This window comes from Equus asinus, chromosome 26 (assembly GCF_041296235.1).
Source record: "Equus asinus isolate D_3611 breed Donkey chromosome 26, EquAss-T2T_v2, whole genome shotgun sequence".
Lineage (NCBI taxonomy): Eukaryota > Metazoa > Chordata > Mammalia > Perissodactyla > Equidae > Equus > Equus asinus.
This window is the reverse complement of record NC_091815.1, coordinates 41,775,198-41,846,778: the sequence shown is the minus strand read 5'-3', so window position 1 is coordinate 41,846,778 and position 71,581 is coordinate 41,775,198. Positions and strand designations below refer to the sequence as shown.

Below are 71,581 nucleotides of genomic sequence, written 5' to 3'. Positions count from 1 at the left end.
CTCCTGTTTTTGATGATAGCCATCCTAAGGTATGAGGTGATATCTCGTTGTAGTTTGGATTTACATTTTCCTGATGAGTATTGAGGAAGAGCTATTTTTCATATTCCTGTTTGCCATTTGTATGTCAGCTCCTTTGCCCATATTTTAGTTTAGTTGTAGGTCCTTCTAGTTCTTTTATGTGGGATGCTGCCTCAGCATGTCCTGATGAGCACTGCTAGGTCTGTGCCCAGGGTCCAAACTGGCAAACCCTGGGCCGCTGGAAGCTGAGTGTGAGAACATAACCACTTGGTCATGGGGCCATCCCCATGGGCATTTTAACCATATTAATTCCTCCACTCCAAGACATGGGATATCTTTCTCTTTATTTGTGTCTTCTCTTTCTTTGATCAGTGTCTTATACTTTTCAGAGTCCAGATCTTTCATCTTCTAAGTTAAATTTATTTGTATATATTTAATTGTTTTTGATGATGATGTAAGTATATTGCTCTCTTTATTTCTTGTTCAGATATTTCACTGTGAGTGTTTAGAAACACAACTGATTTTTGTATGTTGCTTCTGTATCCTGCAACTTTCCTAAATTTGTTTTGTAGTTGTAAGAGTTTTTTGGTGGAGTTCAGGGTTTTCTATCTATATGATTATGTCTTGTGCAAACACAGAGTTTTACGTTCTCTTTTATGATTTTGAATCCTTTTGATCCTTTTTCTTGCCTAAGTGCTCTGGCTAGACTTTCCAGAACTCTGTTGAGTAGAAGTGAGGAGAGTGGGCATCTTGTCTTGTTCCTGCTTTTAGAGGAAAAGCTTTTAGGTTTTAACTGTTAAGTGTGATATTATTGTGAGTGTATTGTATATAGCCTTTATTATATTGAGGTACAGTCTTTCTATGTCTAATTTCTTTAGCGTTTTTAACATGAAAGTATGCTCAGTTTTATTAAGCACTTTTTCTGCATCTATTAAATGATCATATGATTTTTATCCTTTATTCTGTTAATACGGTGTATCCATTTATTGATTTACCTGTGGCGGGCCATCCTTGCATCCCAGGGATAAGTCCCACTTGATTATACTGTCAGATTCTTTGAATATGCTGAATTTGGTTTGCTAGTTATTTTGTTGTGGACTTTTTCCTTCTATGTTTCTCAATGATATTGACCTATAATTTAATTTTCTTGTAATTTCCTTATCTTGCTTTGGTATCAGGGTAATGCTGGCCTTGAAAATTGAGTTTGGACATTTTCCTTTCTCTTCAGTGTTTTGGAAGAGTTGAGGAAGGATTGATTTTAATTCTCCTTAAACTCTGGTAGAATTGACCAGCGAATCTATCTAGTCCTGGGCTTTTCTTTGTTGGGAGATTTTCAATGAATGACTCTATTTCCTTACTCATTATTGGTCTGTTCAGATTTTCTATTCTTTATGATTCAGTCTTGACAGGGTGTGTATTTATAGGAATTTATCCATTTCTTCTAGTTAGTCGAGTTCATAGTAGTCTCTTAAGATGTTTGTGTTTCTGCAGTCTTTTTTTTTTTTTTTTTTAAGATTGGCACCTGAGCTAACAGCAGTTGCCAGTCTTTTTTGGTTTTTTTTTTGCTTTTTCTCCTCAAATCCCCCCAGAACATAGTTGTATATTTTAGTTGTGGGTCCTTCTAGTTGTGGCATGTGGGATGCCACCTCAGCATGGCCTGATGAGTGGTGCCGTGTTTGTGCCCAGGATCTGAATCAGCGAAACCCTTGGCCACCACAGCGGAGTGCGCGAACTTAACCACTCGGCCACTGAAAACTTTGGAAAGTTTTCAGCCATTATTTCTTTAAATAGTGGGCCAGCCCCCTGCAGTATCAGTTTTAATGTCTCCTGTTTCAGTTCTGACTTGAATCTTCTCTCTTTTCTAAGTTAGTCTAGCTAAAGATTTGTTGACTTTGTTTCTTTTCAAAAACCAACTCTTAGCTTTATTGCTCTTTTCTATTGTTTATCTAGTCTATATTTCATTTATTTCTGCTCTGATCTGTTATTTTTCTTTGTTCCCCCAAATTTTGGCCTAGTTTGTTATTCTTTTCCTAGTTCCCTGTGGTATAAGGTTAGGTTGTTTATTTGAGATGTTTTTCCTTAATTTAGGCATTGATTGCTATGAACTTTACTCTTAGAACTTCTTTTGCTGCTTTTCATATGTTTTAGCCTGGTTTTTTTCCATTTTCATTTGTCTCAAGATTATTTTTCATTTTAATTTTTTTCTTTATCCCACTGATTGTTCAGGAGTGTTTTTCCCCCCTGCTTTTTTTCTCCCTGAATCCCTCCAGCATATAATTGTATATTTTAGTTGTGGGTCCTTCTAGCTGTGGCATGTGGGATGCCGCCTCAGCATAGCCTGACGAGCGGTGCCATGTCTGCGCCCAGGATCCGAACTGACAAAACCCTGGGCTGCAGAAGCAGAGCATGCAAACTTAACCACTCGGCCGTGGGGCCGGCCCCCAGGAGTGTTTTTTTTAATGTGCACACGTTGTAAACTTTCCTGCTTTCATCCTGTTACTGATTTCTAGTTTCACCTCTTTGTAGTCGGATAAGCTTCTTGATATTTCAGTCTTACTATATCTGTTTAGACTTGTTTTGCGACCTAAGATGTGCTCTGTCCTAGAGAATGTTCTGTGTCCACTTGAGAAGAATGTGTATTCTGCTGTAGTTGCATAGAATGTTCTGTATTTGTTAGATCCATTTGATCTGAAGTTGAGTTCAAGTCAAATATTTTCTGATTATTTATCTGGATGATTTACCCATTCTTGAAAGATGGATATTGAAGTCAACTATTAGTATTTTGTAGTTGTCTTTTCTACCTTCCAATGTGTTAATACTTGCTTAATATATTTAGCTGCTCTGATGTTGGGTGCATGTATGCTTATAATTGTTATATTTTCTAGATGAATCGACTCCTTTATCATTATATAATGACTTTTCTTTGTCTTCTGTGACAGGTTTTGAGTTAAAGTCCTGTAAGTTTAAGCTGCTCTTTTTTGATTTGCATTTGCATGGAAAAATTTTTTGGATTGCTTCACTTTCAGCTTGTGTCCTTGGAACTAACGTGTATCTCTGTAGGGAACATGTAATTGAGTCTTGTTTTGTTTATCCGTTCAGCGACTATGTGTCTTTTGATTGGAGAATTTTGTAAGGACTTGTCAGTTGCCATCTTGTTAATTGTTCTGGCTTTTTTGTAGTCCCTTTTTTCCTTTCCTCCTATCTTCCTTTGTGATTTGATGATTTTCCATAATTCTATGCTCTGATTCCTTTCTCTTTATCTGTTGTGGGTTTTTGCTTTATGGTTACCATGAGATTTACATGGAACATCTTACAACAGTCTGTTTTAAGCTGATTGTAACTTAATGTAAATCTCATAAAAATTACCCTTTTAGTAGCCCATCCTCCCTCCATTTTATGATGTCACAGTTTCTATCTTTTTATATTGTTTAATCATGAATTATTGTGACTATGGTTATTTTTAATGTTCTTTATACCAGAGGTAGGTGATTTACACACCACCATATTACAGTATTGGTGTGTTGTGAGTTTGAATAGATACTTGTCTTTACCACTGTGCTTTGAATTTTTGTATGTTTTCAGATTTCTAATTAGTGTCTTCATTTCAGCTTGAAGAACTGACTTTGGCCTTTCTGGTAAGGCAGGTTGAGTGGTGATAGACTCACTCAGCTTTTCTTTGTCTAGGAAAGACTTTATCTTTCCTTCATTTTTGAAGGACAGCTTTGGTGGATGAAGCATTCTTATTTGGCAGATTTTTTCTTTCAGCATTTTGAATTTGTTATTCCACTCTCTCCAGGTCAGCCCAATTTCTGCTGTTAAATCCATTTATGGCCTTATGGTGGTTCCCATGTATGCATTAAATTTCTTTTCTCTTCCTGCTTTCAAAATTCTCTTTGTCTTTTACTTTTGAAAGTTTTATTTTACTGTGTCTTGGTGAAGATCCCTTTGGATTGAATCTGTATAAGGACCTATGAGCATCATGTACCTGAATGTGCACATACATCCCTCTCCTGGTTTGGAAAGTTTTCAGCCATTATTTCTTTAAATAAGCTTTCTACCCCTTTGTCCCTCACTTGTCCTTGTGGCACTCCCATAATGCAAATTTTATTTCCCTTGGTGAAATCCCATAATTTACACAGTCTTTCTTCTGTCTTTTTTCTCCTCTTACTGGATGACTTGAAATGACCTGAATTGAGGTCACACATGTTTTGCCTGTTTGATCAAGCTTTCTGTTGATGCTCCCTATTTATTTTTCGTTTCATTCATTGTATTTATCTCCAGAATTTCTGTTTAAGTTCTTTTTACTTTCTCTCTCTCTGAACTCCTTGATTTTTTCATATATGCTTTCCTGATTTCACTGACATGTCTCTGTGTTTTCTTGGATCTGGCTGACTTTCCTTAAAACAATCATTTTGAATTCTTTGTCCAGCAGTTTGTAGATCTGCGTTTCTTTGGTGCCACTTGCTGGAAACCTATTGTGCTTCATTGGTGTTGTCATGTTTCCTTAATTTTTCATGTTCCTTACAGCCTTTTGATATCTTGACGTTTGATGGATCAGTTACCTCTTCTAAACGTGTGGGGCTGGTTTTGGTGGGGAAAGACCGTCACCTTGGGTTGGTTGTGAGGTTGCAGTTGTGTGGTATGTGGCAATTTTGGCTCTAGAGAGGGACCAGCCACGTAATCACTGTGCAGCTCCATCAGCTGAGGTCAGGGGTGACAAAGATTTTAGGGGTTCAAAATAGCCAAGGCTGCAAGGGGAACTCAAGGTACCTGGGCCTCGTGAGTCTGTGGAGGGTGTGACGTCAGAACTGTTTTCAGATTGTATCAGGAATGTTTTCCATTTAACCAGTGTTTTGTTGTCATTGCAGTGCCACACATCATTTCTACTTTTCCTTCCCCATGGTTGATATTTTGTCTTCTAATCAGTTCTACTACTTCTCTTTTCTACTCTGACTTTTAACCCAGGGAGACTCTTGACCTCTGCGTACTTCATATCTCACCCATTTCTCTCATAGCTCTTTCTCTGTTGCTCTGAAACATTGGTCCACATGTTCTGTGAGGTGTGTGCATATCTTACGTTGGCCTTGAAGAGCAGTTAGTCTGTTACAGTTGTGTTTTCCTAGATTTGGACACATGCTTTTACACAGCCTTGTGTCACCATCAAAAGGTCCTGCAGGAATCCTTTTGCAGAGGAAGAAGTTTTAGAATATGCCTCTCTTTTTTGTGTCACATCCTATCCTTGTGTTCAACCTTGGTGAGATCTCCACTATTATTTTGCCTTAGGGGCCCAGTAATGCCCAGTAGCCACTTCCCCAGCCAGATTTCAGCTCCCTTTCTGGAAAGGATTCCATATACGTCTTCCTGTATGTGACGGACACACATTTGTGATGGAGTTTCCCCTTCCCTTTAAAGTCAACATGTGCTTCACCGGGGTTTCTTTGTCTTCAGGTTGCTGGAGGGCAGCAGAGGATGCGGAGGCTCCCTTTGAACACTGTGTTTCTGTAGACGTGTCACAGGCCACGACTCCCAAGGCAGGTCTGAGAAAAAGTCATTACACCTGGGGAGAATACAAGAAAGCCTCCAGCCCAAAGCACACACTTGTTCAGTACCAGGGATTCCACGTTGGGAGACAGTGTTTTGTGTGCCATGAATGTGGGAAAGCATTCAGGTACAAATCCTCATTTATTGTTCACCAGAGAGTCCACACTGGAAGAAAGCTTCATGTGTGTGGAGAATGTGGCAAATCTTTTAGGAGAAGCTCAATGCTCAAGCAGCATCAAAGAATTCATTCTGGAGCAAGGCAGTGCAAGTGCAGCAAATGTGGACACTCCTTTCACCAAAAATCTGTCCTCATTTATCCTTGGAGAAGACACCCTGGGGAAAATTATTTGTGCAGTGAATGTGCACACTCTTATCACTGTAGATCTATCCTTATTCAGCAACGAACAGTTCACACTGGAGAAAGGCATTATGAGTGTACTCAGTGTGGAAAATCTTTTAGAAGAATATTTTACCTCATTGTACACTGGAGAGTTCACACTGGAGAAAGGCCTTATGAATGCCGTGATTGTGGGAAGTCTTTTACCAACAGATTGGTACTCTTTCTCCACCAGAGAATGCATACAAGAGAAAGGCCTTTTCAGTGCATTAAATGTGGGAAATCTTTTACCAACAGCTCAAGACTCATTCTACACCAGAGAGTTCACACAGGGAAAAGGCCTTATGAGTGCAGTGAATGTTGGAAATCTTTTAGCCATCCATCTTACCTCACTCAACACCAGAGTGTTCATAGTAAAAAAAAGTCTTATGAGTGTTGTGAATGTGGGAAATCTTTTATCTCTTGTCCCGGACTTCATTATCATCAGAGAGTTCACGCTGGAAAAAGGCCTTACAAGTGCAGTGAATGTGGTAAGTGTTTTACCTCTAGCTCCCAACTCCATTCTCATCAGAGAGTTCACACTGGAGAAAGGCTTCATCGCTGCAGTGAATGTGGAAAATCTTTTTCATCTGGTTCCAACCTCAGTAATCATCAAAGAGTGCACACAGGAGAACGGCCTTATGAGTGCAGTGAATGTAGGAAATCCTTTATCCGAAGATGTCACCTTGTTAGACACCAGCAAGTTCACACAGGAGAAAGGCCTTATGAGTGCAGTGAGTGTGGGAAATCCTTTATCCGACGATGCCACCTTGTTAGTCACCAGCGAATTCACACAGGAGAGAGGCCTTATGAGTGCCATGAATGTGGGAAATCCTTCACCCTTAGGAGCACCCTTTGTGATCATCAGAGAGTTCACAGTGGAGAAAGGCCTTATGAGTGCAGTGAATGTGGGAAATCCTTCATCATAAGATTCAATCTTCTTGTACACCAGAGAATTCACACGGGAGAGAGGCCATATGAATGCAATGAATGTGGGAAATCTTTTAGCATTAGGAGCACCCTTCGTGATCATCAGAGAGTTCACACTGGAGAAAGGCCTTATGAGTGCAGCAAATGTGGGAAATCATTTAGAGTAAATTCTCATCTCATTCAACACTGGAGATTTCACACTGGAGAAAAGCCTTATAGGTGTAATGAATGTGGGAAATCTTTCTCGTCTTCTTCAAGTCTTCGTTTTCATCAGAGTATTCACACTGGGTCAAGGCCTTATGGGTGTATCGACTGTGGGAAATCGTATGCCAATAGCTCAACGCTTGTCCGACACCGGACAATTCACACAGGAGAAAGGCCTTATAAGTGCAGTGAGTGTGGGAAATCTTTCAGGCGCAGTTCACATTTCAATGAACACCAGAGAGTTCACACTGGAGAAAGGGATTATGAGTGCACTGAATGTGGGAAATCTTTTAGGGATGTTTCCCAACTCAAAAAACACCAAAGAATTCACACTGGGGAAAGGCCTTTTGAGTGTAGTGAATGTGGGAAATCTTATACTAATAGCTCAACACTTACTCAACACCGGAGAATCCACACAGGAGAAAGGCCATATAAGTGCAGTGAATGTGGGAAATCCTTCATGAGTAGTTCACATTATAATCGACACCAGAGAATTCACACAGGAGAAAGGCCATATAAGTGCAGTGAATGTGGGAAATCCTTCATGAGTAGTTCACATTATAATCGACACCAGAGAGTTCACACGGGAGAAGGGCCTTTTGAGTGCAGTGAATGTGGGAAATCATTTAGGTATAGTTCCCAATTCAGTAAACACCAGAGAGCCCACACCGGGTAAAGGCCTTATGAGTGTAGTGAATGTGGGAAGTCTTTTACCCAACTCTCTTCTCTCTCACAACATGAGAGGCTGCACACTGGATCATGGCCTTATGAGTGAAGTAAATCTGGGAAATTCTTTAGCTGATGTACTCTGTACCTTCCACATCAATAGTTCACACTGCACTAAGTGCAGTGAACGTGGAAAATGCTTTCCAAAAATTCCAGTCTCATTAAACACAGAATTCACAATATACAAAGTCTTTATGCTGTACCAAATGTGGTAAGTCACTTTTAATTTAGCCCTTTTAACAACTTTGTCATGCTATTTCATTGTTGTTTTAGTTGCATTTCCCTAAGGATTACTGATGAGCAGCTTTTCAGATGTTTATTTGCTCTTTGTGTGTCTTTGGTAAAATGCTAATATGTTTTGCTTATTCTTTTGTGAACTTTGGTTATTTTCCCTTTCTTTAACAAGTGAGACACTGAAGCAACAACTATGTGTTGGAATTTCACTCATTCTCAAATACATGCATGACTTCTTTTTTTAATGTGATAATTGTTTTCAATAGTGGAAGAATATATTTTAACTCTTAAAAATATTTTTGTGCTATGAACAATGTAATGAACACATACATTGTATTCTTAACATTAATCTGCATTGTTACATATTATCCATCTGTTTCTCTTTTTTTTCTTGCTTTGAGGAAGATTAGCCTTGAGCTAACATGTGCTGCCACTCCTCCTCTTTTTTGCTGTGGAAGACTGGCCCTGAGCTAACATCTGTGCCCATCTTCCACTACTTTATAGGTGGCATGCCTGCTACAGCATGGCTTCACAAGCAGTGCGTAGGTCTGCCCGCCAGGTACGAACTGGTGAGCCCTGGTGGCTGAAGTGGAACGTGAAGATTTACCTACTATGCCACCAGGCCAGCGCCTTGATCTCTTTCTTAAATTCAGATTTCAATAATACTATAAAGTCTTGTTTTGTTGTGTTTGCTCATTTTCCTCATCATTGGTGGGTTGGAGCAGATGGGGGCCCAGATAGCATCAGGATAGATTGGGTGTTCAAAGCCCTGTGAGGAGGGAAAGGAGAGGGCAGTGATCAGACACCCCAAGGTGCCAGAGTTTGACTCTCAGATCCCCATTTATCACTGGAGCTTACAGTCAACCCTTTCTAAGCCTCAGTTTCCTCCTGTATAAAATGGAGAGTAGAGGTGACCCTGCCCCTGGGCTATCAGAAGAGGTGAAAGCCAAGGTGCCCATTCACTGCGCAGCAGCTGCACCTGTCTTCTCTACCTGTTTGCAGTTTACAGTCACGGGGCAAGGCACTCCTTTATCCCCTCAGGCAGGAGGGAGCTGTGGGGTACTGAGGTCTCAGTGTGGATTCCCCACCAGGGAATGTCTGAGTACCTTGCTGGAGCTCCTAGAGGCTCAGTTCAGTGACTGTGAGATGCAGGTGGTGACTGCATTGACCTTGGTCTCCCTGCGGATCAATAAAAGTAACAAACATGCTGAGTTCTTACATTTTGAGTATTTTATTTTTAATTCTCACAACAAAATGGGGAAGTGGGAAGTGTCATATTGCTGGGTAAATCTAGGGTCAGAAATGTGAAGTGGGTTCTCCAGGTTCACACATGGACAAGTGTCAGATTCAAAAGGCTGGATTTGTACCCCTGAGTCTTATCTCCAGAGCTGGGTGGTTTAATCTCTTTACCTCAGCATGTGATCTCCCAGCCCAGGGCAGACCCACAGTGAGGACGAGGGAGGTGCAGCAGCTGTTTTTGCTGTTTTTGTTGTTGGAATTGTTGTCATGATCATCTTCCCCTGTTCCTGTGATGTCCCAGAGCACTTACCTCCGCCCCCAGGTTCTCAAGGGAGCACCGTTGATTGTGTTTCTCCAGCCGCTTCACCCTTAGGAGGCTTTTCTCTCAGCCACAATTATGTTAAGTCCAGAGGCTACATCGTCCTCCCCTTTAAGCTGAGCACAGAGCTCAGGCATTCTGTATATGCAGGTGACGCTGTAGACCTGTGGGCTCCTGGTCTCACTGGGTAAGGGCTCCCCTCTCCATGCAGGGATCCACAGCATGGAGGAGCAGAGGCTTCATTGGGACCAGGCACGTGTGTGGCTCTTTCCAGCAATTGGTGCTGCCTCCTATGGGAAAAGCAGAGATAGAGTTGGAGGATGCATTAGGGAGACCCCAGGTCACTATGGCAGCAGGACAAAATCCAAGGGGTGATGTTGGAGATTATAGAATTGACAAATATTGGCTGTCAATCGCCATAGATAAGGTTTGGGAAATTGGAATACTCACATGGGAGACTGTAGGGGGTAATGGAACAAGGACAGAGTCAAGAGTCAGAAGACCCGGGCCCATTCCCTTTCTGCCTCTTGCTTGCTGTGTGACTGCGAGTGAGTTACTTAGCCTCTCTGAGCTTTGTTTCCTCATCTCCCTGGTGGAGATTATAACCTGTTCCCTGCTTACCTCACATGGGCATTATGAGAAAGGAAAGTTAATAGTTGCAAAAGTGTCAAACCAGTATTAGTTATCATTGTTGCTATAACTTTTGTTTTAAGACCTAGTGCCTGCCCTCAAGGAGTTCACAAGCTGTTTCTTGTAAGGACAAGGCATATGCAGCAATGAAAAAGACAGCCTAGACTCAGTGCCAGAGAAGTGGCATGGACAATACATGCTCCAGCAGTTGTGATCTGGGCCAGCTGGGTGAGCTTCCAGGACTAGCAGCTTGAACTGCATATTAAAGAATGAGTGGAGGGGCCAGCCCCGTGGCCGAGTGGTTAAGTTCTTGGGCTTCGCTTTGGTGGCTCAGGGTTTCGGCAGTTCAGATCCTGGGCACAGATCTAGCACTCCTCATCATGCCACGCTGAGGCAGCATCCCACATGCCACAACTAGAAGGACCCACAACTAAAATATACAACTATGTACTGGGGGTTTTGGGGAGAAGGAAAAATAAAATTTTGAAATAAAAAAAAAATGAGTGGAAACTGCTTGGGAGGCAGAGGAACAGTGAGGGGTAAGTTCAGAAAGATGGTTCAGGGCTAGTTTATGAAGGATCTTGGATGCCTGGCTAAAGAATTTGGACCAATTCGATAAGCACTACGGAGCCATTGAGTGTTTTTGAGGAATCTGAGACAAGATTGGTATTCTTAGAGATTTGACGTGAAGTATATCCACATGCTTCTGCTGCACATGGTTTCGAGGATGATCAATGTAAGGAGAGGCTGGAGCGCTGCATGGCAGTAAAGAGCTGAAGATGTGAACTAAGGTAGGGCACTGAGGATATGTGAGGAGGAGGCAGTGAGGCTGGTAGCTTCTACACACCCAGGAGAGATCTTCAGAGGCAGGAGCAATTCTCAGTTGCCCAGCAGGGGGTGTATGTGTAAGTGGGGTAGAATGAAGTAAACTTTGCAAAGTTATGTTCACTAAAGTACCTTCCAGGAGCTGTTCCGAGAGGTCGTGTTCCTCATGGTTGTGAAATAATGCTGCTTGGATGTAACAGTCGAGTAGCAAGAAAGTCACTGCTTTGCTTCAGTTCCCGAATCTTGTACCAGTTAAAACAAAATCAGAACATTCAGAATAAGAATTAAAATCAATGTATAAGAAAAAAAAAGAAACTGCCAATCTGTTTTCTGTGGTGGTTATCAGTTTCACCTTTCCGCCAGGAGTGTATGAGAATTTCCATTTCTTTAGATGCTCGCCAATACTTGGTGTCATCAATCTTTTTAATTTTAGCCATTTTAATATTTTGTTCCTTGCAAAAAGATGGAGCACAGTGTCTGGTGGTCTTGTCTTTAAGAAGCAACGTTTCCTCAACTAGGATCTTCCTTGTATACCAGAGGACATGGAGGTCATGGAGGGTGTCCTGCAGCAGGAAAAGGGCTCTGTAGCCAGTCTGGGCTGTGGTGCAGGCAGTCCTGCCACCAGGGCCTTATGATTCAGCAGGCCACCTGCTGGGAAATATGCAGTGTAGGGTGTTAGCAAGTCCCATCCAGGGAATCACAGTGCAGGCTGCTGAGGCTCTGGAGGAAGTCCGTGCCACTTGCAGTACAGATTTATAAATCACAGTGAAACTCGTGTTGTGTCATTGTGCCCACATAAGAACAGAAGACTGGAATATGGGGCATCAAGTCTCCATGCATCCAGAATGATCCACTGTGAGGAGAGTTCTCTTGGACCATCCAAGTCATAAGGTCAGACGGGCACTGCTGAGTTCCATTGTACGGGAGAGATGTACAGGCAGGATCGAGCCAGATCAACTCCAGAGAACACAAGCAGGCTGCATGAGCAGGTAGGGGAGACCCCAGCACGGTAGGAACAGCTCACTGCAGTGGGTGTCCTGAGTGATCTGCACAGCCAGCTAAGGGGAGGAGAAAGCCTGAGCTTGGGTTCTGCTTGGGTCACTTTGGTTTATGAGTGAAGGTGAAGTGAGTGTAGGCTGCGTCACAGTCACGTTCAGGGTATCCCTGAAAGATAATGGAGAAGCAACATTTTTCCAACGGGTTATGCTATATTGGGCCATCCATTTTGTGTGGGAAAATCATTATCCAAAGGTGACAATATACATGGATTCCAGGATAACAGCCTGGTGAGGAAGGAAAAGTCAAGAAGATGGTTGACAAGGAGGTCTGAAGTAAAGGCATGTGGATGTGGCAATGTGCACACAGTAGGAAGATTTCTGTCTGGCTTGTTGCAGTTTACTGTAATATATCACCAACCATGATGATGACATCCATGTCAAACAATGATGACATCAGTTTTCTGGCACTCCAGGCAAACTCCTGGTGCTGGGACGTTGTACTGGCTGTTTCTTCTCTTAGAGCATCTTTCCCTAGTATCCAGATCTCTCCTTGCTCTCCTTTAATTGTGCTCTGGTATCATCTCTCTACAAGAACCGTGACCCCTCTGTGTCCCAGTGAAATCCTCCTGACTCCACACGCCGCCGTGACTCAGAGCTGCTCTTCCTTTATGTCTCCACAGCACCTGTCACCTTCTAATTAACTATTACATAGAATACCTTTTATATTCCATATTATATTTTGTTACTTATTGGCTACTCCCCTCACTAAAGGCTGTGAACAAAGGCTACATGAGGACACATTTCTTTCTTCACTGATGTGTAACACATATCTAGATGAGCCTCTGAACCAGATGAGATGTTTAATGTTTTTGAAGCAATGAAACAGCACAAGGCTGTAGCTTCCTTCCACTCTTCCACCTCTTTCTACTCTCACTTGATTGTTTCTTTCTCTCTAAGTTTAATTTTCCTCAGCGTTCTCATGAGTGAAAAAAAATCTACACTTTGTAGAACCCAGAGTTTCTCATTAGCCAAGTTTCCAGCTTAGCTATGGGCTTAGCTTAACTCTTTTACATCTTAGAACACAATGTTCTCTGCTTACCTCCTAAAGGTACTGAACCGAGTTCCAATGTTGGGGTGGATTTTCCACACACCACCAAGCAATTCTCCAATGCCAGCTGTGTGTCCTACAATTTAATTCAATTCTGACACTGTCTACCTGAAGATAGCATCAGACCCCACAGGTTAAGGGCTCAGTCGTACAAGACTGCCTTCTCTCCACTTTAGACACGAGTTGCAAGTGCAGGTTGTCCCTTGTGCTTCTCACCAACCTGTGCTTCATCTCTTGCTCTGAGCCTCTTTCAAGGTGTTAATGAAATCTTGGACTTCCCTCATTATGTAGTTCATTTATTCATTTGTTTTAAAATCACACAGGTACAGAACTAGCAGGCTGTCTGTACCACCAGGCAATAGAGCTGCATTTACTGTTAGCCTCAATTTTGCCAGAGAAGTGAAGGCACATCCTGCCCCATCAGGCCCTTAGGAATTCTGAAATTAAGGTTAAAAGCACAATTAGTTTCTAGCTTAGGAATCATCTCTGTTTCCAGCCTTTAGAGTTGCATCCCTGGTCCTGTGACCACTGCATCAAGTCGGGGGGGGGGGGGGGCGGGGGTGGCGGGGGAAGTTAAGGTGATGTAGGAAAGAAAGAGAAAGAAAAGGAGCATAGCCATTTACACCAGTGTCCTTCCTTGGCCAGAATTGAAGAGTCATACCAGCACCTTCCCCACCCCTCTTCCCCAGATTCACCAGAAAAATAAATCTATCCCGTGGGGTGACACCTTTAGCCCCACTCTTGTTCATGGTGAGGTGAGCACACTCTCGTGAAGGCCTGTAAGCCAGCCGTTCATGCCTCTATTTCCCACATTTTAGACAACCAATATTGTAATTGCCACTTTCAATTCTCTATCCAACTAGTACTCTGAGGAGGATCTCTCTCTGCCCATTGTTGGACATTATGGGCTATTAAGTGTGTTCGTTTGAAGAGATGATGGTCAGCCATCTGTAATGGTGAAAAATTTTCTGTTCCAGTCCTTTTATTGCACTCTGAGCATTTGCATCTACCATGGGGTAAGCAAATCCCAGTCCAGAGTCAGTGTCCATTCCTGTCAAGACCCATTTGTAGCCACCCCACCCCAGGGCTGCTGGCATCAGTCTGACTTGGCAACTGTGATCAGGGCCTTCCCACCAGGGAATCTGCCACGTAGCCATCTGCAGGCTCTGTCTCTCTTGCTGTCAGACACAGCAGCTCTTATTGGCATTTTGTGCCTCGGAGTGTGCAAGAGGACTCTGTCTAGATTCAGCCCATCTCTGCATTGCTGCAGTGCCCCCATGTCCTCTCATGTCATGAACCCAGGTGGGCACCTCAAGGGGGCACACAGGGATATCTGCTTGTTGATTCCAATCATCTTCCAAACCCAGAAGGGAGTTCTCCTGATGGGCGTGGGTATGTCCTACTTTAATGCATCCTCAAATTCCCATAGTGATTTCCATAGGGCTGTGCCCCATATGGACTTTCCTTTAGTAGGCCAGGTCTCCATTTTCCTCTTGCCTGACTAAACGGCCAGGCCATTGGTCATCACCTATGAGTCAGTAGCAACTGAAAGGTAGGGACTTTTACCACTGTTCAATTCTTCCGTCACTACTGGGGAAAAAGTATGCATGTCAGCCCACCAAGCTGATTTGTTTTTACCTTCTTCAGTCACACTGGTGTCCTTCCAAATGGGATGTTGTCCACTCATCTTGGAACTGCCATCCACAAACCAAGCAGCTCTTTGTAGAGCACTGCCTAAGTGATAGTGAATCCAGTAGGTCCTCACACAGTTCCATCCTAGAGGAGACGAGGCTCCTTGCTCATATCTCCTCCTTGCATCTCCCAGGCAGCATGATCCTATATAAACCATTTCCATTTTATGACGAGACTCTACTGGGCACTGCCATCCTGATTAGAGTGTTTCAGTTCTCTAGTCCAAAGTCTCAGTAGACTTCACTGGGAGGCACTCACAGGCTTTTGCCATAAACCCCACTATATGCTCCACAGATCTATGTCACGGAGAATTTCTTTCTCCCAGCACTCCCGCTTCTATTCCACACTGTGTGGGCTCTGGCAATCTTACTGGATCCCATCTAGCATGTCTAATTAACATTCCTGAAGGGCTGATTTGCCTGCCTTCTGTTTACAATACTAGGAAGGGGATGCATCCCCCAGTCAGATACAATTTCCGTCCTCTTAATACAATAGCTAAAGCATCATGTAAATGTATAGCATCTAATAATTCCCAAACATAGGGGACATTTTTAATTTTATTTCTGCTGGAAGTAAGGAAGCTACATTGCTTCCACAACATTCCAAAATCATGAGCTACTCTGAAAGTATAAATATTGGCAGTTTTGCCCCTGGGTGAAATACAAGCCCATGTAAGAGCATGTAATTCAACCTGTTGGGCCAAAATAGTCATAGGTAAAGGTGCTGCCTCAACCATGTCAAAAGGAGTTGCAATAGCACGCCCAGCACAGTGTTTGCCGTTGTCACCTTTTGAATCAGAACCTTCAGGGAACCGTGAAAAGTCAGCATTACCCAAAGGAGTTTCTTGCTGGTCATCACAAGAAATCAAGAGGTGTTCTGTCAGCATTAAGCAGTTCAGAGTGACCTCGTTGGTAACAAAGGGGAGAAGAGTAGCAGGGTTAAAGTCATTACAACATAAAAGAGTTATGTGAGGAGCAGTTAATAAAAGGATTTTGTAGAAGGTCAGGTGTCTGACTGAAATAAGTTGAGTGTGGTGAAAATTCAGGAGGGCTTCTACTGCATGAGGAACAAAGATAGTTAAAGGGGATCTCATAATTTTCCCAGTGGCCTTAACCGAAAGGGAAGTGGTAGTTATGGCTCTAAGACAAGGGGGGGTTCTCCCTGTGCCACAGGGTCTAGTTGCTGGCAATAATACCCTATGGGCCGATGGTGGTTCCTGCGTTTTTTAATGAGTACCCCAAGGGTATTCCTTCCTTTTCAAATACAACAAAGAAGAAGAGAATCTGATAATTGGGATGTCCAAGGGCAGGCAGTTTCATCAAACTCTCCTTTAAGGCCTTAAATTCTGTGTCACCCGGTTCTTCCCATAAAATTGGGTCAGAGTTGTTGTTCTTTAGTAAAACATACAGAAGTTTGGCCATAAGAGGAATCCAGTTTTGTCAATAACCAACTAGCCTGAGAAAACCTCACAGCTGGCACTTCCTTTTGTGTTTTGGGAACAATAGGACACCATGCAGCCTATCTGGATCGAGGTATAGCCCTTGTTCTGATATCAGATACCCTAAATATTGAACCTGGGGTTGGGCAAACTGCAGTTTCTCCTTGGTGACCTTACATTCCTTTAAGGCTAAAAGCTCTAGCAAGTGAATGCTGTCTCCCTGTGAGGAGACTTGGGAGGGAGAGCAAAAAAGCAAATTGTCCACATTTTGCAACAAAGTAGAACCCCTAGGGAGCTTTATATCGTCCAGATCAGCCTTCAGGACTTGTGAGAAATAAGAACAACTCTTAGTAAAACCCAGAGGCATTACTGTCCAGGTGAATTGTTTTCCTTCCCAAATGAAGGCAAGAAGGCATTGGCTAGCTTTATCAACTGGAATACTAAAGAATGCACTGCATAAATCAATTCCAATGAAACAGTTTGATTCCAGAGGAACAGGACCAGTTCCAATGGAATGGCCTGCTTTGGAAGAGTCAGGCTGAAGAGCAGCCTGAGCACTCACAGATGAATCAAGGCCTTAACCAGGAAATGATGAAGCCTTAAAATAGAAGCCAAACAGAGACTGGAGAGCTTCAAAATGAAAAGAGAGTGGCAGCTCGGATCCAAAAGAAGGACTTACCCTCCAACTGCAGGTTTGGCGAGGAAAGCAGTCAGCTGAATGGGCTCTTGTGGGCACCGCACCTGTTTGCTCACCAGCCTCAGGGTCATCGGGGGGGTCTTCTCTGGATCCCTGTATGGGCCACCAAAATGTTGACCTTAAACAAATAGACAGGGGGCCAGCCCCATGGCCGAGTGGTTAAATTCACACTCCAATTCCACGGCCCAGGGATTTGCTGGTTCAGATCCTGGGCATGGACACAGCACTGCTCATTAGGCCACATTGAGGCAGTGTCCCACATGCCACAACTAGAAGAACCCACAATGAAAACATATACAACTATGTACTGGGTGGGATTTAGGGAGAAAAAGCAAGAAAAAAACAAATAGCCAGTTACTTCTCCAGCAAAAATGGGTTTATTCGAGATCAACGAAGAATTCCAGTTTGAGATCTGCAACCACAGAAAGCCATGTGTAAGTCCCCAGCAACAAGGGCTCTATAAAAACAAACTCGAGGGCCCGGCCTGGTTGCGCAGCGGTTATGTTCGCACGTTCCGCTTCTTGGCAGCCCGGGGTTCGCCAGTTCAGATCCCGGGTGCGGACATGGCACCACCTGGCAAAAGCCATGCTGTGGTAGGCGTCCCACGTATAAAATAGAGGAAGATGGCATGGATGTTAGCTCAGGGCCAGTCTTCCTCAGCAAAAAGAGGAAGATGGGCAGTAGTTAGCTCAGGGTTAATCTTCCTTAAAAAAAAAAAAACACAAGAAAAACAAACAAACTCTATTATAGAGGCAAAGAGGAAGTCGGGATGGCTATTGTAAACAGAGTCCACCAGAGGAATTGAGATTTCGAAAGGTGGTGGTTTTTCGTTGTGACAATCTCTTTTGGCTGAACTGTTGTTGGGCAAGACGAGGAAGTCTTGCTTCTTCCCGTTGGGTTTTGCTATGGACACAGAGCGTGAGAGCTCTCTCTTCTGGTTTCCCAACTGCATTTTAAACAAGATTTCTGTTTATGAATTTTTTTTAAAAGATTGGCACCTGAGCTAACAGCTGTTGCCAATCTTCTTTTTCTTCTTCTTCTCCTCCCCAAACCCTACCAGTATGTAGTTGTATATTCTAGTTGTAGGTCCTTCTGGTTGTGCTAGTGGGACGCCACTTCAGCATGGCCTAATGAGTGGTGCCATGTCCTCATCTAGGATCTGAAGATCTGAACCAGCAAAACTCTGGGCTGCCGAAGCAGAGTATGCGAACTTAACCACTTGGCAATGGGGCCAGCCCCTGTTTATTAATTTTTACATCACTTAATCACAAGAAACGCAGGTACCCTGTACACAGGAATCACAACAGAAAGATGGAATGTTCTTGAACATGTATCAAAATCACCTGAAGGCTTTCAAGACACAGATTCTAGGGCCTGACCTCAAGTGCCTGATTCAGTAGGTCTGAGTTCAGGACTGAGAATGAGCATTTCCAATGAATTCCCCAGGTGACACTGATGGTGAAAGGTCCAAGGATCAGACTACGAAAACCAGAGTTCTGTGATGTCCTGGCTGCCTGGTTCCAGGCCCAAGTCCACCAAGGTGGAGATTTGCAGGCTGCAAGGAGTAGATCCCGGTTTTCTCACCCACATCCCCTGAGCGTCTCTGCAGTGAGAAGAGCAGTTCAATGGCCAGCTATGCTTGTGTCCCAAGCCCCTCAATGCTCATGAACCCTAAGGGACTCCACCCATCAAAGCCAGCTAGTCACCTGCTTCTTCTGCCCCAAACTTATTCCAAATATACCTCCATGGCTCAACTGCCTGCTTATCAAGCAGGACTGCTTTACTACGATGTGCAATACTATATTTTACCTCCTCACTTCTGGGCACACTTGTCTTCCCTCCATTTCATGGTTTCTACCTGTGATATTGTGATTTATAATAAGAAATATATGTGTATATATATATATGTACGGTTCTTGTCCCCATTTCTGGCATGGAGCTCGTAAAACCTTTAGAATTTCCTAAGTGATAAGAGTGACAAAGGTGTCTTGATATTCATAACAAACCCATTTCAACCACACCTGAGTTTATGTTAATAAGGTGAATTTTGGAAAGCACCTAAGAATAGGTGCTGGTTGCAGGGGAACTAACAAAATGATTGGAGGTTGGAACCTTCAGTCCCACCCCTCTGACCTCCAGGTGGCTGGAGGTTGAATCAATTACTAATGGCCAATGATCTGGTCAAGCACGCCCATGTAATGAAGCCTCCATAAAAGTCCAAAAGAACGGGGTTTGGAGAGCTTCCAAGTTGGTGAACGGGTGGAGATGCTGGGAGAAGGGTGAGCTCAGAGAGAACATGGAAGCTCTATGCCCTTTCCCACAGGCCTTGCCCTATACATCTCTTCCATCTGGATGTTCTTGAGTTATAGCCTTTACTAATCAACTGGTACTGTAGCAAGTAAAATGTTTCTGTGAGTTCTGTGAGCCGTTCTACCAAATTAATCCAGCCCAAGGAGGGGATTGTGGGAACCTCTGAATCATAGCCTGTTGGTCAGAAGTGTTACTGAGCAAGGGCTCGCCACCTGATGCATACAGAAGCCCATAACCATGGCAGACGGATCTTTGAGAAAAGAAGCAGTTTATTGTGCAGTCGATTGGTAAGGAGACAGAAGGACAGGCTCTCAGCTCTGTCTCCCTGATCCAAGGTTTGCGGTAAGGTTTAAGGGACCAGGGAAGATAGGCTGGTGTGTAGAAGCACTGGCAGGATGAGTTTCAATTGGCAGATCAAAATTTTCTCGTCTGTGCATGCTCCTGACTGGATCATGGCCCCTGAAAAATAGCTTTAACGTCCTGCTATTAAGATGCAGTCAGTTATGGGAGGTTAGCAGGGAAAGCAAGTGACAGGGTAAAGCTGGTATGTAAATTTAAGTCACAAGAGTTTCTAGAGATTTAGCGTCATCCTCACCTTCCTGGCACAGAGAAGGAGGCACCCTTACAAATGGAGATATCTCTTATAAATGTAAATTTCCCTTACAAATGGGTAACTTCTACTAGGTATTCAGAGCTTTTCTTATGTTAGCTGTTGTTTTAATAATCATCAGCTCAAAATAGCCCTAATGCCAAAGAGGCATATTTTGGGGTGGCAAATTCTGTTCTTTGTCCTGTAGGTTACAGAAGAACAGGTAACAACCTGGACTTGCAGTTGGCATCTGAACTAGGGGGCAGTCTTGTGGGACTGAAACCTTAACCTGTGGGATCTGCCGTTATCTCCAGGTTGAGGACGCCTAGCTGGTGTCAGAGAATGCTGGTGTGGAGGAAAAAAAACCCACTCCTTGGAATTGGGTGCAGAATTTTACTATCACATTCTAACTTCTTATATAATTTAGTAATTTTCTTTCCTATTATCTGCCTGTGTTCTTTGAGGAATTTAAGCTGCATGAGTACTGGAGTCTTTGTCTCTCCAGTTTCCTAATATTTCTGGTCCTGGACCAGGTGGGACCGGGGTCCTGGGTGAGACCTGGCCCATAGTGTGGGTTCTTAACCTCATGCAGGAAAGAATTCAAGAGCAGGTCAGGAGAGATTATGCAAGTTTACTGAGAGGCAAATCCAGGCTGGTTAGAAAGAAAATGAGGAAGGAAAGCAGCCTGGGCTTGATAGCGGCTCAACACAAGGTTGACATATGGGAAGCCATATTGTAGGAAAAAAACCATATTATAACTTTGAATGACTTCTGACTAACTAACTCTGCTGGATGCCTACCCTCCAGGAGATCCACCTGCTCTGCAGATTTTATGAGCCCTGCTTGTACACGTACTTCCCAGCTGCAACAAGACGATAACTTCGTTCTTTTGAGTTCCTTAGGAATATGATGGCCCCAGAACAGAGAGTCTATGCTGATCGCCATCATCAATGAAAACTGAAAGATCTGGTATGGTGACTCCTGGGTCAACATTCTTAGCCTCCTCCCCTATAACCCACTGGCCTATATAAACGCTTCAAGATTCTGTGCCCCCTTATGATAGTTCTTTGGACATCAGTCATCCATCTTCCCTCTTGCTAGCAAGCTATAATAAAATGCCCTTTCTCTGCCACCATCTTGCCTCTTGACAATTGGCTTTTGTCTCCTGATGAGCAGATTGTGCCCTTTGTGCAGCAATAGAAATCTGGCGACCACGAAGGGACTATAAGTCTTGCTGGTGGCCAATTGACCTTGGATGGGTGACCTCTCAGGTAAGTCCCTGGTGGCTGCTGAGGCTCTGTTTATCTCTGGGATCTGCCCTTCCTGCTCTCCTTTGCCGAAGCTGGCTGCCTCCTAACGCTCCCTATGTGGAAAGAGAAACGGCTGCTTCTGGTGGATTGATGGGCTCACATCTGGAGTATGGTAAATCACCTTGTGAGTGCACCACTGAGAACTTTCTCCCCCCTCCATCTGGGGTCCCCTCTGTGAGAAGGAGGGACCATCTTGTTAATAGGGTGCCCTACCAGAGTGAGAAGAGGTATAAAAACCTAGGAACTGATTCACTGGTGTCTGAGTTTTCTATGTCTGTGCTTGTGTCTATGTCTGTAAAGAGCTCCAGGATCAGACGTCTTTTGGGTAAGTGACCTTGTTGAAATGCACCTGTGCCTAAAATTGTCTAACATCTCATCAGGATTGTGGGTTAGAGGCCCCACTGGTGAGATTTGGCTGCTGGGTTAAAGTTCCAAGGCTAGGATTGTGGAAGATGGTATAAAAGGGTTATAGCCACTGGGGCACTCAAAAGAATCAGGTTAGAGTCCTGAGCTCTGGGTTAGAGTCCCAGATGTATTGGATTTTAGTGTCTGTTCATGCTTGTCTATGCCTGATGGTTCTATTTCTTAAAATTGGCTGTTTGGGGCTGAATTTCTCAGTGATCATAATAAACTCTCTAGAAATTACCTTGTTTGTTGTGGCCACCTTGGGAGAAGCTCCTTGAAACAAGGATAACTGTAAACAGCCGGCAAGATAACCTGGGGTAATTTAAAATTACAGTGGTCATTTTGGGCTCTTTTTTGAGCCTCCAAACCAAGGAACAAGCAAAAATCTTTAATCTTTAAAGAGTCAAGGGCTCCACCTTCCAACTCAAAGTTTCCAGAAGCTGTAAATGTTTACAGAGAATCACAGAATCTTACCAAGATTGTTTTGTGTCCTGAGGGCTTGGTTTGATAATTTTCATGTTGGGGGGGGGGGGTCCCAAAAATGGTCAGACAAAAATATGGTTGCATCCCATTTTGCAGTAAGAGAGAGTTGGACAGAAATGTAGGTGGCACTCCTGTTGGTGGCTGAGTCCTACCAAACTGCTGTCAGCCTCAGGGGAATTACATTGGCCATTAGAAGAAAGCCTTGGTTGGGCCTTCATTGAAAGGCTCTTGATTTCAGGGATGCTTGAAATTTTCACGATCTGATTCTAGCTGCAGCATAAATATACTTTTGACCAGTGATGTATAAATTCTGAAATAATGGGAAACGCTCATTCCATGCCCACCTGTAGCCCGTTAGGCTACATTCTCCTGAATTGGATGACTTTTAGCTATAAGTAAGTAGTATGAGCTACAGAGTACTCATTGTATTGACACTTCTCCTCCCAGAGACAGTCGTTATTTTTTCTTGTCTCTTTTTTGTGTGTGTCTCTTTTTTGTCTGTCATAAAAAGGGAAAACCATAGAGCAAGATGAGGCACTCCATCAGCCTGTTGTCTGGGTGGGCCTCAGTAGGCTTTGCTGTAGGGCCTGCCTATGGAATATGCACAGAAGGGGGAAGCTGTTGCTAAGGGCATCTTGGAAGCCAAAGGACTGCAATATTGGTGGGTGTGGGTTGAGCAGTTAAGAGCCATTAGGGCACTTGCCACCTGAAGAAGTCTCCTGTGAAAGAATGAGTTCGTCACAGAACAGGGTATATGACACAGGTCCCCCCACCAACTTCAAGAAAATGTCCGTGCAATGATGAGGTATTCTGTAAAACATACGCAATCCCCAACCCTGTGGCACCTCCTTCCTAGGTATTAGTCTGGCTCCGAGAGACCCAAAGCATAGCTAAAACTGTTGATGTGTATATAAGATGAGGCTTTGTTTTTTGTTTGTTTGTTTGTTTTTTGGTCTGGTGCTATGTCTTGAGAGCTTGGCTTTGTGGCCTCTCTGGTCTTGAGGGGTCCCAGTGAAACCTGCAGAAAGTTAGCCATTGATGATTAAGTAACTAGGAACTAAAGTGTTTTTTCCTTTTTACAGTTACTGATTGTAGCTTTTAGCTGTTTAACCCACCCATTGTTAATTGTGCTGTCTAGGCAATATGCTATCTGACTCCCACTAGCCTCCTATAGATAACACCTCCCTGGAGCCTGGGTCACTATGATAATGGGTGGGGGAGCTGTTCTTCAGGAATTAGAACTCCTTGTCCACTTCAGGCTGGTTGAGACCACCAACTCATCAACTGGGCCCGAGGAGATGTCCAATAAGTGACTTTTTGATGTCAAGAGGCTAAAAACTCCACCCTCAGGTCCTGCTAATGCCGCCACTTTGTGAACATGGGTCCTATGAAGAGGTATGAAGTCTGACTATGCTTGTGCAGATCATCAATTACCTCACTTCTCCTCACCTCCAATCACGTCTCTCTGCAATTCAGACCACCTTTCCCCTATCCCATAAATATCCCTGAGTCCCTATTTTCAGGGATGCAGATTGAGACTCATGCTCTCACTTCTTCGCATGGCTGCCTTGTGACTAAACCCTCTCTCTGTTGCAATCTCGTCATCTTGGTGTTTGGCTTTCTGGGTGGTGGGCACAAATGAACCTGGTTCAGTAACACTGGTCCATCAGGGGCCTTTGTCTTCTCAACCTTTGTTGCTTGTCAGTGCACTACCACCTGTGCAGCAGAAGCCTTTGCTTTCTTGGACTGTTTTTGGGAGTGAATGCTCTGGATCTGGCGAGGGCTATTCCTTTTGCACTGTCTTGTGGGGATGCCTCTTGCATCCATTGTTAAGCCATAAATGCTTGTAGACATTGGAACGTTAAAAACTGATAAGGCTGGCCGGCCCCATGGCTGAGTGGTTAAGTTCACATGCTCTGCTTCAGCAGCCCAGGGTTTTGCCGGTTTGGATCCTGGGCGTGGACATGGCACCACTCATCAAGCCATGCTGAGGCGGCATCAACATGCCACAACTAGAAGGACCCACAACTAAAAATATACAACTATGTACCGGGGGGGCTTTGGGAGAAAAAGGAAAAATAAAATCTTTTAAAAAAAACTGATAAGGCAAATATGACCCAGAATCTCCATCTTGCAGCAAACTTGAGTGGTTTCCCTGTGCCGTTGTGATGTATTGGACAGGTAGATCAAATTCTAATGTCATTTAAGTTACAACCCAATTTCTGAGAAATTAAGAGCAATTATGCTTAAAAAATATCCTTGCAAGACTGGAAATGCAGCTCTAGAGGCAGTTCAAGTTCAACCCATTTCCCTTATCTGAAAGAGCTTGCAAATCCTCTAGGGAATATCTAGCCCATTAATTTCTAAGACTGAAGGGGAAAAAAAGGAAAAAACAAGAAAAACAGCCAGAAGAGTGCCCTTGCCAATAATCTAGCATCTTGAGTGTCTCCCCACAAATATTAGAAAAGAAGTCTTAAAACAAAATTTGGATTCATAACTAGGGAGCATTTTACCCAATTCATGGCAGTAATTTTAAAACAACAGCTGTTTAGTCTCTGTGTATGTGTGTCTATATGTGTATGTCACATGTACGTGATATTTTTACCTCTGGATGGTATGGGCAAAATTTAAGAGCTCTGTTTAATTGGCTTAAGTTAAGCACATACCTAAATTATTTCTAAATGGAAGAGAAGTTAACCCAAATGTCTTTTAAATTACATGATATAAATTAATCTTTGGTAACTGAAAGCTTATTTTAGTTTGTTGGTTTGATTAAAATGGACATGTTTTCAGAGTCATCAGCACTGGATATGATGCAGACGTGCAGCCTTTATTGGTCAAATAAGCTGAGGTTATCTCTACTGAAAACTGGTTAGCAAACACAATAACTTAAAATGATGGCTAATTTGTCTAATGTCTCATGAAGTTGTGTAGGCAGTCTAAGTAATTGCTGGAAGCAAGTAAACTGAATAAATGTAAAAAAGGTAAATTTTGGGGGGAACTTTTTAACAATGATTATGCATTATGATGTATGTACTTAAAACAACTTAAGACTATGGCTAACTGCTTTAGTGTCTCATGAAGTTTTTGTCAGTAATCTAAATATGATTGTTACAAATAAATTGTCTAGATGTAAGTGAGATAAGAGTTTATAGACAAACTTTTTAAAAAATTCTTTTTTATTTGAGTTCATAATAGTTTACATCATTGTGAAATTTCCATTGTGCATTATTTCTTTTCTGTCACCACATAGGTGCTCCCCTTCAACCCCTGTGCCCACCCCCCACACCCCTTCCACTAGTAACCACTGAACTGTTTTCTTTGTCCATGTGCTTGTTTATATTCCACATATGAGTGAAATCATCTGGTGTTTGTCTTTCTCAGTCTGGCTTATTTTGCTTAGCATAATTCCCTCCAGGTCTTTCCATGTTGTTGCAAATGGGATGAATTTGTCTTTTTTTTCTGGCTGAGTAGTATTCCATTGTATGTATATGCCACATCTTCTTTATCCAATCATCAGTCGATGGGCACTTGGATTGTTTCCATGTCTTGTCTATTGTGAACAGTGCTGCAATGAACATAGGGGTGCATATTTTATTTTGGATTGTTGATTTCAAGTTGTTTGGGTAGATACCCAGTAGTGGGATAGCTGGGTCATATGGTAGTTCTATTTTCAGTTTTTTGAGGAATCTTCATACCATTTTCCATAGTGGCTGCACCAGTTTGCATTCCCACCAGCAGTATATAAGAGTTCCCTTTTCTCCACACCCTCTCCAACATCTGTTATTTTTAGTCTTAGTGATTATAGCCATTTTAACAGGTGTAAGGTGGTACCTTAGGGTAGTTTTGAGTTGCATTTCGCTGATGATCAGTGATGTTGAACATCTTTTCATGTGTTTATTGGCCATCTGCATATCTTCTTTGGAAAAATGTCTGTTCAGATCCTCTGCCCATTTTTTGATCAGGCTGTTCGTGTTTTTGTTGTTCAGTTGAGTTCCTTGTATATTATGGAGATTAACCCCTTATTGGATATATAATTTGCAAAAATTTTGTCCCAATTAGTGGGTTGTCTTTCGGTTTTGATCCTACTTTCTCTTGTCTTGCAGATGCTCATTAGTCTGTTGAACTCCCACTTGTTTATTTTTTCTTTTCTTTCCTTTGTCCGAGAAGACGTGGTATTTGTAAAGATCCTTTTAAGTTTGATGTCAAAGAGTGTACTACCTATGTTATCTTCCAGGAGTTTTATAATTTCAGGACTTATCTTCAAGTCTTTGATCCATTTTGAGTTTATTTTTGTGTATGGCATGAGATAATGGTCTACTTTCATTCTTTTGCATGTGGCTGTCCAGTTTTCCTAACACCATTTATTGAAGAGATTGTCTTTTCTCCATTGTGTGTTCTTGGCACCTTTGTCGAAGATTAGCTGTCTGTAGATGTGCGGTTTTATTTCTGGGCTTTCAGTTCTGTTCCATTGATCTGTGTGCCTGTTTTTGTGCCATTACCCTGCTGTTTTGATCACTATGGCTTTGTAGTACATTTTGAAGTCAGGCATTGTGATGCCTCCGGCTTTATTCTCTTTTCTCAGCATTCTTTTAGCAATTTGGGATCTTTGGTTGCCCCATATGAATTTTAGGATTCTTTGCTCTATTTCCATGAAGAATGTCATTGGGATTCTGATTGAGATTGCATTGAATCTGTAGATTGCTTTGGGTAGTATGGACATTTTAGCTATGTTTATTCTTCAAATCCATGTGCATGGAATCTCTTTCCATCTCTTTATATCATTATCTATTTCTTTGAATAATGTCTTATAGTTTTCATTGTCTAAGTCCTTCGCCTCCTTCGTTAAATTTATTCCTAGGTACTTTATTCTTTTTTTGCAACTGTAAATGGAATTGTATTCTTGAATTCTCTTTCTGTAAGTTCGTTATTAGAGTGCAGAAATGCAACTTATTTTTGTAAGTCGATTTTGTACCCCACAACTTTATTGTAGTTGTTAATTATTTCTAATAGTTTTCTGATGGATTCTTTAGGGCTTTCTGTATATAAGATCACGTCTTCTGCAAACAATGAGAGTTTCACTTCTTCACTCCCTATTTTGATTTCTTTTATTCCTTTCTCTTGCCTAATTTTTCCGGCCCAAACCTCCAGTACTATGTTGAATAAGAGTGGTGATGGTGGGCATCCTTGTCTTGTTCCTGTTCTCAGAGGGATGTTGTTCAGTTTTTCCCCATTGAGTCTGACGTTGGCTGTGGGTTTCTCATATATGGTCTTTATTGTGTTGAGATAATTTCCTTCCATCTCCATTTTGTTAAGAGTTTTTATCATGAGTGGCTACTGGATCTTGTCAAATGCTTTCTTTGCATCTATTGAGGTGATCACATGGTTTTTATTCCTCATTTTGTTAATGTGGTGTATCACATCGATTGATTTGTGCATGTTGAACCAGCCCTGTGTCCCTGGAATAAATCCCACTTGATCATGATGTATGATCTTTTTGATGTATTGCCAATGTATATTTTGACGTATTGATGTATATTTGGGTTGCCATCATTTTGTTGAGGATTTTTGCATCTATGTTCATCAGCAATATTGGCCTGTAGTTTTCAGTTTTATGTTGTCCTTGTCAGGCTTTGATATCAGAGTGATGTTGGCCTCATAGAATGTGTTAGGATGTCTCCCATCTTCCCTAATTTTTGGAGTAGCTTGAGAAGGATAGGTATTAAATCCTCTCTGAAGTTTGGTAGAATTCCCCAGGGAAGCCATCTGGTCCTGGGCTTTTATTCTTTGGGATGGTTTTTATTACTGTTTCAATCTCTTTACTTGTGATTTGTCATTCAGATTCTGTATTTCTTCTTGATTCAGCTTTGGGAGATTGTATGAGTCTAAGAATTCATCCATTTTCTCTAGATTGTCCATTTTGTTGGCATATAGTTTTTCATAGTATTCTCTTATAATCCATTGTGGTATCCATTGTTATTTCTCTCTTTCATTTCTAATTTTATTTATCTGAGCTTTCTCTCTCTCTTTCTTTGTAAGACTGGGTAGATGTTTGTTCATTTTATTTATCTTCTCAAAGAACCAGCTCTTTATTTCATTGATCCTTTCTATTGCCTTTTTTGTTTCTATAGCATTAATTTCTACTCTGATTTTTATTATTTCTCTCCTTCTACTGACTTTGGGCTTTGTTTGTTCTTCTTTTTCTAATTCACTTAGGTGTAGTTTGAGATTGCTTATTTGGGTTTTTTCTTGTTTGTTAAGGTGAGCCTGTATTTCAATGAATTTCCCTCTTAATATGGCTTTTGCTGCATCCCATACAAGTTGGAGTAGTGTGTTTTCATTTTCATTTGTCTCCAGATATTTTTTATTTCTCCTTTAATTTATTCAACAATCCATTGCTCATTCAATAGCATGTTGTTTAGTCTCCACATCTTTGTCCTTTTCTCAGCTATTTTCTTGTAATTAATTTTTAGCTTTATAGCATTGTGATTGGAAAAGATGCTTATTATTATTTCAATCTTCTTAAATTTATTAGGCTTGCCTTGTTTCCCAGCAGGTGGTCTATTCTTGAGAATGTTCCATGCACACTTGAGAAGAATGTGTATTCTGCTGTTTTTGAATGGAGTGTTCTATATATGTGTAAGTCCATCTGGTCTAGCTTTTCATTTAATTCCACTGTGTCCTTGTTGATTTTCTGTCTGGATGATCTGTCCATTGATGTGAGTGAAGTTTTGAGGTCCCCTAATATTTTTGTGTTATTATTAAATCTTCTTTTAAGTTTGTCAATAGTTGCTTTATGTATTTTGGTGCTCATGTGTTGGGTGCATAGATATTTATAAGTGTTATTTCTTCTTGATGGAATGTCCCTTTGATCATTATATACTGCCCCTCTTTGTCTCTCTTTACCTGTCTTATCTTGAAGTCTACTTTGTCTGATATAAGTATTGCAACATTTGCTTTCTTTTTTTGCCATTACCTTCGAGTATCATCTTCCATCCCTTCACTCTGAGCCTGTGTTTGTCATTGGGGCTGAGATGTGTTTCCTGGAGGCAGCATATTGTTAGGTCTTGTTCTTTAATCCATTGCACCACTCTGTGTCTTTTTTTTTGGAGAATTCAATTCGTTTATATTTAGGGTGATTATCAACATATGAGGTCTTAATGCTGCCATTTTGTCACTCATTTTCCAGTTCTCTTGCATTTCCTTTGTTTCTTGTCCTGTGTATTTTGGCCTACCAATCAAGTAACGTAGTTTTTTATGTTGTGTTTCCTTGTTTTCTTATTATTTATTATTTGTGCCTCTGTTTTGCTTTTTTGTTTAGTGGTTACCCTGAGGTTTGTATTTAAGATCATGTAGACAAGATAGTCCCTTTTCTGATGGCCTCTAATTTCCTTAGACTAAACGGATTCAATCCCTTTCCTCTTCCCCTCCTAAGTTGTTTTCTCACATCTTATTCCATCTTATGTTATGAGTTTGTGGTTAAAATGACAAGATTATTTTTGTTTTTAGAGTTTTCCTTCCCTTTGTCTTTAATGCTATATTTGAGTATTTGCTATCCTGCTCTGATTCTGTCTACCTGTTTAACTCCTTACTCCAATCTTTGTAACCCTTTTCTTCCCTTTTTTTTCAGGTATGAGTGCCTTCTTGAGGATTTCTTGTAGGGGGGAGTCTTGTGGCTATGAACTCCCTTAATTTATGTTTGTCTGGGGAAGTTTTTATTTCCCCATTATATCTGAAGGATATTTTCGCTGGATAGAGCATTCTTGGCTGAAAGTTGTTGTCCTTCAATGATTTGAATATGTCATTCCAGTCTCTCCTAGCCTGTAAGGTTTCTGCAGAGAAATCCGCTGAAAGCCTGATGATGGTTCCTTTGTAGGTTATTTTCTTCTCCCTTGCTGCCCTTAGTATTCTTTCTTTGTCATTCAGTTTTGCCAGTTTCACTACTATATGCCTTGCAGTAGGTCTTTTTACATTGACATATTTAGGAGGTCTGGCAGCCTCTTCCACATGGATTTCCTTCCCCAGGTTTTGGAAGTTCTCTGCCATTATTTCTTTGAACAAGCTTTCTACCCCATTCTCCTTCTCTTCTCCTTCTTGAATACCTATAAGTCTTATGTTGCATTTCCTAATTGAGTCAGATTTTTCTCGGAGACTTTCTTCATTTCTTTTTAGTCCTAATTCTCTCTCCTCTTCTATATAGAGCATTTCAATATGTCTATCTTCAATTATGCCGATACACTCCTTTATGGTGTCTGCTCGAGCATTCAGGGAATCCTTATTTTGTTTTATGTCTTCCATTGTCTCTTTCATCTCTAGTATTTCTGATTGATTCTTCTTTATAGTTTCAATCTCTTTTGTGAAGTAGCTCCTGAACTCGTTAAATTGTTTCACTACATTCTGTCTTACCTTGTTGAGTTTTTTGATGACAGCTGTTTTGAATTCTTTGTCACTTAGATCACATATTTCTGCACCCTCAGGACTGATTTCTGGGTACTTGTCATTTTCTTTCTGGTCTGGAGATCTAATATAGTGTTTGATATTGCAAGAGGCTCTGTGTTTTCGCATTATTATATTTCAGTTACCACCTATTGCCATTGGGTGGGGGTCAAGAGCCCCATATTCTGATCCCTCTTCCTTCTGCCAAAATCCTAGGGGTTGGAGCTGTGCTGAGGGAGTTGGGGGAGGGGCACTTTATTCTGCATGCTCTCAGGGTTTTCTCCTTCTGCTCTCGCTATCTGCTCTCCTGGTGTGTTGGCTTGATGAGGTCACCCCCCAATTCCCACAAAAGCTTTTACCCTGGTAGAGGGCATCCCTCTAGGCTGCAAGGTGGGCCCTAGGGAGTCCTTGATGTTCCCATGAATGAATGCCCCCCCACGCCTTCCCTCTAGGAGGCCTCTTGCAGTCCCAATCACAGTCTTTAAGGGACAGAGTGAAGATTTTTCTTACCCTGTTCCACCTCCGAGGGGAGCTCCAGCCTCTCCACCCTCTGTCGTATGGCTGCATGGATCTCTCTGACGTTTTGTGTGTTGAGTTTGGACGTCCTCTCTTGGAGTACGGATTATTGGAGGGGGAAGATTTCGGTGAGACCTGACTCCACCATGATGCTGACGTCACTCCCTGCAGATAAACTTTTAGCAATAACTATAGTTTATGACATAAGTAGTTAAAATTGCTTCCACAATCTCTTTGGTAACTTGAAACACTGAAATTTTGTTAGGTTAAACTGAATGATAAAAATTCATTGAGTATCTAGATCATTTCCAAATAAGATAGACTACTAGACATTAATTATTAAGTCTGGTTTATCTACTTTTGGCTTCTTATTACAGAGAAACTAATAATGTTTGGGTCTATTAGTAAACATGTCTTATATTTTATTAAAGGTTGTTCTATGAAGTAGCATGTTTCTAAGAATTATTTAAAAGTGTTTATGAACTTGCCAAGCTGCAGAATATTAGTATAAAAGACAGTTCATAATTGCTTTTTAGTTTTTACTAGGGTCTGTAAGGGTTAAAAATTCTAATTAATATATGAAATTAAAGCTACTAAAAATTAGTGAGGAAAACATCTTTGTGTTCAAGGAAAGTAAGATAGATGTTTTCAATAGAGAACATACAAAGAATAGAGATTTTCTTGTTTTGAAATATATATATATTTAAAATATATATATATTCAAATCCTGAATGAAGTCTTTCTTTTGACCTGGAAGAAGGAAAAATTTTTTTTCTCTTTGAGAATTTTAGGAGGGTCCCTGGGACTTCTCAAAGAAATTTGTTTTCGCTCTCCTCCTACAAGGAGGAAGCTACTAAACTTATTAGACTTACTTGATATGTTAAATTACATGGGAAGCATTGTGAAACAAGTGACGATAAGCCATCTTAGGTAGTATAATGTTGGTAAATGATATAAATGTTTTAAAAATTATATAACATTCCTAAAATTCTTGCCTGTTCTGCTTGTCAGCATAATTCTGGTTATTATCTTGAAGTGTTGTAAGTCACAGAAATAGCCAAGTTCCTTTGTCAATTGCCCTTTTGAGTATTCTGTCATTTGCAGATAGTTGCTCTTTTACTCTGATGTTTTTGCAAAATGTATTTCATCTTCACAGAAATTCATGGGAAGGATTCTGATACTAGAATACATGTTTCTGATAAACTTTCAGATCATAAAACTGAACTGTGTAAGAAATTATAGAACTCAGAGAAACTGATGACTTCATGAAACTGCTGACAGAATATTAAGATCAAGAATCAATTACACATGACTGAATGAACTGATGACAATGATTATAATTTTTATGGCTTTTGTTAGAAATATTGATTTTTAAAATGTTTGTGTTTTTTTCAGATTTAAAGAAATTTTTTTCTCTTTTCTCCCAAGCTAACTATGACTCATAGCAATTTGGTAAATTATACCTTTGTAAGCAGGATTGAAACATTTATCTTTTTCTCCCTACCTGATCCTTCCAGAATTTGGAAACTTAGTGAATATTGTTTTCATGGCAATACAGTTATTTGCATAAGTTCAATAAGAATCTGTTCTCCTTATAACAGGACAGAATTGGAAACATTGGTTATATTACCAAGGCTTTGACTGGAATGTCATATTTGAGAGGAACATACAGACTCAGGTATGACAAGACAGCTTTTGAGGAATAAAGATTGACTTTCTGGGATAAAGCCACTTGGAAATACTGGTCTGGTACCTTGTTTACAGGGTTCCCAGCAACTGGGTAAGTAAGGAAGGTCACTTCTCTGGCAGGTGCCTGGAACCTTGAAATATTTTGGGGAACCTCAAGAGAAGAGAGTTATTCACCCAAATCTAAGGTTTTGCAGGTGAAGCCTGATGACAAATCCTTGGCTTGGCTTCTCTGGCCTCAAGAGGCCTTTAAGTTCAGTCTGAGAGTCTTTATTAAAAGTTACAGCAAAGCAGATTTTAAAGAGCCTATATGATGAATGGCTATTCTTGCTGAACTTATGTAACTAACTGAATTGAGTTTTATTGAAACCAGAGTTATTTTGCAAACCAATGAGTCTTAATTGGCTATCTTTGGTAAAAATGAGGGTGATTTTAGAGAGAAAAATTATGTTTCAGTAGAAACTATGGTACACATTCATGGATATTAGATTCTAGTTCTGTTAATTGTCTTTAAGGTTTTTGTTTTATGTCTATTAACAAGACTGGATCCTGAATTCTTCTAGTCTCTTGAAATATCTGGCTACAAATTTCCAAACTAACGTTTTCAACTTTTCCCCATCATTTTCACTTGGAATCACCGAGAACTGAATTTGCCCTTTTTTCTGAAGCCTTGCATACTGAAGCTGGAGGACTTGATATAAACATAAGAGAGATTCATGTCTGTTACTGTGTAAGATACCTGAATATGCAATGACATCATCAGAGACATTTCAAAGTGAAAAAGATGCTTTAACTCAGACATCTAGAAATCTTCTTGACCAGCTGCCACCTGGGCTCAGGAACTGGTTTATAATTTACTCCCACCATTAATCTTCTTTTTCTTTTTGTCTCTCTAGAAATGCTTCTTATTAAATACCTGGTTAATTGCTTACACACTACATACCTAAATTTGGGAGCCCATCTGCATCACCATCTTACTAAGAGACTGGTTCAGTGGAAGAGAACAACCTATGCCCCTCATCAACAGGATGTCTCTCTTCTTTTAGAAGTGAAAAACAAAAAGGGGGAATTGTTTCTGGCTCAACACAAGGTTGGCATATGGGAAGCCATATTGTAGGAAAAAAACCATAATGTAACTTTGAATGACCTCTGACTAACTAAACCAGCTGGATATGCATCCTCTAGGAGATTCACCTACTCTGTAAATTTTATGACCCCTGCTTGTGCTTATACCTCCCAGATGTGATAAGACAATAACTTCATTCTTTTGAGTTCCTTAGGAATGTGATGACCCCTGAACAGAGAGTCTATGCTGATAGCCATCATCAATGAAAACTGAAGGATCTGGTGTGGTGACTCCTGGGTCAACATTGATAACCCCCTCCCCTATAACCCACTGGCCTATATAACTGCTTCAAGAATCTGTGCCTCCCTTCAGATGTTTCTTTTGGACGTTAGTCATCCATCTTCCCTCTTGCTAGCAAGCTGTAATAAAATGCCCTCTCTCTGCCACCATCTTGCTTCTTTTTTTTTTTTTTAAGATTTTATTTTTCCTTTTTCTTCCCAAAGCCCTCCAGTACATAGTTCTGTATTTTTAGTTGTGGGTCCTACTAGTTGTGGCATGTGGGATGCCACCTCAGCATGGCTTGATGAGTGGTGCCATGTCCGCGCCCAGGATCTGAACTGGCGAAACCCTGGGCCACTGAAGCAGAGCACATGAACTTAACCACTTGGCCATGGGGCTGGACCCCCATCTTGCCTCTTGACACCTGGCTTTTTCTCCTGGTGAGCAGATCATGCCCTTTGTGCAGTTATAGGCTGACCCAGTGGAAACTGACTGGCCAGCCCTGAGTGGGGGCCTGAGGTGCTGATTTATAGTTGTTGAAGTGGGGAATGGTCAGTTTGAAGCAGGGAGTTGGATTGGCAGCTGGGGACTGGTCAAGCTGCAGGCTAGGCAGCCATCTTCTGCAGGCCAGGTGGCAAGCTGGTGACCAGACCAATGATTGGCTAGGCAAGGGGAGGGAGATTTTTAAGAAAAGGGAGAGGGATTTTCAGGCAAGGGGAGGGAGGTGTTCTCAGAGCATGGTGTTCTTGTAATTTGTGAGTCTTGGGTCAATCAATGGTTAATCCCAGATGGTGGGTGACAGCTGCATCTTACTGCTGCTCAAGAGACAGTTTTTGTTCTGCCTTTTCCCTGGCTCATTTCCACCCACCTAAAAAAGTGCCCGCAACTGAGTATTTGCTCAATGAACATTTGTAGAGCTGTGAATAAACAGCACACTCAGTTTCTTGTTCATTTTTACTAATCTGGCTACTATAAATGTCCACTTCAACTCTTCCCTCCAAGCTGGCCTTGCTTAATGCTTTCAAAAGTCATAGCCCTGGTAAAAATATCTAATGTTTTTACTTTCCTCAGCATCCCCTGATATTTCCCCCAGAGCTATTTCTGATCTATCCTTGAACAACTTGTAACTGCAGGCCCTCCAGAACTAGTTCAATGGACCCCATCTCTTATCAACAGAGTGATTAAGAATTGTCTTTCAGAAAACGGGAAGAGTCACATAGCCAGAGCATCTGCAGAAGAAATCTTGACCTGAAATGACCAAGGAACCAAAGATCCCCCTCCACATGGAGCCCAAGGACCAGGACATGACCAGAACTTGAAAGCTGGACTCTTATCAGAAGTGAGGGGTCCCTCATTCAGGAAGATCTGGTGTTAAAATTCCTTCCCCACGTCATCATAAATGTTTAGAACCTCATCATAAATGTTTAGAACCCTGTTGTAAATGTTTAAAGCCTTACCATAAATGTTTGGAGCCCACCAATCAAAATCTGTCCTTCCAGCATTTCTGCGTGCCCACCTGTTTTTCCTAACCTCTTAAATTTTGCCCCAAATCCTGACTGGGGAGACAGACCTGAGGGCACAGCTTGGTCTCTCTAAGGATGAATCTCACAAAATAAAGTTGATTTCTTCCCCAAAAGCTGATGCTGTAATTAATTGGCTGTTTATGCACATCGGGCCAGAGAACCCCAATTTTTTTGGAGTAACAAACTGCATAAACATTACTACTAGTTTTCTGAAATTTGCACTTCAAAACAGTTTTTCTGAAATAATCTCAATTCCCCACGCAGAACTATACCTGCAATCACTGGAAAATGATAACCACTTATCAGCAAGGAAAAGAGATCATGGGGTTCCAATGTTCCTTTTGAGGACGTGCTGAGATAGCAAAAGTTGCAACCACTGACCCAAACCAAAAGAGAGTTAAGTTGGTCTCCATTTGAGAAAAGTCAATTTGCTAAATGGAATTGAGTATGTCTTAGGATATGGAGTAAGAAATATTACACGGGTACAACAGAGTTCCTCAATAAGTAGAACACAATCACTATCAGGCAAGGCAGACGTTTTCTGTGAGAACCAGGGGCAGAGCTCCTGCTTGTCCACCTTTTTCAGGGCAGCTTAACATCCCTCTTCTTCCCCTTTCAACGGACAGAGTCTCTTCTTTTGTTCCTAGTCAATCATAGTGAAACTCACAAACTGGTTAATGTCTCAGGCTATATGCATCTGAAGAGGAATAACATAATGCCTCCAGCTATGCATGGACTCATTTTATGTCTGAATGACTCTATGGAATGATATGGCCATATAGACCAGTAGATTTGAGAGCATCTCAAATAATTTTATGCTCTGGGAGCAGGCTGAGTTTCACGGAAAATGAAATTATGTCTTTTCGCTGCACTTAAGGAGCAAAGTCTCTCCTTCCAGGTAGGAACATCACTTTTAAGCATCCCTCTGAGGGCTGCACAGCCAATGCTCTCTGGTTGCTCAGGATGGAAAACACTCTTCCCTGCGGCACTAGAGCTCTGCGAACTACATTACCCGAAGGAACTTGCGCAGAGTTGAGCCAATGAAAGATGAGGGTGAAAGCATTTCCGTGCCAATTCGACGAGTGAGGGAGGGACTTCCGGCCTCCTTGTCGTGGCGGCCATTTTGGTTGCTCTTGGGCCTATTCACCTGAACTGAGGGTCGGGAGCGAGAGTCGGGGCTGACGGGGCGGACGAGGAGGCGCCGTCCCCGTGGCCCAGGCGGCTCTGAGGCTCGGTGACGCCGCCTGGGGCCCCGGGCCACGGAGCGCCGCGCCCGGCGCCTCGTCTCCTGCCGCTCCCGATCCCGGCCGCCCCCAAGGCCGATGGCGGCGGACGCGCGGAGGGAGCCGGCTCAGGTGAGCGCTCGGCTCCGGCCCGCCCCGCCCGCAGCGCAACCCGAGCTCCAGCCCGAGGGCGGGCGCTGCTCCCGGGCCTGCAGCCCAGGCCCCGGGGTCGGGCCGGGGAGGCGCTAGTGGTGCCTGTGGCTGTGGGCGGGGGCCGGGCTGCGGGCGAGGGTCCCGGGCCGAGGGTCCCGGGGTCCGCAGGGAACAGTGTGAGGAGGGGTCCCCCCTGGACTGGCAGGGGAGGGGCTGCTCCTTCAGTCCGAGGGCCCCGGAGCCGGGAGGGCTGTGACCAGAGAGGGACGCGGTGCGTGTTGGGGTTTCAAAAGTTCTCCAGGCGCTGCTCGGAGAGAACGGACGGGAAGGGGTGAGGAGGCCGGGGAGGCGCGGGGAGCGGAGTCCTGGTCCGAGGGCGCAGAGCTGGTCCGAGGCGGCTCTGAGGACTGAGGCCCGGAGGCCAGTGAGTGAAACCGAGGTCACCGGGTCGCAGGGCGGGGCGGGGTCCAGCCGTGGTGCCTCGGGGCGGGGTCCTGCCTCTCCCCACAGGTTCTGGGACAGAAGAGGCACTTACGGAACCTGCACAGGGAAGGAGAGGGTGTCCGGTCCTTCACTGGCCTTGACACCACCTGTGTCAGGGATTTTGGTGACTTGAGCCTCTTACCTTGCTGTTTTCCTGGCTTTTGGGTGTAGGGACGCTGGAGATACCCTTAAGTCCAAGATCCTGAGTGAGGCCAAGGGTAACATGGAGGTGTTCCCATTTCTGACAGCCAGGGTAAACAGTTGTGGAAACTTACCTCGGGAACGGATACCAGCGTGTGCAAATGCTTGGAGGTGTGACTGAGCTGGAGACAGGGGACAGCATGTCTCCGTTCTGTGAAGAACAAAGAGCAGGGGGTCAGGGATCAGTCCTGTAATGTGGCCGCCTGAGAAGTTGGGAGGTAACGGGAGGCTTGGATAGGAGGAAGGAGTTGGTCTTGCCCGAGTTTAACAGGCTCTGTCTGGCTGCACAGAGGATACTAGACTATGGGGTTAAGGGAGGAAGCAGGGAGCCCGGAGTAGGCAGTTACTATAACCAGATGAGTGTTGATGGACCGGAGTCTGGTGATCGTGGAGCTGGGCAAAAAGTTGGACACTCTGTCCCTTTTTTTAAGAAGGGTTGTAGGTGAGGGAGAGGAAGGGAAGAGTCAGGGATGACTCAGTGTCACTGGTATTAGCAGCTGAGGGGATGGAAGCTCCCACTGTGATCTGGAAGTTAGTGACAGATTAATTTCCCTTGGGAATATCAGAAGGATTTTTTGGTGCTGTTAAAGATGTTTCAGAGAACAGTGAATGGAGGCATCAAGTGGACAGCTGGACACACAGGTCTGGAAATCTGAGGAAGGGTTCAGGATGGAGATAATGAAAACTGGTGGCTGTTGTGTGGAGCAGGAAGGAGCTGTACTCCCCATTAGGTGGGGGAATGCAGGTCGTCCTGGCAATGCTCTTAGCTGGTCTGAAGGAGGAGCATGCATGATGAGGAGTGGTTTTCTTGCTGTGCGCCTAGTGAGGTGCAAAGGTGCACGCAAACCGAGGTGAAGGGGAGAAGTGACCGTGGTAACCATATGGGAGACAGCATGGTCTGGCAGGTGACTAAGGCTTCTGTGGGATGAGTGGACATGAGATGGCTGTGGAGGCAGAGTAGTAACTGAGACAGGATGACACTGAGCCAGGGCTCCTGCTCATTCACTGATGTACACCTTCACCAGAGTTGTGTGATGAGTTTTGGTGGGGACTGGGGTGTTCAGTGTTGATGGTGGGTAAGGTGTGGGGCACGTGTGGTCATTTGTGAGAGTCACTGTGCCTGGCACAGAGACCATCAGGGCTGGGGTTCTAAGGAAAGTTGAGTGGAGATAGGAGGATTGTGTATGTGAGCAGCACAGAAGTGGAGGTAGGCCAGGGGCATCTGTAGCTCACACGTGCTCCTGAGGGCCTGATGTTGAGAAGGATCAGAGGTGTAGAGGAGGCCTTCAGAGCAGCACTTGGGGATTTCCCTAAATGCAGAGCTGGGAGTGCAACTGTGGGCACTGAAGACATGAGAGGTACAATCTACGGAATGACATGCACATCGACAGGAAGTGTGAGCCGATGGCCCTCGGGCCCTGGTATTGGAGACTGAAGGGCGAAGCACGAGCCCACGTTTGGCTGCGTCTTGGAGTCCAAGTCTAGAGTCTCCAGTGGAATTGACAGGGTGGATGAGACCCTACAGGCCAGGACCAGAGCTTGGATGAGGTCTCTGTGCCCCCCTGCCTGATGTTTCTGACGGCTGAACACAGTGAATAAAGGGACCCTGAGGATAGGGTGGGCCTCAGTGGCACCTGGACTGGAATTCCTCTGAGGTGGGGAGCCGTGGGGGAGGATGAGTGTGTGGTAAGTGTGTGGTGAGATGGATTGTGGGATCTCAGAGAGAGCGTTGATGGTTTCATCTGTCCCCGTCATTACAGGACAGTGTGACCTTTCATGATGTTGCTGTGTACTTCTCCCGGGAGGAATGGAGGCTCCTGGATGAGGCTCAGAGACGCCTGTACCTGGATGTGATGCTGGAGAACTTTGCGCTTTTATCCTCTCTGGGTAAGACTCTCACAGCCTCGCCAGTGAGCTGGACTAGGCTGTATTCCCTCCCCACAGCCCTTCTCAGTCATTTTTCTCATGGACCGTGGACACCGCTTGCTTCCCCAGCTTTCTGGGTGGTGCCGTGTTGCTAGGGCTGGGTGTGTGCACCGCCTTCTTCTCTCCCCTGCAGCCCCAGTACCTGCTGTACGGAGCCCTCTTAGGAAAGGCATCCAGGCTGGGGGTATTGCAGTGAGCTTCACGGATTCCACCGAGCTTGCCCTCTCTGGGTCATTGTTCCCAGATCCATATCACTTCTGTATCCCAGGCTTTGTTCCTTCTTTTCCCTTTCGTTTCCTCATGGCTGCTTGTGCCAGGCATGTAGGCATTGTCATGGTCACTACTTATCTGAACCATGGGATGCTTTTCAGTGTCCTCCTGCATGGTTTGTAGTGTTTAGATCTGTTTTGTTTTGTTTTTTCAGCCTTGTAGATGTAAAATTGTATACCTTCATTCCTTGGCATCCTCGGGAGGATTGATTGATTCCAGGAGCCCCCGTTGATAGCAATATGTGAGCATGCTCAAGTCCCTTATATGAAATGGCATACTCTTTGCATATAACCTACGTACATCCTCCTGTATAGTTTAAATCATTTCTAGATTACTTGTAATGCCTAATACAATGTAAATACTATGTCAGTAGTCGCTTACACATCACTTTATTCATGTCTGTTTAGCATAGTGCTTGGTGCATGGCAAATGCAAAGTTTGCTTTTTGGAACTTTCTGGAATTTTCTTTTTTCAAATTTTTTGACCCATCTTTGGTTGAAACCATGGATGCAGAACCTGTAGGTATGGAGGGGACCTGTATATTAAAATGTACAAAATGATGGTTTGATATATGTATGCAATGTGAAATAATTGCTACAATGAAGTTAATTAAACATCCATCACCTCATAAAGTTACCTTATTATTATTGTATTTTTGCTAAGAATGCTTAAGATTTACTCTCAGTAAATTTCAAGCGTACAATACAGTATTATTAACTGTAGTCACAACGCTGTGCGTTACAGCCTCAGAACTTGTTCATCTTATAACTGAATGTTTGTACTTTTTGACCACCATCTTCCCCATTTCCTCCATGCCCTGGCTCTTGGCCTTCTACTCTGTGTTTCTATGATTTTGATTTTTTTTTACATTCCGTCCACAGTGAACAAGGGTTCCTTTACTTACCTCTCATCCTCAATAACACTTGTTATCTCTGCTCTTTTTGATAGTATCCATTTTATCAGGTGTGGGGTAACATCTCATTGTGGTTTTGATTTGTATTTTCCTGGTGATTAGTGAGGAAGAGCATTTTTTCATATACCTGCTGGCCATTCGTAGGTCTTCTTTCATTCAGTGTCTATTCAGGTCCTTTGCACATTTTTTAATCAGATTGTTCTTTTGCTGTTGAGCTCTGTGAGTACCTTTTATATTTTAGATAGTAACCCCTTATGAGATATGTTTACAAATGTTTTCTCCCTTTTTATTGTGTTGATTGCTTCCTTTGCTATGCAGAAGCCTTTTAGTTTGATGTAACTGGACTTCTTTATCTTTGCCTTTGCTGCCTGTGCTTTTGATGTCATATCCAAAAACTTGCTGCCAAAATCAGTATTAAGCATCTTTTTCTGTGTTTGTTTCAAAGAGTTTTATGTTTTCATGTTTTACATTTAAGTCTTCAATCCATTCTGAGTTAACTTTTGTGAGTGGTGTAAGGTTGGGCCCTGGTTTCAGGTTTTGTGCGTGTGCATATCCAGTTTTCTCAACAGCATTTATTGGAGAGACTTTCCTTTCCCCGTTGTGTATTCTTGGCACCCCTGTCAAAGAGTAGTTGATCATGTATGCATGGGTTTATTTCTGGGCTCTGTGTTCTATTTCATAGATCTGTGTCTGTTTTTATTTCAGTGCCATACTGTTTTGATTACTGTTCTTCTGTAATATAGTTTAAAATCTTGAAGTGTGATTCCTTTAACTTTGATCTTCTTGGTCAAGATTGCTTTGGCTATTCGAGGTCACTTGTGGTAGAATTTTAGGATTCTTTTTCTATTTCTGATAAAAATGCCATTGGAATTTTGGTAGAGGTTGCATTGACTTTCTAGGTTGCTTTGGGTAGCAGAGATATTTTAACAATGATAATTCTTCCAATCCAAGAACATAGAATATCCTTCTATTTATTTGTGTTTTTAGTTTCTTTCATCAGTGTGTTATAGTTTTCAGTGTACAGATCTTTTACCTCTTGGTTATATTTATTCCCAAGTATTTTATTGTTTGTAATGCTGTTGTAAGTGGGATTGATTTCTTAATTTCTTATTGATATTTTATTGTTAGTGTATAGACACAACTGATTTTTGTATTTTGATTTTATGATCTGCAAATTTACTGAGTTCATTTATTCATTCTGACAGTTTTTTAGTGGAGTTTTTATCGTTTTCTTTATATAAAATCATGTGATCTGCAAAAACAGTTTTGCTTTCTTTTTTCTGATTTGGATACCTTTCATTTGTTTTTCTTGCCGTGTTGGTCTGGCTAGGACTTCCAGCACTAGTTTAAATAGCAGTGGTGAAGGCGAGTATCCTTATCTTGTTCCTAATCTTAGAGGAAAAGCTTTTACCTTTTCACTGTTGAATATGTTGGTACCTGTTGTCTTATTACATATGGCCTTTTTGATATTGAGGTACATCCCTTCTACTCCTAATATTTTGAGAAGTTTTATCATGGAAGGATTCTGAATTTTGTCAAATGCTTTTTCTGCATTTATTGATGTGATCGAATGTTTTGCCGCATTCTGTTAATGTCGTATAGCACATTTATGATTTGATTGTGATGAACATCCTTTTGCATCCCAAGGATAAATCCCACTTGGTCACAGTTTATCATTCTTTTCATATCCTGTTGAATCGGGTTTCCTAGTATTTTGTTGAGTTTTTCTACATCTATGTTCATCAAGGATGTTGGCTTCTAATTTTCTTTTCTTGTAGTTTCCTTGTCTGGCTTTAGTATCAGGTTAGTGCTGGGCTCCTAAAATGAGTTTGGAAATGTTCCTTCATCTTCAAATTTTTGCGAGAGTCTGAGAAAAATTAATGTTAATGTTGATAGAATTCATCTGTGAATCTATTGTTGGTGGCCTTTTCTTTGTTGGGAAATTTTTGATTACTGATTCAATTTCCTTCCATATTATTGGTCTATTCAGATTTTCTATTTCTTCATGATTGAGTTGATAGCTTATGTGTTCTCTGTTTTTTCTGGGTTATCTAGTTTGTTGGCTTATAACAGTTGACAGTATTCTTATGATCCTTTCTGTTTTTGTGCTGTCAGTTATAATTGCTCCTTTATTTCTGAGTTAATTTATTTGAGTTTTCTCTCTGTTCTGAGTTAGTCTAGCTAGAGGTTTGTCAATTTTGCTTATCTTTTCAAAAAACTGGCTCTTATTGGGCCAGCCCCGTGGTGCAGCGGTTAAGTTCGCACGTTCTGCTTTGGCGGCCCAGGGTTCACCGGTTTGGATCCCTGGTGCAGGCATGGCACCACTTGGCAAGCCATGCTGTGGTAGACATCCCATATATAAAGTAGAGGAAGATCGGCACGGATGTTACCCCAAGGCCAGTCTTCCTCAGCAAAAAGAGAAGGAGTGGTGGCAGATGTTAGCTCAGGCTAATCTTCCTCAAAAAAAAAAAAAGAAAAGAAAAACTGGCTCTTAGTATTGTTCATCTTTATTTTTTTTTAAAGATTGGCACCTGAGCTAACAACTGTTGCCAATCTTCTCTTTTTTTTTCCTCTGCTCTTTCTCCCCAAATCTCCCAGAACATAGTTGCATATTTTAGTTGTGGGTCCTTCTAGTTCTTGCATGTGGGATGCCACCTCAGCATGGCCTGATGGGTGGTGCCACATCCGCGCCCAGGATCCGAACTGATGAAACTCTGGGCCACCCAAAGTGGAGCGCACAAACTTAACCACTTGGCCACGGCACCAGCCCCTCCATTGTTTTTATTGTTTCTTTTTATTTATTTCTGCTCTGATCTTTGTTTTGTTCTTTGTTCTGCTAACTTTGGTCTTAGTTTGTTCTTTTGCTACTTCCTCAAAGTGTAAAATGAGGTTATTTATTTCAGATCTTTCTTTTTTCTTAACGCCATCATTTATCACTTTAAACTGCTCTTAGAACTGATTTTGCTGATTTTGTATGTTTTGTTTTAATTTTCGTTTGTCTAAAGGCATTTTTTATTTTCCTTGTGATTTTTCCTTTGACCAGTTGATTGGTCAGGAGTGTGTTGTTTAATGTCCACATATTTTTGAATTTTTCAGCTTTCATCTGTTACTGATTTCTAGTTTTATCTATTGTGTTAGGAAAAGATATTTGATATGATTTCAGTCTTTGAAATTTGTTAAGACTTGTTTGACATATATTATCTGTCCTGGAGAATATTCTGTGTGGACTTGAGAAAAGCGTGTATTCTGCTGTAGTAGGATGGAATGTTCTCTGGATGTCTGTTAGATCCATTTGGAGTAAAGTGTTTTTCAATTCAAATATATCCTTATTGATTTTCTCTCTGGATATCCACCCATTGTTGAACGCAGGATATTGAAATTCCCTCTTAATATACCATTGCTATCTTTTCTGCCTTCAGATCTGGTTGTATTTGTTTCATGCTTAATTTAGATGCTCTGATGTGTGGTGCATATGTACATACAATTGTTACATCCTCTTGATAATTTGACTCCTTTATCATTATGTGATGACCTTCTTTGTCTCTTGTGACATTTTCTGACATAAAGTGTTTTATCTTATAAGTATAGCTACCCCTGCTCTCTGGTTTCCATTTGTGTGGAGTATCTCTTTCAGTCCCTTCACTTTCAGCCTGTGTGTGTCCTGAAAGTTCAGATTACTCTATCTTAGGCAGGATATAGTTGGATCTTGGTTTTTTGTTTTTCTGTTGAGCCACTGTATGTTTTTGGATTGGAGAATTTTATTAGGACCTACTATTGCCATTTTGATAAATATTGTCTGGTTGTTTTGTAGTTCCTTTCTTCCACTCCTGCTGTTTTCCTTTGTGATTCCCATGGTCGTATGCTTTTGTTCATTTCTCTTTGTCTTTTGTGTGTGTGATAGAGGTTTTTGCTTCGTGGTTACTGTGAGGCTTATATAATATATCTCATAGCAGTGTATCTTAAACTGATAAAAACTTAACTTTGATCACATGCAAAAACTCTACTCTTTAACTCCCCTCCAGACAAATTTTATGTTTTTCATGTCATAATTTACATCTTTTTATATTGTGGAACGATTAACAAATTACCGTGAGTATAGTTGTTTTTCATACTCTTTGTCTTGTATCCTCAATATTAGAGATGAGTGATTAACACACTGTTAGACCATTAGAATATTCTGAATATGACTATATACTTACTTTTACCACTGTGTTTTGTATTTTCATGTTACTAATTACTGTACTTTCATTTCACCTTGAAGAACTCCGTTTAGCATGTCTTGGAGGGTAGATCAGGTGGTGATGGATTTGCTTGGCTTCTCTTGGTCTGGGAAAGTCTTTTTCTCTCCTTCATTTCTGAAGGGCAGCTTTGCTGGTAAAGTGTTCTTAGTTTGCAGTTTTTTTCTTTCAGCATTTAGAACATCATCCCACTCTCTCCCAGTATGCAGTATTTCAACTAAGAAAACCTCTCATATCCTTCTGAGGATTTCCTTGTATAAGATGAGTTTCTTTTCTCTTAGACTTTTCAAAAGTGTACTTCACTTGGTGAAGTCACCTTTGGATTGAATTTTTGGGGGCACTTCAGAGCATCATATGCCTGAATGTCCATTTCTCACCCCAGATTTGCTTCCTCCCTCTCTTCTTCTCAGGCTCCCATAATGCAAATACTGTTTTGTTTCATGATGTCCCGTAATTCACGTAGGGTTTCTTCCCTCTTTAGTTCTTTGATCTTTTTTCTTCTTGAAATCACTGGAAATTTCACAAGACCTGTCTTCAGTTTCAGATTCATGCTTTTGATTGATCAAGTTGACTGTTGCTGCTCTCTCTTCCATGTTTTTTAATTTTTTAAAGATTGGCACCTGAGCTAACATCTGTTGCCAATCTTTTCTTCCACCCTTTTCTTTCCCCTAAAGCCCCCCAGTACGTAGCTGTATATTCTAGTTGCAGGTCCTTCTGGTTGTGCTCTGTAGGATGCGGCCTCAGCGTGGCTTGATGAACGGTGCCATGTCTGTGCCCAGGATCCAAACTGGTGAAACCCTGGGCCGCTGAAGTGGAGTGCACCAACTTAACCACTTGGCCATAGGGCTGGCCCTTCTATTGCATTTTTTCATTCATTATAGTCTTCAGCACCATCATTTCTGTTTGGTTCTTTTATACATTTTGTATTTTTCTATTGAAAATCTTATTTTGTTTGCATGTTGTTTTCTTTATATCATTGAGTTATATATTTCTGTTTTCTTGTAGCTCACTGAGCTTCCTTAAAATTGTTTTGAACTCTTTGACAGTTCATAAATCTGCATTTTTTAAGTGAGTTTTTAAGTTTTAAGCATTTTTAAGCATTTTTGCATTTTTAAGTGAGTGATAAATTATTGTGTACCTTTGGGGTGTCATGTTTTCTGGATTTCTGTATTTCTTATAGCCTCATTTTGATGTCTGTACATTTCATGGGGCAGTCCCTTCTTCCAGACTTTACGGAAAGGTTTTGGTGGGGAAGCTCTTCACATGTGTGCCGTCTTGCGGGGGTGTGGTAGTTCCTACTACAAGAAGGCCCAGCAGCTTAGTGTCTGCACAGCTGAGGTCACCTGAGGTCAGCATCAGCAAAGATTGCAGGGTCCTCAACAGCTAAGGCTCTGGGTGTCCACAGCAGTGGAGAATGCTGCTGGGGACCTCCTGATCTCTTTCTCCCATAGAAAATAATTTGACTGAGGAGTTCCCTGTTGATGCCAAGTCTGGCTCTTGGATGCCTTCATGGTGGTGGTGGCATTGGTCTCTGATGTGCAGGCACCTGTGGTGCAGATATGAATCTGGGTTCTAGGATGTGAACAGACATGGAACAATAGTAGTTCTAGGGTCCCAGGTGCTGAATAGTCCTGAGTGGCATTGACGTCACTGTGTAAGATACAGTCACACACTGAGCAGTGAGGGAGCCGGTGAACACAGAGAAACAGTGTCTCTGGGGTCTGAGAAGCTGGCTCGCGCACAGCAGCCATGGCCCTGGTGCCTGAGGTGCAGCACTCGGGTGACAACCATGGAGTCAGGTTATGGAGTCTGGGCAACCATGGAGCACTTGTGGCTCTGTGGTGTCTGGGATATGTGCACTGTTGAGAGGGGTGGCAGTCTTGGTCCTGGAATGAAGCAATAGCTCCTCCTTTCACAAGGGGACAACTCAGCAAATTATCCTCTGGCAAGTCTCCCATGGCGATAACTATTGGTTACTTTAGTGTGAAAGCTGCCAGTGTCCTCTGCAGAGCAGGCAGCTGGGGTCCACATCTGTAAACACTCGGCCGCCTCTGCTCTGCACTCTGTGGTGGTCACAGCTGTAGCGGGGACTGTTGAGGTTCTCTGCAGCAGAGGCTGCTGGGGTCCTCTGCAGGGCAGGCCATTGGGGATCATGATGTTATCGGTCTTTTGACTGATACACACAGCCCCTACCCTTCTTATTTCCTGGTCGTTTCTAGGTGTCTTCAGTAAGTCACTGTCTCCAGTGATCTTTTTTGTATGGTTATTCTCCTTTTTAGGTTCCACTGTGTTGCTGTGGTATCTTAATTGGGCGTTTGAGCCCCCAAGGGCCAGTTTTGACCACACATAGCTGTCTAGTTGTTTCTTGTTCATGGCAAAGGCTGGTTTCCTCCTCCAGCTCACTGAGATCACTCACTTAGATCTCTTTTCTGTGGTCTTTTGTAGGCTTAGTTGCTCTTAAACAGTGCAGACCGTTCACCTCTCCTGTCATTTGCTTAGGACTTGTATCCTCTATGTCCCATGTAGTTGCCCAACTAAGGTTTGGGGAGAAGACTTCTTTGTGCATCACAGGATGGACGTGAATCCAGCTTGGCAGAGTATGCTTAGAGGGGGCCTGGCCCTGGTGAGTGGCAACTGAGGAGGATGTGACATCAGGTCCATTTTCACATCATAGCAGGAGCCTATCCATCCAGATTTGGTGCCATTGCCAGTGGCCACACCCCATTTCCACCTTTCCTTCCCTATATTGACACTTTGTTGACTTGTCAGGTCTACTAGGTGTCATTTCCTGGGTGATTTCCAGCCCAGGGATAATCTTCACCTCTCTGAACTTCACATCTGACCTGTTTCTCTCAACTCTCCTTCTGCAGTGCTCTGTACCAGTGGCCCTCACGTGTTGAGCTGTGAGGTGTGAAGATATCCTTAAATTGACCTTGAGTAGCTGCAAATCTCTTGTGATTGGATTTTCATGGGCTTGGCTGCACCTTCTGCTGAGCCTCACGTCAGCAGCAGAAAAGGTCCTGCAGGAAACTGGGCAGAGAACAAGGTGTAGACGCTGCTTCTCTTCCTTACGTCACACCCTAACTTTGTATCCTTCCCCTGCTGAGATCTCCACCACTTTGTGATCTTAGAGGCCTGGTGAGGCACAGCAACCAGCTGTCCCTTCATCTGGATTCCAACTCCCTTGTCTTGAAAAGCATCCCATAGATTCACTGTGAGATGAGACAGATGCTCGTTTGTGCTGGGGTTGCCCCTCCCTGTGGTCAACATGTACTTCACCAGGATTTCTTTGCCTTCAGGTTGCTGCTGTGGAGCAGAGGGTCTGGAGGCTCCCTTTGAACAGAGCATTTCTGTAGAAGTTCCATTTGCCAGGACTCCCGAGGCAGCTCCATCTTCTCAGAAGACCCACCCCTGTGAGATGTGTGGTCCAGTCTTGAGAGACATTTTCCACGTGGCTGAGGAGCAGGGAACACAATACAACCTGAAACCATTGAATTGTGGAGCTTGTGTGAAACAGTTTTACATCAGAGCAAAGTTTCAACATGACCAGGCGCAGCATATGGGAGAGAAACCATTCAGATGCAGTGTGGACATGGCCTCATTTGTGAAGAGCAGCAGATTCCATGTGTCAAGGAATCCCTTTCCCTGGGGGGAGGTTGGGAAGGACTTCCTGGCCAGCTTGGGATATCTCAAACAAGAGGTCACTCACACCAGGGAGAAGCCAAAGAAACTCACCCAGTGTGTGGCCACTTTACCAAACAGAAGAAGGCGTTACATCTGGGGAGAACGCAGGAAAGACTTCAACCCCAAACACACGTTTGTTCAGGATCAAGGTGTCCAAATGGGAAGACAGTGTTTTGAGTGCCATGAATGTGGGAAAACATTCAGGTACAAATCCTCATTTGTTGTGCACCAGAGAGTCCACACTGGGGAAAGGCTTCATGTGTGTGGAGAATGTGGCAAATCTTTTAGGCGAAGCTCAACCCTCAGTCAACATCAAAGAATTCATACTGGGGTAAGACCATGCAAGTGTAGCAAATGTGGGAAATCCTTAAGCCACCAATCTGTCCTTGTTCATCCCCAAAGATGTCAAAATGGAGAAAACAGTTACATGTGCAGTGAGTGTGCAAAATCTTTTACCCATAGCTCGGTGTTCATTCAACACAGGGGAGTTCGAATTGGAGAGAGGCCTTATAAATGTAGTGACTGTGCGAAATCTTTTACCTCTAGTTCTGCCCTCAGTTATCATCAGAGATCTCACACAGGAGAAAGGCCTTATGAGTGCAGTGAATGTGGGAAATCTTTTATCTCTAGGTCTGACCTCCGTTATCATCAGAGAGTTCATTCTGGAGAAAGGCCTCACGAGTGCAGTGAATGTGGGAAATCTTTTATTACTCGTACTGCTCTCCGTTATCATCACAGAGTTCACACTGGAGAAAGGCCTTTTGAGTGTAGTGAATGTGGGAAGTCCTTTACCCGAAGAAATAACCTCATTATACACCTAAGAGTTCACTCAGGAGAAAGGCCTTATGAATGCACTGAATGTGGGAAATCTTTTACCTTTAGCTCCAGCCTTCGTTATCATCACAGAGTTCACACAGGAGAAAGACCTTATGAGTGCAGTGAATGTGGGAAATCTTTTAATGATAGGTGGACACTCATTCGACACCGGAGAATTCACACTGGGGAAAAACCTTATGTGTGCACTCAGTGTGGGAAATCTTTTACCTGTAGCTCCACCCTCCAGTATCATCAGCGTGGTCACCTTGGAGAAAGGCCTTATGGGTGCACTGAATGTGGGAAATCTTTTACCACCAGCTCTGCCCTCCATTATCATCAGAGAGCCCACACAGGAGAAAGGCCTTATGAGTGCAGTGAATGTGGGAAATCTTTTATCTCTAAGTCTGACCTCCATTATCATCAGAGAGTTCATTCTGGAGAAAGGCCTTATGAGTGTAGTGAATGTGGGAAATCCTTTATCCGAAGAAATAACCTCACTTTACACCAGAGAGTTCACACAGGAGAAAGGCCTTTTACGTGCAGTGATTGTGGAAAATCTTTTAACAATAGGTGGACACTCATGCAACACCAGAGAGTTCACACAGGAGAAAAGCCTTATGTGTGCGGTGAATGTGGGAAATCTTTTACCTGTAGCTCTACTCTCTGTTATCATCAGAGAGCTCATGCGGGAAAAAGGCCTTACAAATGCAGTGAATGTGGGAAATCTTTTACTTCTAGTTCCACCCTTCGTTATCATCAGAGAGTTCACACAGGAGATAGGCCATATGAGTGCAGTGAATGTGGGAAATCTTTTACCTCTAGCTCAGGCCTCCGTTATCATCACAGAGTTCACACTGGAGAAAGACCCTATGAGTGCAGCGAATGTGGGAAAACCTTTAAGGACAGGTCACAATTCAATAAACACCAGAGAGCTCACACTGGAGAAAGGCCTTATGAGTGTAATGAATGTGGGAAATCCTTTAGCCAAAAATCTTCCCTCTCAATACACCAGAAAATTCATAATAAAGAAAGATCTTATGAGTGCGGTGAATGTGGGAAATCTTTTACCTCTATCTCAGGTCTTGCTTATCATCAGAGAGTTCACTCGGGAGAAAGGCCTTATGAGTGCAGTGAATGTGGGAAATCTTTTACTAACAGCTCAATACTGATTCGACACCAGAGAGTTCACACAGGAGAAAGGCCTTATGTGTGCAGTGAATGTGGGAAATCTTTTACAAGTAGCGCCACCCTCTCTTATCATCTGAGAGTTCATGCAGGAAAAAGGCCTTATGAATGCAGTGAGTGTGGGAAATCTTTTACTTCTAGTTCTACCCTCCGTTATCATCAGCGAGTTCACACAGGAGATAGGCCTTATGAGTGCACTGAATGTGGGAAATCTTTTATCTCTAGCTCCAAACTCCGCTATCATCAGAGAGTTCACACAGGAGAAAGACCTTACGAGTGTAGTGAATGTGGAAAATCCTTTAGGGATAGTTCTCAATTCAGTCAACACCGGAGAGGTCACACTGGAGAAAGGCCATATGAGTGCAGTGAATGTGGGAAATTTTTTATGCGAAAATCTACCCTTTCTCAACATCGGAGAGTTCACACTAGAGAAAGGCCTTAGATGGGCAGAGAACGTGCAGTTTCCTTTTCAGTGGAATGACACCAGTGCAAACTCTGAGGAACCATCTGTTGGAATTGATTCTCATACATCTGAACATGCACACTGGGGAGATTTCCTCTAAGTTTCAGTTGTGTGGGAAGTTTGTGTAAATATATGGCCATTTCTAACCTGTCCAAGGCTCTTTCTAGGTTTGTGTCAAACTCCTGGTTTCTGTGGTTGAAACCATTTCACTTTTACCACCTTGCAGGTCCACACAGTGTGTCTTGTCAGTTACTACCCCAGTGTGCTCAAGGAAGCTGACCTCTGTTCTCCCATGTGTTAGAGGAAGTTAGGAATAGTCTGAGCCCTCAGGGGTCAGCTTTCCCTCTGCCTTGACTGCCTTCCACATGGACCTGAGTCAGTGTTGGTGCAGAGAATGACTACCTTTTTCAGGGACGTGTGGTCTCACATGATCCTTGTGATGATTTTTTTCCAGCTTCCAAGTCACAAACTCAAGTACTGCCTGCTGCCTGTTGCTTTGTCTTGTACAATATCGAAGGCCTTATAGTTTAAGTCCTCCTTAATCTTACATGTTTTATTTACTGTGTGGGGTAGTTTGTAAACAGATTTTGCCTTTACAAGCATGAAGGGTTGAACAACTTTTTAGGTGTCTCAAATAACTTGTCAGTTTTAACCAAATTTCTATTGCTCCCACAGCCTCCCAGAAAAGACTGCAGTGTTTTCTGGTTCTCATATGAGGCCTGAATGCTGTGATTCAGGAGGCTCAGTGATGACCCTGAGGAAAGGGTTGGTGTGAGAACCTCAAGTGAGTCTGAGGGCAGCATGAACTTTTTCCCTTCCTCACAGGAGGTCTCACCAGACGTCAGCACTGTGGAGGGGATATCTTCCCCATCCACAAAGAGCCGTGTGGCCTGATGTCCACAGTTCGTTGGGTGAGAGTCACTGGTTGTAAAACTATTGGGTCCAGGAGAAACTATAATTGGTAGAGAAACACTGGCTTAACAGGGAGTGGAGGAGACTGCAGCCAGCTGGATGGAATGTGCCTCTTCTGAAAATGCATCCAGAAGTGGTTCTGTGTTGGTGACTTGTGGCATCAGTTTGTACACAAATCTTGGAAGCTCCAGGCAAGTTTATCTTGTGTAGCTGAAGTCACTGTCCAAGAATGTAATAAAAATTGTTGAAAAGTTTTTTGGATTTTTGTAGCTTCTCAGTGATGTTCACCTCAAGGTCATTACTAGACAGGTGGGAAAACAGAGAAAATGGGGATTTGTAGTCCACAGATGTGGCTCTTGTGACCGAGGCAGCATTCCTGTTGACTCAGGTGGAAATGTACTTCATAGCTCCCCATATTTGTCATTGAGGGAAAGCTGACCCCCAGAGGGCATGAGGAGACAATTGGACTCAGTACAATGTTGTGAAACCTTTTTTCCAAAAAGATGCACATAAGGACTTTCTCTTCAGTGATTTTTTTTTTTCTGTGCTGAGGAAGGTTTGCCCTGAGCTAACATCTGCTCCAGTCTTCCTCTATTTTGTATGTGGGTCACTGCCACAGCACAGCTGAGGAGTGGTATAGGTCTGTGCCGAGGGTCTGAACCCATGAACCTGGGCCACTGAAGTGGAGTGTGCAGGACTTAACTACTGTGCCATGGGGCCAGCCCCTCCTGAGCCAGTTTTTAAAATAGTAGTCAGGTATAATTTGCTTGTACTAAATTGCATGTATTTAAAGTGTATAGTTTCATAAGTTTTGACATAGGTGTAAACCTCTGAAACTATCATCATAGTCATGATAATTACCTATGTGTATTGGTATATTACCCTCACATCCTGTCATAATTTCTCCTTGCCCTTCTCACCTCTCCAGCTACCCATCCATTTACTTTCCTTACAATAGATACTTTTGCATTTTCTCGAATTTTATATGACTGGAATCATAAACTTTATTTTTTTTTCTGATTGGCTTTTCATAAATGTTTCATAATTTGAGATTCTTCAATGATAGATTAGTAATTCACGTTTTTTTGAGTAATATTATCTTTGGATATACCACTGTTCATCCATTCATCTTTTTATGGTCATTTAGGTTATTTCTTTATTTTGGCTATTGAAAATAAAGCTGTTAGAAACATTTGTGTCAGTTCTTTATATGATGAATGTTTATCTTTTGTCAGTAATGTAGAGTACAGTGTCTGAGTCACAGGGTAGATGAATTTTTTTTTTTTTTGAGGAACATTAGCCCTGAGCTAACTACTTCCAATCTTCCTCTTTTTGCTGAGGAAGACTCACCCTGAGCTAACATCCATGTCCATCTTTTTCTACTTTACACATGGGATGCCCACTGCAGCATGGCTTTTTGCCAAGTGGTGCCATGTCCACACCCAGGATCTGAACCGGTGAACCCCAGGCTGCCGAGAAGTGGAACGTGCAAACTTAACTGCTGTGCCACCAGGCTGGCCTCCTTTTTTTTTTTTTTTTAAAGATTGGCACCTGAGCTAACAACTGTTGCCAATCTTTTTTTTTTTTTTTTCTGCTTTATCTCCCCAAACCCCCCAGTACATGGTTGTGTATCTTAGTTGCAGGTCCTTCTAGTTGTGGGATGTGGGATGCTGCCTCAATGTGGCCTGACGAGTGGTGCCATGTCCGCACCCAGGATCCGAACCCTGGCTCGCCGCAGTGGAGTGTGAGAACTTAACCACTTGGCCACAGAGCCGGCCCCTGAATGTTTAACTCTTGAAGAAACTGCCAGACCATGATCTACATGATTGCTCCCTTTTGCTCTCCCACCAGAAGCGTGTGAAAGTTCATTTCCTCCAATTCTTGATATGGTCATTCTTCAATGTCAATTAAATTCTTTAATAAGTGTGTAGTGCTATCTCAGTGTGGTTTTAATTGCATTGCCCAAAGGATTCGTGATTTTGAGCATTTGTCATGTCTTTATTTGCCAACTGTTTATCTTTTGTACAATTTCTGTTCATCCCATTTGCCTAGTTTCTTACGTATAATTTAGGGCTATTTTCATTTTCACATAAGACACTGAAACAACAAAGAGGTGTTGGAACTTTTAAAAAGCCTGAGTGATATTTTTCCCTATGGAGTCATTGTTTGTAAATACTGGAAGGATATTTCCTCATTGTTTTTCACAAAATTTGTGTCACACATAATGTCATGGCCAGAAACACCCTACATGGCTAAGTTTCATCTGCATTGTGACCTTAACGTCCATCACTTGAGTCCCAGCATTCAGTAATACAGGAAATCTAGGCCCAGTGCGTAGTGTTTGCCAATTCCCAAAGTGTCAGTGCTCCCACCGTGGAAGCGGGATGTGCTCAGAGAAGGAGTGGAAGATTCCACTCAGGTCCGCGGGCTTTGGCGGGAAACCAGCCTTGGCGTGTGCGGGACACTCCCCCAGTCCGGGCAGCAGCTGCGGGGCTGCGGGAAGGAGGGAGGCTGCAGAGGCCTCACACGCGGGTCAGCGGCGAGGGTCCTCCCCGAACGTCGGGGGTCTCGGAGACCCGAGTGGCCTCGCCTTAGCGACGAGGGCTCAGAGCTGACACGTGCCGTTCAGGTGGCGCCTCCGACCCCACCCGGGACCTTGTGAGCGGGTCCCCTTGGACCGCTGTCCGTCTCGCCATTGGCCCCCTTCCCTCCGTCCTCACTGCCTGGTGGTCTCCCAGCGGGGTCCCCTGCCGGGCGTTCCCCGCGCTGTGGGCCGCTTCTCCCGGCGCCCCGACTCCGGGAGGACTCCCGCCTTCCCGCTGGGGCGGCGGCCCCCGCGCCCCCGGGACCCTGGGCAGGCCTTTCCTCCGCGGCGCCACCGCTTCGAGACCCGGGCCGCGTGGGACCCGAGGGGACGCCCGCCCACGGCTCCCTGCGCTGCTGCCCGGGAGGCCCCTGAGGCCGCGGCCCGGCGCCGACCCCGCTCCCGCCCGCCCGGCAGCGCCCCGCCCTCCGCCCCGCGGCCCGGGACGCGCGGAGCCTCCGGTCCCGCCGCTCGGGCGCCCCCTGGCGGCGCGGGGACGTCGGCGGGCGACTCGGCGTCCGAGGTCTGTCGTCGAGGGAGAGACGGCCGTCAGCCGGCGAGCCCCAGACGCAGACGCCCAGAGACCGCTCAGCAGGGAAGATGCCGAGACCCCCGGGTAGCATGTCGTTTGCAAACGACGGGAGATCGAAGTCAGGGGACCTTCGTGAAAGAAGCCCGAGGGGAAACCCCTCCCCTCTAGGGGACCGAGAGCCACCGCCGCCGTCTCCTCAGACGCCGCGAGCGAGGAGAGGAACGAAGCCCGGACAGTGTTGAGAGCAAACTGACCTTCCTAGAGCTGCGTGCCCACAAAATTACCCTCCATCGGTGCAGGGAGACGGAGCCTCCGTCAGCCAAGCAAAAAGTGAGGGCTTGGTGGCCCGTAAACCTGCCAGCTCGGTCCGTTCGGGGCGCTGTGCCGAAATGCCCCAGGCCGGGTGGCGTGTGAGAGTCAGCGTTTGTTTCTCCCAGCGCTGGAGGCTGGGCAGCCCGGGTCAAGGCGCCAGCCTGGGCGAGTTCTGCGGTGAGGACCCTCCTCCCGGTGCGGAGTCAGCCCTTCTTGCTGCGTCCTCACGTGGGGGGAGGAGCTGGGCGTCTCTGAGGCTCTTCCTAAGGGCACTGGTCCCGTTCACGCGGGCCCCAACCTGGTGCCCTGAGCACCTCCCAAAGGCCCGGCTCCAACACTATCATCTTCAGGGGTTAGGATTTCAACATGAATTTGCGGGGACACAAACGTTCAGACCATAGCGCCTGCCTTCCAAGAAATGTAACAGCACTTCTTTAGAGACAAGGAGAATGATCTGGGTCAGATACTCGGATCTAGATAAAGAAATAAGAGTGTCGAAGAAGGAATGAGCTAAGGTGAAATAAAAAGTGGGTTTTTTTTCTTATTCTGAATTGATTGACAGAGAACCATTTGTTCAAAATAGTATCAGTGGCGCAGCGGTTAAGTGCGCCGGTTCCGCTTCGGAGGCCTGGGGTTCGCCCGTTCGGATCCCGGATGCGGACATGGCATCGCTTGGCAAGCTATGCTGTGGCAGGCATCTCACATATACAACAGAGGAAGATGGGCACGGATGTTAGCTCAGGGCCAGTCTTCCTCAGCAAAAAGAGGAGGATTGGCAGCAGATGTTAGCTCAGGGCTAGTCTTCCTCAAAAAACGACAAAACCCCCCCAAATATTAATACCAACAATGTATTACATGTGCCTATCTTATTTGTATGTGTGTATAGATATATGCTTATTATGCTTTTATGTAAGTGGAATGAATAACATCAATGATAGAAGGGACTGGAGGGAGGAATTGGGGTCATTTTGTTATTATAAGGTACTCAGACTACATAAGAGGTGGTATAGTGTTGTTTGAAAGTGGACTTAGATTAGTTGTCAATGTTGATTGCTAACTCTAGGGCAACAACGTAAAAAACTAAAAAAAAAAAGCATAACTGATATGCTAAGAAAGGAGAGAAAATGGAATCACATAAAATGCTCAATTAAAAACACAAAAAGTAGAAAAAGAGTGGAAGACAAAAATTGAAACAAAGTAGAAATTAGTAACAAACATGGTAAATATTATTCCAACTATATTTATAATCCCTTTGAATGGCAAAAGACTAATTCAAAGACCAATTCAAAGAGATTTTCACAGTGAGTCAAAAACCAACATCCTGCTATAGGTTGTTTAGGGAAATTGTGATGATACATTTGCAGTGTTTGAAGCCTCTGAGTTTGCAGTGATTTATTACAGGGGCAATAGATCATGAATAGAGGGACAAACATGGAGAGAAATGAAATAATTGAGAAAGACAAAGTTAGAGCACGTCAGCGAGTGCTCACTTCTTTATGAAGGTTCTGACTGAGTGACCCCGTCAGGTCAGTGTGCATAGGAAACTGCCTTATCTACATGGCTTCATTGCTTAACAGCATCCATTAGCTGTCATCACACAGATATATATATATATATTTTTTTTTCCCTGAGGAAGATTTGCCATGAGCTAACATCTGCTGCCAATCTTCCTCCTTTGTATGTGAGCTGCCACCACAGCATGGCCACTGACAGATGAGTGGTGTAGGTCAGTGCCTGGAACCAAACCTGGGCCTCCAAAGCAGAGCATGCTGATCTTAACCACAAGGCAACTCGGGCTGGGCCCAAAGGTATAATTTTATATTGATGTTTTCTCCTAAAATTTTCCAGATATGACTAGGTCAGAAATGACCTTAGGACTACAGGGGGCAAAAGTTAGTTGGTGACATATTTAGCTAATTGAAAAGCGTTCAAGTCATTCTGGTTTAAGAAAACCCACCGTTTACCTGATTGTGAAGGATCTGTGAATGGAGGTATGGGAAGGGTAGGGCCTCATCACAGCCTATTGCACGAACTTAAGCCCGATAACCATTTACAGAGTATATGCAAGATAATAAATATGAAATCATACTCCAAGAATAATATGAGAGTATGGAATTAAACAGGCTTTAAAATGTCATCATTGGCCTAGAAACAGATACATAGATCAATGGAGCAGAATTGAAACCCCAGAAACAAACCCATACATGTATGGTCATTTTATTTATGAGGGTTTTTTTGTGAGGAAGATTGGCCCTGAGCTAACATCTGTGCCAATCTTCCTCTATTTTGTATATGGGACGCCACCTCAGCGTGGTTTGATGGGCAATGCATAGGTCCGCACCCAGAATCCGAACCAGCAAACGCTGGGCTGCTGAAGCAGAGGGTGCAAACTTAACCACTCGGCCACCAGGCCAGCCCCTGGTCAATTTATTTATGACAAAAATCCAAGAATACACAATGGGGAAAGGATAGTCTCTTCAATAAATAGTGTTGGGAAAACTGGACAGCCACATGCAAAAGAATGAAACTGGGCCCCTATCTTACACTGTAAACAAAAATCCATGCGAAATGGATGAAAGACTTGAACATAATACCGGAAGCCATAAAACTCCTATAAGAGAACATAGGGAATAAGCTCCTCGCAATTGGTCTTGGCAATGATTTTTTAAAAATTATTATTATTTTATAGATGTCACAATGGTTTATAACATTGTGAAATTTCAGGTGTACATTATTATTTATCAGTTTCTGTATAGACTGCATTGTCCTCACCACCAATAGTCTAAATTTTATCCATCACCAGATATATGTGCCCCTTTACCCATTTTGCCCACCTCCTACCCCCTTCCTCTCTGGTAACCACTAATCTGTTGTCTTTGTCCGTGTATTTGTGTGTCTTCCACATATGAGTGAAATCATGCAGTGGTTGTCTTTCTCTGTCTGGCTTATTTTGCTTAACATAGTACCCTCAAGGTCCATCCATGTTGTTGCAAATGGGATGATTTTGTCTTTTTTATGGCTGAGTAGTATTCCATTGTAGATATATATATATATATATATATATACACACACACACATACCACATCTTCATTATCCATTCATCAGTTGATAGACACTTGGGTAGCTTCCACATCTTGGCTATTGTGAATAATGCTACAAAGAACACAGAAGTGCATAAGTCTCTTTGAAATTTTGATTTCAAATTCTTTGGATAAACACCCAGTAGTGGGATAGGTGGGTTGTATGGTATTTCTCCTTAATTTTTTGAGAAATATCCCTACTACTTTCCATAGGGGCTGCACCAGTTTGCATTCCCACCAGCAATGTATGAAGGTTCCCTTTCCTTCACATCCTCTCCAACATTTCTTATTTTTTTGTATTGGTAATGGTAGCTGTTCTAACAGGTGTAAGGTGAAATCTCATTGTAGTTTTGTTTTGTTTTTAAAGATTGGTACCTGAGCTAACAACTTTTGCCAATCTTCTTTTTTTTCTCTTTTTCTGCTTTTTCTCCCCAAATCCCCCTGATATATAGTTGTATATTATTAGTTGTGTGTCCTTGTAGTTGTGACATGTGGGACGCCGCCTCAGCATGACCTGATGAGTGGTGCCATCTCCGCACCCAGGATCCGAACCAGCGAAACCCTGGGCTGCCGAAGAGGAGCGAGTGAACTTAACCACTTGGCCATGGGGCCGCCCCCTCACTGTAGTTTTGATTTGCATTTCCCTGATGATTGGTCATGTTGAACATCTTTTCCTGTGCCTCTTGGCTGTCTGTGTATCTTCTTTGGGAAAATGTCTGTTCACATCCTCTGCCCATTTTTTGATTGAGCTGTTTGGATTTTTGTTGTTGAGTTGTAGGAGTTCCTTATATATTTTGGAGATTAACCCCCTGTAAGATATATGACTTGCAGATAATTTCTCCCAGTTGTTGGGTTGTCATTTTGTTTTGTTCCTGGTTTCCTTTGCCTTACAGGAGCTCTTTAGTCTGATGTAGTCCCATTTGTTTATTTTTTCTTTTGTTTCCCTTGCCTGAGTAGACATAGTATTTGAGAAGACGCTGCTGAGACCAATGTCAAAGGGTGTACTGCCCTTATTTTCTTCTAGGACTTTTATGGTTTCATGTCTTACCTTCAAGTCTTTAATCCATTTTGAGATAATTTTTGTGTATGGTATAGGATAATGGTCTACTTTCATTCTTTTGCATGTGGCTGACCAGTTTTCCCAACACCATTGATTGAAGAGATTGTCTTTTCTCCATTGTGTGTTCTTGGCACCTTTGTCAAAGATGAGCTGTCCATAGATATGTGGTTTTCTTTCTGGGCTTTCAGTTCTGTTCCATTGATCTGTGTGTCTGTTTTTGTACAGTACTATGCTGTTTTGATTACTTTGGCTTTGTAGTATATTTTGAAGTCATAGATTGTGATGCCTCTGGCTTTGTTCTTCTTTCTTGAGATTGCTTTCACTATTTGGAGTCTTTTGTTCCATGTAAGTTTTAGTATTCTTTGTTTTATTTCTGTGAAGAATGTCATGGGGATTCTGATTGGGATTGCATTGAATTTGTAGATTGCTTTAGGTAATATGGACATGTTAACTATGTTTATTCTTCCAATCCATGTGCATGGAATATCTTTCCATTTCTTTATGTGATCTTTGATTTCTTTCAATAATGTCTTATTCTTTTCAGTGTATAGGTCTTTAACCTACTTGGTTAAATTTATTCCTGGATATTTTATTCTTTTTGTTGTGATTATAGCTGGGTTTGTATTCTTGAGCACTCTTTCTGTTAGTTCATTATTAGAGTATAGAAATGCAACTGATTTTGTAAGTTGATTTTGTGCCATGCAACTTTGCTGTAGTTGTTTATTATTTCTAGTAGTTTTCTAATGGATTCTTGAGGGTTTTCTATATATAGAATCGCATCATCTGCAAACAGCAAGAGTTTCACTTCTTTTTTTTATTATTTTTTTATTGAGTTATTGATAGGTTACAATCTTGTGAAATTTCAATTGTACATTAATGTTTGTCAGTCATGTTGTAGGTGCACCACTTCACCCTTTGTGCCCACCCCCCACCCCACCTTTCCCCTGGTATCCACTAAACTGTTCTTGGTCCATGATTTTAAATTCCTCATATGAGTGGAGTCATACACAGATTATCTTTCTCTCGCTGGCTTATTTCACTTAACATAATTCTCTCAAGGTCCATCCATGTTATTGCAAATGGAATGATTTTGTTCTGTTTTGCAGCTGAGTAGCATTCCATTGTATATATGTACCACATCTTCTTTATCCATTCGTCTGTTGATGGGCACTTAGGTTGCTTCCACGTCTTGGCTATTGTAAACAGTGTTGCAATAAACATTGGGGTGCACAGGACTTTTGGAATTGCTGACTTCAGGCTCTTTGGATAAATACCCAGTAGTGGGATGGCTGGATCGTATGGTAGTTCTATTTTTAGTTTTTTGAGGAATCTCCATACTGTTTTCCATAGTGGCTGCACCAGTTTGCATTCCCACCAGCAGTGTAGGAGGGTTCCTTTTTCTCCGCAACCTCTCCAACATTTGTTGCTATTAGTTTTAGATATTTTTGTCATTCTAACGGGTGTAAGGTGATATCTTAGTGTAGTTTTGATTTGCATTTCCCTGATGATCAGCGATGATGAGCATCTTTTCATGTGCCTATTGGCCATCAGTATATCTTCTTTGGAGAAATGTCTGTTCATGTCTCCAGCCCATTTTTTGATTGGGTTGTTTGATGTTTTGTGGTTGACTTGCGAGAGTTCTTTATATATTAAGGATATTAAGCCTTTGTCAGATATATGACTTGCAAATATTTTTTCCCAGTTAGTGGGTTGTTTTTTTGTTTCAATCCTGTTTTCATTTGCCTTGAAGAAGCTCTTTAATCTGATGAAGTCCCATTTGTTTATTCTTTCTATTGTTTCCCTTCTCTGAGAAGGCATGGTGTCCGAAAAGATCCTTTTAATACTGATGTCAAAGAGTGTACTGCTTACGTTTTCTTCCAGAAGCCTTATGGTTTCAGGTCTCACCTTTAGGTCTTTAATCCATTTTGAGTTTATTTTGGTGAATGGTGAAAAAGAATGGTCGATTTTCATTCTTTTACATGTGGCTTTCCAGTTTGCCCAGCACCATTTGTTGAAAAGACTTTCTTTTCTCCATCGTATGCCCTCAGCTCCTTTGTCAAAGATAAGCTGTCCATAGATGTGTGGTTTTGTTTCTGGGCTTTCACTACTGTTCCATTGATCTGTGCACCTGTTTTTGTACCAGTACCATGCTGTTTTGATTACTGTAGCTTTGTAGTATGTTTTGAAGTCAGGGATTGTGATGCCTCCAGCTGTGTTCTTTTTTCTCAGGATTGCTTTAGAAATTCGGGGTCTTTTGTTGCCCCATATGAATTTTAGGATTCTTTGTTCTAATTCTGTAAAGAATGTCATTGGGATTCTGATTGGGATGGCGTTGAATCTGTAGATTGCTTTAGGTAGAATGGACATTTTAACTATGTTTATTCTTCCAATCCATGTACATGGAATGTCTTTTCATCTCCTTATGTCGTCATCCAATTCTCTCAGAAAGGCCTTGTAATTTTCATTATATAGGTCCTTCACTTCCTTAGTTAAATTTACCCCAAAGTATTTTATTCTTTTTGTTGCGATTGTGAATGGTATTGTATTCTTGAGTTCTTTTTCTGTTGGTTCATTACTGGAGTATAGAAATGCTACTGATTTATGCAAATTGATTTTATACCCTGCAACTTTGCTGTAGTTGTTGATTACTTCTAAAAGTTTTCCAATGGATTCTTTGGGGTTTTCTGTATATAAGATCATGTCGTCTGCAAACAGCGAGAGTTTCACTTCTTCCCTCCCTATTTGGATTCCTTTTATTCCTTTTTCTTGCCTGATTGCTCTGGCAAGGACCTCCAGTACTATGTTAAATAAGAGTGGTGATAGAGGGCATCCTTGTCTCGTTCCTGTTTTCAGGGGGATGGGGTTCAGTTTTTGCCCATTGAGTATGATGTTGGCTATGGGTTTGTCGTATATGGCCTTTATTATGTTGAGGTAGTTTCCTTCTATGCCCATTTTGTTCAGAGTTTTTATCATAAATGGCTGTTGGATCTTGTCAAATGCCTCCTCTGCATCTATTGAGATGATCATGTGGTTTTTATTCCTCAGTTTGTTGATGTGGTGTATCACGTTGATTGATTTGCGGATGTTGAACCATCCCTGTGTCCCTGGTATGAATCCCACCTGATCCTGATGTATGATTCTTTTGATGAATTGCTGAATTCTGGTTGCCAAAATTTTGTTTAGAATTTTTGCATCTATGTTCATCAGTGATATTGGCCTGTAGTTCTCTTTTTTCGTGGTGTTCTTGTCAGGTTTTGGTATCAGCGTGATGTTGGCCTCATAGAATGTGTTAGGAAGTGTTCCATCTTCCCTAATTGTTTGGAATAGCTTGGAAAGGATAGGTATTAAATCCTCTCTGAAAGTTTGATAGAATTCCCCAGGAAAGCCATCTGGTCCTGGGGTTTTATTCTTTGGGATGTTTTTGATTGCTGTTTCAATCTCTTTCCTTGTGATTGGTCTGTTCAAATTGTCTGCCTCTTCTTGAGTGAGCTTTGGGAGATTGTAGGAGTCCAAGAATTTATCCATTTCCTCTAGGTTATCCATTCTGTTGGCATATAGTTTTTTGTAGTATTCTCTTATAATCTGTTGTATTTCTGCAGAGTCTGTTGTTATTTCTCCTCACTCATTTCTGATTTTGTTTATTTGAGCTTTCTCCCTTTTTTTCTTTGTAAGTCTTGCTAGTGGTTTGTCAATTTTATTTATCTTCTCCAAAAACCAGATCTTTTTTCTCATTGATCCTTTCTACTGCCTTTTTCGTTTCAATAGTATTTATTTCTGCTCTGATTTTTATTATTTCTCTCCTTCTGCTGACTTTGGGCTTCATTTGTTCTTTTTTCTCTAGTTCAGTTAGGTGTACTTTAAGGTTGCTTATTTGGGATTTTTCTTGTTTGTTAAGGTCTGCCTGTATTGCGATGAATTTTCCTCTTAATACAGCTTTTGCTGTATCCCATATGAGTTGGTATGGCATGCTATCATTTTCATTTGTTTCCGGGTATTTTTTTATTTCTTCTTTAATTTCTTCAGTGATCCATTGCTTGTTCAGTAGTGTGTTGTTTAGTCTCCACATCTTTGTGCCTTTCTCAGCTTTTTTCTTATAATTAATTTCTAGCCTTACAGCACTATGATCTGAGAAGATGCTTGTTATTATTTCAATTTTTTTTAAATTTGTAGAGGCTTGCCTTGTTTCCCAGCATATGGTCTATCCTAGAGAATGTTCCATGTGCACTTGAGAAGAATGTGTATTCAGCTCCTTCAGGGTGGAGTGATCTATATATGTCTATTAAGTCCAATTGTTTTAGTTTTTCATTCAGCTCCACTATTTCCTTGTTGATTTTCTGTCTGGATGATCTGTCCATTGATGTGAGTGGGGTGTTGAGGTCCCCTACTATTATTGTGTTGTTTTTAACATCTTCCTTTAGGTCTGTTAATAGTTGCTTTATGAATCTTGGTGCTCCTGTCTTGGGTGAATAGATATTTATAAGCGTTATTTCTTCTTGATGAAGTGTCCCTTTGATCATTATATATTGTCCCTCTGTGTCTCTCTTTATCTGTCTTATTTTGAAATCCACTTGGTCTGATATGAGAATTGCAACACCTGCCTTTTTTTCCTTGCTATTTGCTTGAAGTATTGTCCTCCACCCCTTCACCCTGAGTCTGTGTTTGTCCTTGGGGCTGAGGTGTGTTTCCTGGAGGCAACAAATTGTTGGATCTTGTTCTTTAATCCATTTTGCCACTCTGTGTCTTTTTATTGGAGAGTTCAATCCGTTCACATTGAGAGTGATTATTGATGCATGTGGACTTAATGCTGTCAATCTGTCGCTCATTATCTTGTTTTCCTGTGTTTCTTTTCCTGTGTGCTTTAGACTACCCATTTAATACTGCAATTTCTTATGCTGAGTTTCTTAGATTTTTCCTTATCTATGATTTGTGACTCTGTTCTGTACTTTATTTTAGTGTCTACCTTGAAGTTTGTATTTAGAATCTCGTGTATAATATAGTCTATTCTCTGGTGGTCTCTTACTTACTCGACCAATACTGATTTAGACCCTTTGCTCTTCCCCTCCTAAATAATTATTTTCATTTTTTATTCCAACTCATCTTATTAATTTGTAGTTAGAGTGCTAAGGTCGTCCTTGTTTTGGTAGTTTCCTTATTTTTACCCTAATGCTATAGATGAATATTTGCTATCCTGTTCTGGTTCTATCCATCGGTCTCCCTAGTCTGTGGATTGTGTCCCCTTTCTCCCTTTTTTCTTTTTTCAAGTATGAGAGCCTTCTTGAGGATTTCTTGTAATGGAGGGCTTTTAGTTACAAATTCCCTTAACTTTTGTTTGTCTGGAAAAGATTTAATTTCTCCCTCATATCTGAAGGAAATTCTTGCTGGATAGAGTATTCTTGGCTGAAGGTTTTTTATCCTTTAAAGCTTTGAATATATCACTCCATTCTCTCCTAGCTTGTAGGGTTTCTGTAGAGAAATCCGCTGACAGTCTGATAGGGGCTCCTTTATAGGTTATTCTCTTTTTTTTCCTTACTTCCCTGAGTATTCTCTCCTTATCATTCCTATTTGCCAACTTTACTATTATGTGCCTTGCGGTGGGTCTTTTTACATTGACAAATCTAGGAGATCTAAAACCCTCCTCTACACACATTTCTCCGTTGATCCCTAGATTTGGGAAGTTCTCTTCAATAATTTCGTTAAGCACACTTTCTGCTCCATTTTCCTTTTCCATATTCTCGGGAATTCCTATGATCCTTATGTTCTTACTCCTCATTGAATCCATTATCTCTCGGAGATTTTCCCAATTTTTTTTAATTCTTAGTTCTCTTTCTTCCTCTGTCTGGCGCCATTCAGCCTGTCTGTTCTTGATTATGCTGATTTGCTCCTCTATGTTGTCTACACGGGCATTCAGGGAATCCGTATTCTGTTTTATCTGGTCCATTGTGTTTTTCATCTCAAGTAATTCTGTTTGATTCTTCTTTATGATTTCAATCTCTTTTGTGAAGTAACTCCAGAACTCGGCTTGTTTCTCTATCTTTCTCTCTACCTCATTGAGTTTTTTGATTATAGCTGCTCTGAATTCATTATCACTTAGTTTACCTAATTACAAGTCCTCAGGACTTAATTCTGTGTTTTTATTGTTTTCCTTCTGTTCTGGGACTTTTATAAATTGCTGGATGGTAGAGAAGCAGTTTTCTCTCATGGTGGTAGAATTCAGTTGCAGTTACAGCCTGTCACCACTAGATGGGGGTCGAGAGCGGCGTGTTAGCTCTCCGCCTTGGGGCAAGATGGCTGCGCCCCCTGGCTTTGCTGGGGGGGAGGGGCTGTTACTCACATGCACCGGTCTGGGTTCAGATCAGTTCTGTTCTCTGGTCTCCCAAGGCCCTTGATTTATAGGGTCCCCGCAGACGGAAGCTTTCCCCCCCGTCAGCGGGTCTCCACTGAATCAGCGGCAGGAGTCCTGGATGATCCCCAGGTGGCGCGGCCCCTCCCCCGCTCCTTCCCAAACTGCGCTGCAGCGGTCGCAGACACTAGGGGAGGGAGCCATGTTCTCTCCTACCGTTCCAGTGCCTCCGAAGGTGTAAAGCTAGGTTTATGATCTCTGCCTTCTTGGTATTGTAGGTCTCTAATGAGTTGGCATTATGTTTATTCTCTGAAATTTCAGTTCTTCCAATCTTTTGTTGTATTTTGGAGGGGAGAGAATCCCAGGTCAGCTCACCCTGCCATTTTGCTCCGCCCACTCAAGAGTTTCACTTCTTCCCTACCAATTTGGATTCCTTTTATTTCTTTTCTTAATTGCTCTGGCCAAAACCTCCAGTACTATGTTGAATAAGAGTGGTGAGAGTGGCCACCCTTGTCTTGTTCCTATTCTCAGAGGGATGGCTTTCACTTTTTCCCCATTGGGTATGATGTTGGCTGTGGGTTTGTCATAAATGGGCTTTATTATGTTGAGGTACTTTCCTTCTATACTCCTTTTATTGAGAGTTTTTATCATAAATGGATGTTGGATCTTGTCAAATGCTTTCTCTGCATCTGTTGAGATGATCATGTGATTATTATTCCTGATTTTGTTAATGTAGTTTATCACATTGATTGATTTGCAGATGTTGAACCATCCCTGTGTCTCTGGTATAAATCCCACTTGATCATGATGTATGATCCTTTTAATATATTGCTGTATTCGATTTCCAAATATTTTGTTGAGGATTTTTGCATGTATGTTCATCAGCAGTATTGGCCTGTAATTTTCCTGTTTTGTGTTGTCCTTGTCTGGCTTTGAGGTCAGGGTGATGCTGGCCTCATAGAATGAGTTGGGAAACATTCCACATTCTTCAGTTTTTTTGGAATACTTTGAGAAGGATAGGTATTAAATCTTCTTTGAATGTTTGGTAGAATTCTCTAGAGAAGCCATCTGGTCCTGGACTTTTATTTTGGGGGAGGCTTTTGATTACTGTTTAAATCTCTTTACTTGTGATTGGTCTATTCAGATTTTCTATTTCTTCTTCATTCAGTTTTGGGAGGTTGTATGAGTCTAAGAATTTATCCATTTCTTCTAGATTGTCCAATTGGTTGGCATTTAGTTTTTTGTAGTATTCTCTTGTAATCCTTTGTATTTCTGTGGTATCCATTGTAATTTCTTCTCTTTCATTTCTAATTTTATTTATTTGAGGCTTCTGTCTTTTTTTTCTTAGTAAGTCTGGCTAAGGGTTTGTCAATTTTGTTTATCTTCCCAAAGAACCAACTCTTAGTTTCTTTGATCCTCTCTACTGTTTGTGTGTGTGTGTGTGTGTGTGTGTTTATTTCACTTATTTCTGGTCTAATTTTTATTATTTCCCTTCTTCTGTGGACTTTGGGCTTTGTTTGTTCTTTTTCTAGTTCTGTTAGGTATAGTTTAAGATTACTTATTTGAGATTTTTCTTGTTTATTGAGGGGGCCTGTATTTCTATGAATTTCCCTCTTAGGACTGCTTTTGCTACATCCCATAAGAGTTAGTATGATGGGTTTTCATTTTCATTTGTCTCCAGACATTTTTTGATTTCTGCTTTGATTTCTTCATTGATCCATTTATTGTTTAGTAGCATGATGTCTAATCTCCACATATTTGTGTCTTCCCCAGCTTTTTTGTTGTAATTGGTTTCTAGTTTCATAGCATATAATCAGAAAAGATGCTTGGTATTACTTCAATCTTCTTAAATTTATTGAGGCTTTCCTTTTCTTCCCAATATATGGTCTATCTTTGAGAATATTCCATGTACACTTGAGAAGAATGTGTATTCTGCTGTTTTTGGATAGTGTTCTATATATATCTATTAAGTCCATCTGGTCTAGTTTTTCATTTAATTCCACTATTTCCTTGTTGACTTTCTGTCTGGATGACCTATCCATTGATGTGAGTGGAGTTTTGAGGTCTCCTACTATTATTGTGTTCCTGTCAATTTCTACCTTTAGGTCTGTTAATCGTTGCTTTATGTACTTTGGTGCTCCTGTGTTAGGTGCATATATATTCATAAGTGTTATGTCCTTTTGGTGGAATGTCCCTTTCATCATTAGATCCTGCCCCCTTTGTCTCTCATTGCCTTTTTTATCTTGAAGTCTGTTTTGTCTAAGTATGGCAACACCTACTTTAGTTTGTTTTCCATTTGCTTAGAGTGTCATCTTCCATCCCTTCACTCTGAACCTGTGTTTGTCTTTAGAGCTGAGATGTGTTTCCTGGAGGTAGCATATTGTTGGGTCTTTTTTTTAATCCATCCAGCCACTGTGTGTCTTTTGATTGGAGAATTCAATCCATTTACATTTAGAGTGATTATTGATATATGAGGGCTTAATACTGCATTTTTATCTCTTGTTTCCCAGTTGTTCTATATTTCCCTTGTTTCTTGTCCTATGTAGTTCTGACAGCCATTTCAGTCTGGTGATTTTCTATGATGATTTTCTTATTATTTATCATTTGTGTTCCTGTTCTGTTTTTTTTTGTTTAGTGGTTGCAATGAGGTTTGTATAAAAGATCTCATAGGTGAGATAGTCCATTTTCTGATAGCCTCTTATGTCTATTAGCCTAAGCAGGTTCCATCCTTTTCCTCTTCCTTATCTATGTTATTGTTGTCACAAATTATTCTGTTTTGTGTTGTGACTTTATGATTAAAATGAAGTGTTTATGATTATTTTTGATGCTTTCCTTACGTTTACCTTTAATGTTATAATTAAATGTTTGCTAACCTGTTCTGATAGAGAGCAGCAATTTTCTGATTTTGTCTGTCTATTTATCTCCTTGCTCAAGGCTTTGTAAACCTTTTCCTTTTTGTTTTAGGTATGAGTGCCTTCTTGATCACTTCTTGTGGTGGGGGGTTTTATGGTGATAAACACCCTCAGCTTCTGTTTATCTTGGAAATTTTTATTTCTCCATCATATCTGAATGATAGTTTTGCTGTATAGAGTATTCTCTTTTTTTGGGTGAGGAAGATTGGCCCTGAGCTAACACCTGTCACCAATCTTCCTCTTTTTGCTTGAAGAAGATTGTCATTGAGCTAATACCTGTTGTTTTATAGTTTTTAAGTTACAAATACAGCTTGTTTATAGTGAAATAAGGATATAGAACAGAGAGTCCAAAAAGTAATTTCAAGTGTTTGATAGGTAGGTAGATAGGAAAATGGATACAGAGATAGAAAAGTCACTAGATGTGTTAATTTTTGGAAAATAGAGAGCTAAGACTTAAGGTATAAAAAATATTAGGAACTTCAGGTATAAGTAAAAATTAGATAAAAATTAGTTGCAAAAAGATTATTAAATACATGGTATAAAAATATTTTGAACATGCCACAACTAGAAGGATGTACAACTAAGAATATACAACTATGTACTGGGGGGATTTGGGCAGAAAAAGCGGGAAAACAAAAAGAAAAAAAATATTTTGACATTTAGTCAGAAAAACAGCAAATTTCTACTGCATACATTGAAATAAACATATCCATATATGGGCATAAAAGCATACAAATTAAAATACCATAGACTAATCACATAGGAATGTTTGTAATTTTTTAAAACATGAGTTGAGGCAAATACAGATTAAGCAATAGAGAAAAAAAGGGGGTGTCAGACAATAATTTAGGAATTTAGAATACATAAACTAGTAGAAGTCACATAAAATGAAAGAAACAAAAATGTAAAGATGAAACAGAATATTAGAAAATATTTTATATAATAGAATATAAAAGGGAGGCTGTCAATAAGATTTTAAGTGCCTATCCTAAATAATTAGATAAAAGAACATTTATTTTCTAAACAGAGAAATTATATAAACAAGCCTCTCTCATGACAGAAAATATTATCAAATATAAAATGTGTTTCTCTCAAAATCATCATGCTCATGCGAAATAAATTTTAAAACAGATATAATTTTTCGTTTAAAAGTAAATTTCTTTGCCAGATGTTTAACTTAGGGTCACAGCTTCACTTTGTATAGTGAATCGTCTTCTTAGAGTTCTGCATGATCACATCTAGACAAAATTCAATGAATTAATCATGCTTTCTCGGTTTGGCATTATTTAAAGCAGAATGAGAATAGAATCCTTCTACATTTACATGATATTATTAAATAAAAAATAAACTTCTCTAGTCACATTCATTTTGATAGAAAATTTTATAATCACCTAAAATTTAGATGTTTTCCAAAGAATTCAAATTAGGATTCATCAAAACAAGAACTGTATTTATTTTTCGAATACTGTTTTATTTGCTTAATTTAATAATTAACAAGTTGTTAAATTACAATGTGGTTTACCTGGCATTAAAATTTGGGAAATAGTAGAATCTAAATGAGGTACAAATTAGTTAAAATAAATTGCTGGGGCAGGCCTGATGGCATAGCGGTTAAGTTCGGTGCTCCGCTTTAGCGCCCAGGGTTCTCAGGTTAGGATCCTGAGCGAGGACCTACACACCTCTGGACAAGCCATGCTGTGGCAGGCATCCCACATACAGAATAGAGGAAAATTGGTGGCACAGATGTTAGCTCAGCGACAATATTCCTCACCAAAAAAATAAATAAATAAAATTTTAAAAATCGTTTTAAAAAAAGCTCACATCTTTATCCGTTACTGGGGTCTGGAAGTGGGAGTCAGTAAGTCTCACCTAAACAGTAGATGGATTTTGTCTGTGTGATTTGGGTTTTAATTGGAAACTTGTTTTTTGTAAAAATTAAAAAAGTAATCTAGATTTGATGGCGTGGTAACACAAATGTTGACAAAAAGGACTGGGAGCAACCACCCATTTCCTTGGGCCTTGGATTCTGCATTTTCCAGTTCTGCCCGCGTGGCTGGCCTCCTTCCTTTGATTTGACTCTCTGAATAGGGAAGGCACTTAAGTTTTTGAACCTGGCTTCTGAAAATGATAGAATACAGTAATATAAAGAGACTTCAATTCACCACAACACTATCTGAAAATTGCAGGCTAAGTGATGCACAGTAAACAGTTATGGCGCCCAGGAGAAAAAAAGGGTTGCATTTGTTAAATGTTGAGATAAATTTTAAACATTAATATGGAAATTTCCAGACATCTACAAAGGATGGGGAGGTGAGTAATAGACCATGTGGATGTACCTCCCAGCTCCACCAGGACAATCCAGGGCTCAACTCCTTTCATGTCTGATTGCACTCAGTTCTCCTCCAGGAATTACTTAAGTTCAAGCAAATCCTAGCAGCCATATAATTGCATCCCTAAATACATCACTGATTTCTCTAAAAGATGAAGACACTTTTCTCTTTCTTATTTACAGCATCTTATTCTCCATAAACATATTAATTCTTCAATACCATCAAGTAGCTGGTGGTCATTGTTCAAATTCACTGGAGTGTTCGTTAAATATTCAGAATATTTTGTTTGAACCAGCATCCAACCAATTTTCTAACCGTTGTATCATATTTATATGTCCCTTGATTTTGTTGTATTTTATAGGTACCCACCCTCTTTTATCTTGAAA

General features: G+C 42.0%; 2 protein-coding genes across 4 annotated transcripts in view; both read left to right on the top strand.

The window, feature by feature from the left end:
• The window catches only part of LOC106846648 (zinc finger protein 850-like), a 13,373-nt gene extending 5,213 nt beyond the window's left edge, over positions 1 to 8,160 (top strand). For both annotated transcript variants that reach the window (XM_070498688.1, XM_044759179.2), the window contains exon 3: positions 5,467 to 8,160. In XM_070498688.1, coding sequence (XP_070354789.1) covers positions 5,467 to 7,745 — 2,279 coding nt within the window. In that variant the 3' untranslated portion in view covers positions 7,746 to 8,160. The remainder of the gene's footprint in view (positions 1 to 5,466) is intronic.
• Positions 8,161 to 36,670: 28,510 nt separating this feature from the next.
• LOC123281108 (zinc finger protein 814-like) lies at positions 36,671 to 53,534 on the top strand. 2 transcript variants are annotated; one of them, XM_044759177.2, is made up of 3 exons: positions 36,671 to 36,933; positions 39,399 to 39,525; positions 48,285 to 53,533. In XM_044759177.2, the coding sequence occupies exons 1-3, from the start codon at positions 36,901 to 36,903 to the stop codon at positions 51,110 to 51,112; spliced, it is 2,988 nt and encodes a 995-aa protein (XP_044615112.1). In that variant the 5' UTR covers positions 36,671 to 36,900; the 3' UTR covers positions 51,113 to 53,533. The 2 variants fall into 2 exon arrangements, with proteins under 2 accessions (XP_044615112.1, XP_070354780.1); XM_070498679.1 differs by having other exon boundaries at positions 36,677 to 36,933; positions 47,856 to 53,534.
• The last annotated feature ends 18,047 nt before the right edge of the window (positions 53,535 to 71,581 follow it).

What these genes read in the sequence shown, in the direction of transcription:
- LOC123281108 (XM_044759177.2), top strand. Translation starts at nt 36,901, where the DNA reads ATGGCGGCGGACGCGCGGAGGGAGCCGGCTCAG. An exon ending in CGCGGAGGGAGCCGGCTCAG is followed by an intron (nt 36,934 to 39,398) that starts GTGAGCGCTCGG and finishes CCGTCATTACAG; the next exon opens with GACAGTGTGACCTTTCATGA. An exon ending in TGCGCTTTTATCCTCTCTGG is followed by an intron (nt 39,526 to 48,284) that starts GTAAGACTCTCA and finishes CTTTGCCTTCAG; the next exon opens with GTTGCTGCTGTGGAGCAGAG.